This window comes from Bidens hawaiensis, unplaced genomic scaffold, assembly GCF_021521415.1.
Source record: "Bidens hawaiensis isolate Kalapana, Puna unplaced genomic scaffold, B.hawaiensis_p1.1 tig00007028_1, whole genome shotgun sequence".
Classification (NCBI taxonomy): domain Eukaryota; kingdom Viridiplantae; phylum Streptophyta; class Magnoliopsida; order Asterales; family Asteraceae; genus Bidens; species Bidens hawaiensis.
This window is the reverse complement of record NW_027491480.1, coordinates 1,286,533-1,358,621: the sequence shown is the minus strand read 5'-3', so window position 1 is coordinate 1,358,621 and position 72,089 is coordinate 1,286,533. Positions and strand designations below refer to the sequence as shown.

At 40.3% G+C, this 72,089-nt stretch overlaps 3 protein-coding genes and 1 pseudogene across 3 annotated transcripts; all 4 read right to left on the bottom strand.

Annotated features, from left to right (window-relative positions):
- Positions 1-28,640: 28,640 nt before the first annotated feature.
- Positions 28,641-30,001, bottom strand: LOC143634212 (UPF0481 protein At3g47200-like; annotated as a pseudogene).
- An 8,113-nt stretch (positions 30,002-38,114) lies between these two features.
- On the bottom strand, positions 38,115-39,536 carry LOC143634160 (UPF0481 protein At3g47200-like). Its single transcript, XM_077102317.1, has one exon. It carries the CDS (start codon positions 39,534-39,536, stop codon positions 38,115-38,117), a length of 1,422 nt encoding a protein of 473 aa, XP_076958432.1.
- Positions 39,537-43,480: 3,944 nt separating this feature from the next.
- On the bottom strand, positions 43,481-44,948 carry LOC143634159 (transcription factor ORG3-like). Its single transcript, XM_077102316.1, has 3 exons — positions 44,608-44,948; positions 43,706-44,113; positions 43,481-43,603 (listed from the first exon to the last, which is right to left on the bottom strand). The coding sequence occupies exons 1-3, from the start codon at positions 44,932-44,934 to the stop codon at positions 43,538-43,540; spliced, it is 801 nt and encodes a 266-aa protein (XP_076958431.1). The 5' UTR covers positions 44,935-44,948; the 3' UTR covers positions 43,481-43,537.
- Positions 44,949-64,680: 19,732 nt separating this feature from the next.
- LOC143634158 (transcription factor ORG3-like) lies at positions 64,681-66,161 on the bottom strand. The gene is made up of 3 exons (XM_077102315.1): positions 65,808-66,161; positions 64,906-65,313; positions 64,681-64,803 (listed from the first exon to the last, which is right to left on the bottom strand). Exons 1-3 carry the CDS (start codon positions 66,132-66,134, stop codon positions 64,738-64,740), a joined length of 801 nt encoding a protein of 266 aa, XP_076958430.1. The 5' UTR covers positions 66,135-66,161; the 3' UTR covers positions 64,681-64,737.
- Between the last annotated feature and the right edge of the window lie 5,928 nt (positions 66,162-72,089).

Genomic DNA, 72,089 nt, shown 5'->3' with positions numbered 1-72,089 from the left:
TAATCCGATTCAGTGGTTCGACCCATACTCAGTTTTTTCTCCGGATCAGTGAACATACCCCTTTGGCAATACGGGCAAAATTTCGAACGGCCCGCGGGGTTGCTATAGGACATAATTATGGATACGATTCTTTCGTAGGATCATAAAATATTGTATAGAGGTCACCAAGACCGAATTTCTGATCCAATTCAGTGGTTCGACCCATACTCAGGTTTTTCTCCGGATCAGTGAACATACCCCTTTGGCAATACGGGCAAAATTTCGAACGGTCCGCGGGGTTGCTATAGGGCATAATTATGGATACGATTCTTTCGTAGGATCATAAAATATTGTATGGAGGTCACCAAGACCGAATTTCTGATCCGATTCAGTGGTTCGACCCATACTCAGTTTTTTCTCCGGATCAGTGAACATACCCCTTTGGCAATACTGGCAAATTTCGAACGGCCCGCGGGGTGGCTATAGGGCTTAATTATGGATCCAATTCTTTCGTAGGATCATAAAATATTGTATGGAGGTCATCAAGATCGAAAATCTGATCCGATTCAGTGGTTCGACCCATACTCAGTTTTTCTCCGGATCAGTGAACATACCCCTTTGGCAATACGGGCAAAATTTCGAACGGCCCGCGGGGTTGCTATAGGGTATAATTATGGATACGATTCTTTCGTAGGATCATAAAATATAGTATGGAGGTCATCAAGATCGAAAATCTGTTCCGATTTAGTGGTTCGACCCATACTCAGTTTTTTCTCCGGATCAGTGAACATACCCCTTTGGCAATACTAGAAAATTTCGAACGGCCCGCGGGGTTGCTATAGGGCATAATTATGGATACGATTTCTTTCGTAGGATCATAAAATATTGTATAGAGGTCACCAAGACCGAATTTCTGATCCGATTCAGTGGTTCGACCCATACTCAGTTTTTTTTCCGGATCAGTGAACAAACCCCTTTGGCAATACTGGCAAATTTCGAACGGCCCGTGGGGTTGCTATAGGGCATAATTATGGATACGATTCTTTCGTCGGATCATAAAATATTGTATAGAGGTCACCAAGACCGAATATCTGATCCGTTTCAGTGGTTCGACCCATACGCAGATTTTTCACCGGATCAGTGAACATACCCCTTTGGCAATACTGGCAAAATTTTCAACGGCCCCCATGGTGGCTATTGGGCATAATTATAGATTCGATTCTTTTGTAGGATCATAAAATATTGTATGGAGGTCATCAAGATCGAAAATCTGTTCCGATTCAGTGGTTCGACCCATACTCAGTTTTTTCTCCGGATCAGTGAACATACCCCTTTAGCAATACTGGCAAATTTCGAACGGCCCGCGGGGTGGCTATAGGGCATAATTATGGATCCTATTCTTTCGTAGAATCATAAAATATTGTATGGAGGTCATCAAGATCGAAAATCTGATCCGATTCAGTGGTTCGACCCATACTCAGTTTTTTATCCGGATCAGTGAACATACCCCTTCGGCAATACTGGCAAAATTTCGAACGGCCCGCGGGGTTGCTAAAGGGCATAATTATGGTTACGATTCTTTCGTAGGATCATAAAATATTGTATGGAGATCATCAAGACCGAAAATCTGTTCTGACTCAGTGGTTCGACCCATACTCAGTTTTTTCTCCGGATAAGTGAACATACCCCTTTGGCAATACGGGCAAAATTTCGAACGGCCCGCAGGGTGGCTATAGGGCATAATTGTGGATCCGATTCTTTCGTAGGATCATAAAATATTGTATAGAGGTCACCAAGACCGAATATCTGATCCGATTCAGTGGTTCGACCCATACTCAGTTTTTTCACCGGATCAGTGAACATACCCCTTTGGCAATACTGGCAAAATTTCGAACGGCCCCTAGGGTGGCAATTGGGCATAATTATAGATACGATTCTTTCGTAGGATAAAAAAATATTGTATGGAGGTCATCAAGATCGAAAATCTGTTCCGATTCAGTGGTTCGACCCATACTCAGTTTTTTCTCCGGATCAGTGAACATACCCCTTTGGCAATACTGGCAAATTTCGAACGGCCCGCGTAGTGGCTATAGGGCATAATTATGGATCCAATTATTTCGTAGGATCATAAAATATTGTATGGAGGTCATCAAGATCGAAAATCTGGTCCGATTCAGTGGTTCGACCCATACTCAGTTTTTTCTCCGGATCAGTGAACATACCCCTTTGGCAATACGGCCAAAATTTCGAACGGCCCGCGGGGTTGCTATAGGGCATAATTATGGATACGATTCTTTCGTAGGATCATAAAATATTGTATAGAGGTCATCAAGATCGAAAATCTGTTCCGATTCAGTTGTTCGACCCATACTCAGTTTTTTCTTAGGATCAGTGAACATACCACTTTGGAAATACTGGCAAAATTTCGACCGGGCCGCGGGGTGGCTATAGGGCATAATTGTGGATCCGACTCTTTCGTAGGATCATAAAATATTGTATAGAGGTCACCAAGACCGAATTTCTGATCCGATTCAGTGGTTCGACCCATACTCAGTTTTTTCTCCGGATCAGTGAACATACCCCTTTGGCAATACGGGCAAAATTTCGAACGGTCCGCGGGGTTGCTATAGGGCATAATTATGGATACGATTCTTTCGTAGGATCATAAAATATTGTATGGAGGTCACCAAGACCGAATTTCTGATCCGATTCAGTGGTTCGACCCATACTCAGTTTTTTCTCCGGATCAGTGAACATACCCCTTTGGCAATACTGGCAAATTTCGAACGGCCCGCGGGGTGGCTATAGGGCATAATTATGGATCCAATTCTTCCGTAGGATCATAAAATATTGTATGGAGGTCATCAAGATCGAAAATCTAATCCGATTCGGTGGTTCGACCCATACTCAGTTTTTTCTCCGGATCAGTGAACATACCCCTTTGGCAATACTGGAAAATTTCGAACGGCCCGCGGGGTTGCTATAGGGCATAATTATGGATACGATTCTTTCGTATGATCATAAAATATTGTATAGAGGTCACCAAGACCGAATTTCTGATCCGATTCAGTGGTTCGACCCATACTCAGTTTTTTTTCCGGATCAGTGAACATACCCCTTTGGCAAAACTGGCAAATTTCGAACGGCCCGCGGGGTTGCTATAGGGCATAATTTTGGATACGATTCTTTCGTCGGATCATAAAATATTGTATAGAGGTCACCAAGACCGAATATCTGATCCGATTCAGTGGTTCGACCCATACGCAGTTTTTTCACCGGATCAGTGAACATACCCCTTTGGCAATACTGGCAAAATTTCGAACGGCCCCCATGGTGGCTATAGGGCATAATTATAGATACGATTCTTTCGTAGGATCATAAAATATTGTATGGAGGTCCTCAAGATCAAAAATCTGATCCGATTCAGTGGTTCGACCCATACTCAGTTTTTTCTCCGGATCAGTGAACATACCCCTTCGGCAATACTGGCAAAATTTCGAACGGCACGCGGGGTTGCTAAAGGGCATAATTATGGTTACGATTCTTTCGTAGGATCATAAAATATTGTATGGAGGTCATCAAGATCGAAAATCTGTTCCGATTCAGTGGTTCGACCCATACTCAGTTTTTTCTCTGGATCAGTGAACATACCCCTTTGGCAATACGGGTAAAATTTCGAACGGCCCGCGGGGTTTTTATAGGGCATAATTATGGATACGATTCTTTCGTAGGATCATAAAATATTGTATGGAGGTCATCAAGATCGAAAATCTGTTCCGATTCAGTGGTTCGACCCATTTGGCAATACTAGCAAAATGTCGAACGGGCCGCGGGGTGGCTATAGGGCATAATTGTGGATCCGATTCTTTCGTAGGAACATAAAATATTGTATAGAGGTCACCAAGACCGAAATTCTGATCCGATTCAGTGGTTCGACCCATACTCTGTTTTTTCTCCGGATCAGTGAACATACCCCTTTGGCAATACGGGCAAAATTTCGAACAGCTCGCAGGGTGGCTATAGGGCATAATTGTGGATCCGATTCTTTCGTAGGATCATAAAATATTGAATAGAGGTCACCAAGACCGAATATCTGATCCGATTCAGTGGTTCGACCCATACTCAGTTTTTTCACCGGATCAGTGAACATACCCCTTTGGCAATACAGGCAAAATTTCGAACGGCCCGCGGGGTTGCTATAGGGCATAATTATGGATACGATTCTTTCGTAGGATCTTAAAATATTGTATAGAGGTCACCAAGACCGAGTTTCTGATCCGATTCAGTGGTTCGACCCATACTCAGTTTTTTCTCCGGATCAGTGAGCATACCCCTTTGGCAATACGGGCAAAATTTCGAACGGTCCGCGGGGTTGCTATAGGGCATAATTATGGATACGATTCTTTCGTAGGATCATAAAATATTGTATGGGGGTCACCAAGACCGAATTTCTGATCCGATTCAGTGGTTCGACCCATACTCAGTTTTTTCTCCGGATCAGTGAACATACCCCTTTGGCAATACTGGCAAATTTCGAACGGCCCGCGGGGTGGCTATAGGGCATAATTATGGATCCAATTCTTTCGTAGATTCATAAAATATTGTATGGAGGTCATCAAGATCGAAAATCTAATCCGATTCAGTGGTTCGACCCATACTCAGTTTTTTCTCCGGATCAGTGAACATACCCCTTTGGCAATACTGGAAAATTTCGAACGGCCCGCGGGGTTGCTATAGGGCATAATTATGGATACGATTCTTTCGTATGATCATAAAATATTGTATAGAGGTCACCAAGACCGAATTTCTGATCCGATTCAGTGGTTCGACCCATACTCAGTTTTTTTTCCGGATCAGTGAACATACCCTTTTGGCAATACTGGCAAATTTCGAACGGCCCGCGGGGTTGCTATAGGGCATAATTATGGATACGATTCTTTCGTCGGATCATAAAATATTGTATAGAGGTCACCAAGACCGAATATCTGATCCGATTCAGTGATTCGACCCATACGCAGTTTTTTCACCGGATCAGTGAACATACCCCTTTGGCAATACTGGCAAAATTTCGAACGGCCCCCATGGTGGCTATAGGGCATAATTATAGATACGATTCTTTCGTAGGATCATAAAATATTGTATGGAGGTCCTCAAGATCAAAAATCTGATCCGATTCAGTGGTTCGACCCATACTCAGTTTTATCTCCGGATCAGTGAACATACCCCTTCGGCAATACTGGAAAAATTTCGAACGGCCCGCGGGGTTGCTAAAGGACATAATTATGGATACGATTGTTTCGTAGGATCATAAAATATTGTATGGAGGTCATCAAGATCGAAAATCTGTTCCGATTCAGTGGTTCGACCCATACTCAGTTTTTTCTCTGGATCAGTGAACATACCCCTTTGGCAATACGGGTAAAATTTCGAACGGCCCGCGGGGTTTTTATAGGGCATAATTATGGATACGATTCTTTCGTAGGATCATAAAATATTGTATGGAGGTCATCAAGATCGAAAATCTGTTCCGATTCAGTGGTTCGACCCATTTGGCAATACTAGCAAAATGTCGAACGGGCCGCGGGGTGGCTGTAGGGCATAATTGTGGATCCGATTCTTTCGTAGGAACATAAAATATTGTATAGAGGTCACCAAGACCGAATTTCTGATCCGATTCAGTGGTTCGACACATACTCAGTTTTTTCTCCGGATCAGTGAACATACCCCTTTGGCAATACGGGCAAAATTTCGAACGGCTCGCAGGGTGGCTATTGGGCATAATTGTGGATCCGATTCTTTCGTAGGATCTTAAAATATTGAATAGAGGTCACCAAGACCGAATATCTGATCCGATTCAGTGGTTCGACCCATACTCAGTTTTTTCACCGGATCAGTGAACATACCCCTTTGGCAATACTGGCAAAATTTCGAACGGCCCGCGGGGTTGCTATAGGGCATAATTATGGATACGATTCTTTCGTAGGATCATAAAATATTGTATAGAGGTCACCAAGACCGAATATCTGATCCGATTCAGTGGTTCGACCCATACTCAGTTTTTCCGCCGGATCAGTGAACATACCCTTTGGCAATACTGGCAAAATTTCGAACGGCCCGATGGGGTTGCTATAAGGCATAATTATGGATACGATTCTTTCGTAGGATCATAAAATATTGTATGGAGGTCATCAAGATCGAAAATCTGATCCGATTCAGTGGTTCGACCCATACTCAGTTTTTTACCGGATCAGTGAACATACCCCTTTGGCAATACGCGCAAAATTTCGAACGGCCCGCGGGGTTGCTATAGGGCATAATTATGGATACGATTCTTTCGTAGGATCATAAAATATTGTGTGGAGGTCATCAAGATCGAAAATCTGTTCCGATTCAGTGGTTCGACCCATACTCAGTTTTTTCACCGGATCAGTGAACATACCACTTTGGCAATACTGGAAAAATTTCGAACGGCCCCCAGGGTGGCTATAGGGCATAATTATAGATACGATTCTTTCGTAGGATCATAAAATATTGTATGGAGGTCATCAAGATCGAAAATCTGTTCCGATTCAGTGGTTCGACCCATACTCAGTTTTTTCTCCGGATCAGTGAACATACCCCTTTGGCAATACTGGCAAATTTCGAACGGCCCGCGGGGTGGCTATTGGGCATAATTATGGATCCAATACTTTCGTAGGATCATAAAATATTGTATGGAGGTCATCAAGATCGAAAATCTGATCCGATTCAGTGGTTCGACCCATACTCAGTTTTTTCTCCGGATTAGTGAACATACCCCTTTGGCAATACGGGCAAAATTTCGAACGGCCCGCGGGGTTGCTATAAGGCGTAATTATGGATCCGATTCTTTCGTAGGATCATAAAATATTGTATGGAGATCATCAAGACCGAAAATCTGTTCCGATTCTGTGGTTCGACCCATACTCAGTTTTTTCTTCGGATCAGTGAACATACCCCTTTGGCAATACTGGCAAAATGTCGAACGGGCCGCGGAGTGGCTATAAGGAATAATTGTGGATCCGATTCTTTCGTAGGATCATAAAATATTGTATAGAGGTCACCAAGACCGAATTTCTGATCCGATTCAGTGGTTCGACCCATACTCAGTTTTTTCTCCGGATCAGTGAACATACCACTTTGGGAATACTGGAAAAATTTCGAACGGCCCCCAGGGTGGCTATAGGGAATAATTGTGGATCCGATTCTTTCGTAGGATCATAAAATATTGTATAGAGGTCACCAAGACCGAATTTTTGATCCGATTCAGTGGTTCGACCCATACTCAGTTTTTTCTCCGGATCAGTGAACATACCCCTTTGGCAATACTGGCAAATTTCGAACGGCCCGCGGGGTGGCTATAGGGCATAATTATGGATCCAATTATTTCTTAGGATCATAAAATATTGTATGGAGGTCATCAAGATCGAAAATCTGTTCCGATTCAGTGGTTCGACCCATACTCAGTTTTTTCACCGGATCAGTGAACTTACCACTTTGGCAATACTGGAAAAATTTCGAACGGCCCCCAGGGTGGCTATAGGGCATAATTATAGATACGATTCTTTCGTAGGATCATAAAATATTGTATGGAGGTCATCAAGATCGAAAATCTGTTCCGGTTCAGTGGTTCGACCCATACTCAGTTTTTTCTCCGGATCAGTGAACATACCCCTTTGGCAATACTGGCAAATTTCGAACGGCCCGCGGGGTGGCTATAGAGCATAATTATGGATCCAATTATTTCTTAGGATCATAAAATATTGTATGGAGGTCATTAAGATCGAAAATCTGTTCCGATTCAGTGGTTCGACCCATACTCAGTTTTTTCTCCGGATCAGTGAACTTACCCCTTTGGCAATACTGGCAAAATTTCGAACAGCCGCGGGATGGCTATAGGGCATAATTGTGGATCCGATTCTTTCGTAGGATCATAAAATATTGTATAGAGGTCACCAAGACCGAATTTCTGATCCGATTCAGTGGTTCGACCCATTCTCAGTTGTTTCTCCGGATCAGTGAACATACCCCTTTGGCAATACGGGCAAAATTTCGAACGGCCCGCGGGGTTGCCATAGGGCATAAATATGGATATGATTCTTTCGTAGGAACATAAAATATTGTATAGAGGTCACCAAGACCGAATTTCTGATCCGATTCAGTGGTTCGACCCATACTCAGTTTTTTCACCGGATCAGGGAACATACCCCTTTGGCAATACTGGCAAAATTTCGAACGACCCCCAGGGTGGCTATAGGGCATAAATATGGATATGATTCTTTCGTAGGATCATAAAATATTGTATTGGAGGTCCTCAAGATCGAAAATCTGATCCGATTCAGTGGTTCGACACATACTCAGTTTTTTCTCCGGATCAGTGAACATACCCCTTTGGCAATACTGGCAAAATGTCGAACGGGCCGCGAGGTGGCTATAGGGAATAATTGTGGATCCGATTATTTCGTAGGATCATAAAATATTGTATAGAGGTCACCAAGACCGAATTTCTGATCCGATTCAGTGTTTCGACCCATACTCAATTTTTTCTCCGGATCAGTGAACTTACCCCTTTGGAAATAACGGCAAAATTTCGAACGGCCGCGGGATGGCTATAGGGCATAATTGTGGATCCGATTATTTCGTAGGATCATAAAATATTGTATGGAGGTCATCAAGATCGAAAATCTGTTCCGATTTAGTGGTTCGACCCATACTCAGTTTTTTTCTCCGGATCAGTGAACATACCCCTTTGGCAATACTGGCAAATTTCGAACGGCCCGCGGGGTGGCTATAGGGCATAATTATGGATCCAATTATTTCTTAGGATCATAAAATATTGTATGGAGGTCATTAAGATCGAAAATCTGTTCCGATTCAGTGGTTCGACCCATACTCAGTTTTTTCTCCGGATCAGTGAACTTACCCCTTTGGCAATACTGGCAAAATTTCGAACAGCCGCGGGATAGCTATAGGGCATAATTGTGGATCCGATTCTTTCGTAGGATCATAAAATATTGTATAGAGGTCACCAAGACCGAATTTCTAATCCGATTCAGTGGTTCGACCCATACTCAGTTTTTTCTCCGGATCAATGAACATACCCCTTTGGCAATACGGGCAAAATTTCGAACGGCCCGCGGGGTTGCTATAGGGCATAATTATGGATACGATTCTTTCGTAGGATCATAAAATATTGTATGGAGGTTATCAAGATCGAAAATCTGATCCGATTCAGTGGTTCGACCCATTCTCAGTTGTTTCTCCGGATCAGTGAACATACCCCTTTGGCAATACGGGCAAAATTTCGAACGGCCCGCGGGGTTGCCATTGGGCATAAATATGGATATGATTCTTTCGTAGGAACATAAAATATTGTGTAGAGGTCACCAAGACCGAATTTCTGATCCGATTCAGTGGTTCGACCCATACTCAGTTTTTTCACCGAATCAGGGAACATACCCCTTTGGCAATACTGGCAAAATTTCGAACGGCCCCCAGGGTGGCTATAGGGCATAAATATGGATATGATTCTTTCGTAGGATCATAAAATATTGTATGGAGGTCCTCAAGATCGAAAATCTGATCCGATTCAGTGGTTCGACACATACTCAGTTTTTTCTCCGGATCAGTGAACATACCCCTTTGGCAATACGGGCAAAATTTCGAACGGCCCGCGTGGTTGCTATAGGGCATAATTATGGATATGATTCTTTCGTAGGATCATAAAATATTGTATGGAGGTCATCAAGATCGAAAATCTGTTCCGATTCAGTGTTTCGACCCATACTCAGTTTTTTCTCCGGATCAATGAACTTACCCCTTTGGGAATAATGGCAAAATTTCGAACGGCCGCGGGATGGCTATAGGGCATAATTGTGGATCCGATTCTTTCGTAGGATCATAAAATATTGTATAGATGTCACCAAGACCGAATTTCTGATCCGATTCAGTGGTTCGACCCATACTCAGTTTTTTCACCGGATCAGTGAACATACCCCTTTGGCAATACTGGCAAAATTTCGAACGGCCCGCGGGGTTGTTATAGGGCATAATTATGGATACGATTCTTTCGTAGGATCATAAATATTGTATAGAGGTCACCAAGACCGAATATCTGATCCGATTCAGTGGTTCGACCCATACTCAGTTTTTTCGCCGGATCAGTGAACATACCCTTTGGCAATACTGGCAAAATTTCGAACGGCCCGCTGGGTTGCTATAAGGCATAATTATGGATACGATTCTTTCGTAGGATCATAAAATATTGTATGGAGGTCATCAAGTTCGAAAATCTGATCCGATTCAGTGGTTCGACCCATACTCAGTTTTTTACCGGATCAGTGAACATACCCCTTTGGCAATACTGGCAAAATGTCGAACGGGCCGCGGGGTTGCTATAGGGCATAATTATGGATATGATTCTTTCGTAGGATCATAAAATATTGTATGGAGGTCATCAAGATCGAAAATCTATTCCGATTCAGTGGTTCGACCCATACTCAGTTTTATTTCCGGATCAGTGAACATACCCCTTTAGCAATATTGGCAAAATGTCAAACGGGCCGCGGGGTGGCTTTAGGGCATAATTGTGGATCCGATTCTTTCGTAGGATCATAAAATATTGTATTGAGGTCACCAAGACCGAATTTCTGATCCGATTCAGTGGTTCGACCCATACTCAGTTTTTTCTCCTTGGATCAGTGAACATACCCCTTTGGCAATACTGGCAAATTTCGAACGGTCCGCGGGGTGGCTATAGGGCATAATTATGGATCCAATTATTTCGTAGGATCATAAAATATTGTATGGAGGTCATCAAGATCGAAAATCTGTTCCGATTCAGTGGTTCGACCCATACTCAGTTTTTTCTCCGGATCAGTGAACATACCCCTTTGGCAATACGGGCAAAATTTCGAACGGCCCGCGGGGTTGCTATAGGGCATAATTATGGATATGATTCTTTCGTAGGAACATAAAATATTGTATAGAGGTCACCAAGACCGAATATCTGATCCGATTCAGTGGTTCGACCCATACTCAGTTTTTTCACCGGATCCGTGAACATACCCCTTTGGCAATACTGGCAAAATTTCGAACGGCCCCCAGGGTGGCTATAGGGCATAATTATAGATACGATTCTTTCGTAGGATCATAAAATATTGTATGGAGGTCATCAAGATCGAAAATCTGATCCGATTCAGTGGTTCGACCCATACTCAGTTTTTTCTCCGGATCAGTGAACAAACCCTTTGGCAATACTGGCAAATTTCGAACGGCCCGCGGGGTGGCTATTGGGCATAATTATGGATCCAATTATTTAGTAGGATCATAAAATATTGTATGGAGGTTATCAAGATCGAAAATCTGTTCCGATTCAGTGGTTCGACCCGTACTCAGTTTTTTCTCCGGATCAGTGAACATACCCCTTTAGCAATACTGGCAAAATATCGAACGGGCCGCGGGGTGGCTTTAGGGCATAATTGTGGATCCGATTCTTTCGAAGGATCATAAAATATTGTATGGAGGTCCTCAAGACCGAATTTCTGATCCGATTCAGTGGTTCGACCCATACTCAGTTTTTTCTCCGGATCAGTGAACATACCCCTTTGGCAATACGGGCAAAATTTCGAACGGCCCGCGGGGTTGCTATAGGGCATAATTATGGATATGATTCTTTCGTAGGAACATAAAATATTGTATAGAGGTCACCAAGACCGAATATCTGATCCGATTCAGTGGTTCGACCCATACTCAGTTTTTTCACCGGATCAGTGAACATACCCCTTTGGCAGTACTGGCAAAATTTCGAACGGCCCCCAGGGTGGCTATAGGGCATAATTATAGATACGATTCTTTCGTAGGATCATAAAATATTGTATGGAGGTCATCAAGATCGAAAATCTGATCCGATTCAGTGGTTCGACCCATACTCAGTTTTTTCTCCGGATCAGTGAACAAACCCTTTGGCAATACTGGCAAATTTCGAACGGCCCGCGGGGTGGCTATTGGGCATAATTATGGATCCAATTATTTCGTAGGATCATAAAATATTGTATGGAGGTTATCAAGATCGAAAATCTGTTCCGATTCAGTGGTTCGACCCGTACTCAGTTTTTTCTCCGGATCAGTGAACATACCCCTTTAGCAATACTGGCAAAATATCGAACGGGCCGCGGGGTGGCTTTAGGGCATAATTGTGGATCCGATTCTTTCGTAGGATCATAAAATATTGTATTGAGGTCACCAAGACCGAATTTCTGATCCGATTCAGTGGTTCGACCCATACTCGGTTTTTTCTCCGGATCAGTGAACTTACCCCTTTGGCAATACTGGCAAAATTTCGAACGGCCGCGGGATGGCTATAGGGCATAATTGTGGATCCGATTCTTTCGTAGGGTCATAAAATATTGTATAGAGGTCACCAAGACCGAATTTCTGATCCGATTCAGTGGTTCGACCCATACTCAGTTTTTTCTCCGTATCAGTGAACATACCCTTTGGCAATACTGGCAAAATTTCGAACGGCCCGCGTGGTTGCTATAAGGCATAATTATGGATACGATTCTTTCGTAGGATCATAAAATATTGTATGGAGGTCATCAAGATCGAAAATCTGATCCGATTCAGTGGTTCGACCCATACTCAGTTTTTTACCGGATCAGTGAACATACCCCTTTGGCAATACTGGAAAAATGTCGAACGGGCCGCGGGGTTGCTATAGGGCATAATTATGGATATGATTCTTTCGTAGGATCATAAAATATTGTATGGAGGTCATCAAGATCGAAAATCTGTTCCGATTCAGTGGTTCGACCCATATTCAGTTTTATTTCCGGATCAGTGAACATACCCCTTTAGCAATACTGGCAAAATGTCAAACGGGCCGCGGGGTGGCTTTAGGGCATAATTGTGGAACCGATTCTTTCGTAGGATCATAAAATATTGTATTGAGGTCACCAAGACCGAATTTCTGATCCGATTCAGTGGTTCGACCAATACTCAGTTTTTTCTCCGGATCAGTGAACATACCCCTTTGGCAATACTGGCAAATTTCGAACGGTCCGCGGGGTGGCTATAGGGCATAATTATGGATCCAATTATTTCGTAGGATCATAAAATATTGTATGGAGGTTATCAAGATCGAAAATCTATTCCGATTCAGTGGTTCGACCCATACTCAGTTTTTTCTCCGGATCAGTGAACATACCCCTTTGGCAATACGGGCAAAATTTCGAACAGCCCGCGGGGTTGCTATAGGGCATAATTATGGATATGATTCTTTCGTAGGAACATAAAATATTGTATAGAGGTCATCAAGATCGAAAATCTGTTCCGATTCAGTAGTTCGACCCATACTCAGTTTTTTCTCCGGATCAGTGAACATTACCCTTTGGCAATACTGGCAAAATGTCGAACGGGCCGCGGGGTGGCTATAAGGCATAATTGTGGATCCGATTCTTTCGTAGGATCATAAAATATTGTATTGAGGTCACCAAGACCGAATTTCTGATCCGATTCAGTGGTTCGACCTATACTCAGTTTTTTCTCCGGATCAGTGAACATACCCCTTTGGCAATACTGGCAAATTTCGAAAGGCCCGCGGGGTGGCTATTGGGCATAATTATGGATCCAATTATTTCGTAGGATCATAAAATATTGTATGGAGGTTATCAAGATCGAAAATCTGTTCCGATTCAGTGGTTCGACCCGTACTCAGTTTTTTCTCCGGATCAGTGAACATACCCCTTTAGCAATACTGGCAAAATGTCGAACGGGCCGCGGGGTGGCTTTAGGGCATAATTGTGGATCCGATTCTTTCGTAGGATCATAAAATATTGTATTGAGGTCACCAAGACCGAATTTCTAATCCGATTCAGTGGTTCGACCCATACTCGGTTTTTTCTCCGGATTAGTGAACTTACCCCTTTGGCAATACGGGCAAAATTTCGAACGGCCCGCGGGGTTGCTATAGGGCATAATTATGGATATGATTCTTTCGTAGGAACATAAAATATTGTATAGAGGTCACCAAGACCGAATATCTGATCCGATTCAGTGGTTCGACCCATACTCAGTTTTTTCACCGGATCAGTGAACATACCCCTTTGGCAATACTGGCAAAATTTCGAACGGCCCCCAGGGTGGCTATAGGGCATAATTATAGATACGATTCTTTCGTAGGATCATAAAATATTGTATGGAGGTCCTCAAGACCGAATTTCTGATCCGATTCAGTGGTTCGACCCATACTCAGTTTTTTCTCCGGATCAGTGAACATACCCCTTTGGCAATACGGGCAAAATTTCGAACGGCCCGCGGGGTTGCTATAGGGCATAATTATGGATATGATTCTTTCGTAGGAACATAAAATATTGTATAGAGGTCGCCAAGACCGAATATCTGATCCGATTCAGTGGTTCGACCCATACTCAGTTTTTTCACCGGATCAGTGAACATACCCCTTTGGCAGTACTGGCAAAATTTCGAACGGCCCCCAGGGTGGCTATAGGGCATAATTATAGATACGATTCTTTCGTAGGATCATAAAATATTGTATGGAGGTCATCAAGATCGAAAATCTGATCCGATTCAGTGGTTCGACCCATACTCAGTTTTTTCTCCGGATCAGTGAACAAACCCTTTGGCAATACTGGCAAATTTCGAACGGCCCGCGGGGTGGCTATTGGGCATAATTATGGATCCAAATATTTCGTAGGATCATAAAATATTGTATGGAGGTTATCAAGATAGAAAATCTGTTCCGATTCAGTGGTTCGACCCGTACTCAGTTTTTTCTCCGGATCAGTGAACATACCCCTTTAGCAATACTGGCAAAATATCGAACGGGCCGCGGGGTGGCTTTAGGGCATAATTGTGGATCCGATTCTTTCGTAGGATCATAAAATATTGTATTGAGGTCACCAAGACCGAATTTCTGATCCGATTCAGTGGTTCGACCCATACTCGGTTTTTTCTCCGGATCAGTGAACTTACCCCTTTGGCAATACTGGCAAAATTTCGAACGGCCGCGGGATGGCTATAGGGCATAATTGTGGATCCGATTCTTTCGTAGGGTCATAAAATATTGTATAGAGGTCACCAAGACCGAATTTCTGATCCGATTCAGTGGTTCGACCCATACTCAGTTTTTTCTCCGTATCAGTGAACATACCCTTTGGCAATACTGGCAAAATTTCGAACGGCCCGCGTGGTTGCTATAAGGCATAATTATGGATACGATTCTTTCGTAGGATCATAAAATATTGTATGGAGGTCATCAAGATCGAAAATCTGATCCGATTCAGTGGTTCGACCCATACTCAGTTTTTTACCGGATCAGTGAACATACCCCTTTGGCAATACTGGCAAAATGTCGAACGGGCCGCGGGGTTGCTATAGGGCATAATTATGGATATGATTCTTTCGTAGGATCATAAAATATTGTATGGAGGTCATCAAGATCGAAAATCTGTTCCGATTCAGTGGTTCGACCCATATTCAGTTTTATTTCCGGATCAGTGAACATACCCCTTTAGCAATACTGGCAAAATGTCAAACGGGCCGCGGGGTGGCTTTAGGGCATAATTGTGGAACCGATTCTTTCGTAGGATCATAAAATATTGTATTGAGGTCACCAAGACCGAATTTCTGATCCGATTCAGTGGTTCGACCCATACTCAGTTTTTTCTCCGGATCAGTGAACATACCCCTTTGGCAATACGGGCAAAATTTCGAACGGCCCGCGGGGTTGCTATAGGGCATAATTATGGATATGATTCTTTCGTAGGAACATAAAATATTGTACAGAGGTCATCAAGATCGAAAATCTGTTCCGATTCAGTGGTTCGACCCATACTCAGTTTTTTCTCCGGATCAGTGAACATTACCCTTTGGCAATACCGGCAAAATGTCGAACGGGCCGCGGGGTGGCTATAAGGCATAATTGTGGATCCGATTCTTTCGTAGGATCATAAAATATTGTATTGAGGTCACCAAGACCGAATTTCTGATCCGATTCAGTGGTTCGACCCATACTCAGTTTTTTCTCCGGATCAGTGAACATACCCCTTTGGCAATACAGGCAAATTTCGAAAGGCCCGCGGGGTGGCTATTGGGCATAATTATGGATCCAATTATTTCGTAGGATCATAAAATATTGTATGGAGGTTATCAAGATCGAAAATCTGTTCCGATTCAGTGGTTCGACCCGTACTCAGTTTTTTCTCCGGATCAGTGAACATACCCCTTTAGCAATACTGGCAAAATGTCGAACGGGCCGCGGGGTGGCTTTAGGGCATAATTGTGGATCCGATTCTTTCGTAGGATCATAAAATATTGTATTGAGGTCACCAAGACCGAATTTCTAATCCGATTCAGTGGTTCGACCCATACTCGGTTTTTTCTCCGGATTAGTGAACTTACCCCTTTGGCAATACGGGCAAAATTTCGAACGGCCCGCGGGGTTGCTATAGGGCATAATTATGGATATGATTCTTTCGTAGGAACATAAAATATTGTATAGAGGTCACCAAGACCGAATATCTGATCCGATTCAGTGGTTCGACCCATACTCAGTTTTTTCACCGGATCAGTGAACATACCCCTTTGGCAATACTGGCAAAATTTCGAACGGCCCCCAGGGTGGCTATAGGGCATAATTATAGATACGATTCTTTCGTAGGATCATAAAATATTGTATGGAGGTCCTCAAGACCGAATTTCTGATCCGATTCAGTGGTTCGACCCATACTCAGTTTTTTCTCCGGATCAGTGAACATACCCCTTTGGCAATACGGGCAAAATTTCGAACGGCCCGCGGGGTTGCTATAGGGCATAATTATGGATATGATTCTTTCGTAGGAACATAAAATATTGTATAGAGGTCACCAAGACCGAATATCTGATCCGATTCAGTGGTTCGACCCATACTCAGTTTTTTCACCGGATCAGTGAACATACCCCTTTGGCAATACTGGCAAAATTTCGAACGGCCCCCAGGGTGGCTATAGGGCATAATTATAGATACGATTCTTTCGTAGGATCATAAAATATTGTATGGAGGTCATCAAGATCGAAAATCTGATCCGATTCAGTGGTTCGACCCATACTCAGTTTTTTCTCCGGATCAGTGAACATACCCCTTTGGCAATACTGGCAAATTTCGAACGGCCCGCGGGGTGGCTATTGGGCATAATTATGGATCCAATTATTTCGTAGGAACATAAAATATTGTATGGAGGTTATCAAGATCGAAAATCTATTCCGATTCAGTGGTTCGACCCGTACTCAGTTTTTTCTCCGGATCAGTGAACATACCCCTTTAGCAATACTGGCAAAATATCGAACGGGCCGCGGGGTGGCTTTAGGGCATAATTGTGGATCCGATTCTTTCGTAGGATCATAAAATATTGTATTGAGGTCACCAAGACCGAATTTCTGATCCGATTCAGTGGTTCGACCCATACTCGGTTTTTTCTCCGGATCAGTGAACTTACCCCTTTGGCAATACTGGCAAAATTTCGAACGGCCGCGGGATGGCTATAGGGCATAATTGTGGATCCGATTCTTTCGTAGGATCATAAAATATTGTATAGAGGTCACCAAGACCGAATTTCTGATCCGATTCAGTGGTTCGACCCATACTCAGTTTTTTCTCCGTATCAGTGAACATACCCTTTGGCAATACTGGCAAAATTTCGAACGACCCGCGGGGTTGCTATAAGGCATAATTATGGATACGATTCTTTCGTAGGATCATAAAATATTGTATAGAGGTCATCAAGATCGAAAATCTGATCCGATTCAGTGGTTCGACCCATACTCAGTTTTTTACCGGATCAGTGAACATACCCCTTTGGCAATACTGGCAAAATGTCGAACGGGCCGCGGGGTTGCTATAGGGCATAATTATGGATATGATTCTTTCGTAGGATCATAAAATATTGTATGGAGGTCATCAAGATCGAAAATCTGTTCCGATTCAGTGGTTCGACCCATACTCAGTTTTATTTCCGGATCAGTGAACACACCCCTTTAGCAATATTGGCAAAATGTCAAACGGGCCGCGGGGTGGCTTTAGGGCATAATTGTGGAACCGATTCTTTCGTAGGATCATAAAATATTGTATTGAGGTCACCAAGACCGAATTTCTGATCCGATTCAGTGGTTCGACCCATAATCAGTTTTTTCTCCGGATCAGTGAACATACCCCTTTGGCAATACTGGCAAATTTCGAACGGTCCGCGGGGTGGCTATAGGGCATAATTATGGATCCAATTATTTCGTAGGATCATAAAATATTGTATGGAGGTCATCAAGATCGAAAATCTGATCCGATTCAGTGGTTCGACCCATACTCAGTTTTTTCTCCGGATCAGTGAACATACCCCTTTAGCAATACGGGCAAAATTTCGAACGTCCCGCGGGGTTGCTATAAGGCATAATTATGGATCCGATTCTTTCGTAGGATCATAAAATATTGTATGGAGATCATCAAGACCGAAAATCTGTTCTGATTTAGTGGTTCGACCCATACTCAGTTTTTTCTCCAGATCAGTGAACATACCCCTTTGGCAATACGGGCAAAATTTCGAACGGCCCGCAGGGTGGCTATAGGGCATAATTGTGGATCCGTTTCTTTCGTAGGATCATAAAATACTGTATAGAGGTCACCAAGACCGAATATCTGATCCGATTCAGTGGTTCGACCCATGCTCAGTTTTTTCACCGGATCAGTGAACATACCCCTTTTGCAATACTGGCAAAATTTCGAACGGCCCCTAGGGTGGCAATTGGGCATAATTATAGATACGATTCTTTCGTAGGATCATAAAATATTGTATGGAGGTCATCAAGATCGAAAATCTGTTCCGATTCAGTGGTTCGACCCATACTCAGTTTTTTCTCCGGATCAGTGAACATACCCCTTTGGCAATACTGGCAAATTTCGAACGGCCCGCGTAGTGGCTATAGGGCATAATTATGGATCCAATTATTTCGTAGGATCATAAAATATTGTATGGAGGTCATCAAGATCGAAAATCTGATCCGATTCAGTGGTTCGACCCATACTCAGTTTTTTCTCCGGATCAGTGAACATACTCCTTTGGCAATACGGGCAAAATTTCGAACGGCCCGCGGGGTTGCTATAGGGCATAATTATGGATACGATTCTTTCGTAGGATCATAAAATATTGTATGGAGATCATCAAGATCGAAAATCTGTTCCGATTCAGTGGTTCGACCCATACTCAGTTTTTTCTCCAGATCAGTGAACATACCCATTTGGCAATACTGGCAAAATTTCGAACGGGCCGCGAGGTGGCTATAGGGCATAAAATATTGTATAGAGGTCACCAAGACCGAATTTCTGATCCGATTCAGTGGTTCGACCCATACTCAGTTTTTTCTCCGGATCAGTGAACATACCCCTTTGGCAATACGGGCAAAATTTCGAACGGCCCGCGGGGTTGCTATAGGGCATAATTATGGATACGATTCTTTCGTAGGATCATAAAATATTGTATGGAGGTCATCAAGATCGAAAATCTGTTCCGATTCAGTGGTTCGACCCATACTCAGTTTTTTCTCCGGATCAATGAACATACCCCTTTGGCAATACGGGCAAAATTTCGAACGGCCCGCGGGGTTGCTATTGGGCATAATTATGGATACGATTCTTTCGTAGGATCATAAAATATTGTATGGAGGTCATCAAGATCGAAAATCTGTTCCGATTCAGTGGTTCGACCCATACTCAGTTTTTTCTCCGGATCAGTGAACATACCCCTTTGGCAATACGGGCAAAATTTCGAACGGCCCGCGGGGTTGCTTTAGGGTATAATTATGGATACGATTCTTTCGTAGGATCATAAAATATTGTATGGAGGTCATCAAGATCGAAAATCTGTTCCGATTTAGTGGTTCGACCCATACTCAGTTTTTTCTCCGGATCAGTGAACATACCCCTTTGGCAATACGGGCAAAATTTCGAACGGCCCGCGGGGTTGCTATAGGGCATAATTATGGATACGATTCTTTCGTAGGATCATAAAATATTGTATGGATGTCATCAAGATCGAAAATCTGTTCCGATTCAGTGGTTCGACCCATACTCAGTTTTTTCTCCGGATTAGTGAACATACCCCTTTGGCAATACGGGCAAAATTTCGAACGGCCCGCGGGGTTGCTATAGGGCATAATTATGGATACGATTCTTTCGTAGGATCATAAAATATTGTATGGAGGTCATCAAGATCGAAAATCTGTTCCGATTCAGTGGTTCGAGCCATACTCAGTTTTTTCTCCGGATCAATGAACATACCCCTTTGGCAATACGGGCAAAATTTCGAACGGCCCGCGGGGTTGCTATTGGGCATAATTATGGATACGATTCTTTCGTAGGATCATAAAATATTGTATGGAGGTCATCAAGATCGAAAATCTGTTCCGATTCAGTGGTTCGACCCATACTCAGTTTTTTCTCCGGATTAGTGAACATACCCCGTTGGCAATACGGGCAAAATTTCGAACGGCCCGCGGGGTTGCTATAGGGCATAATTATGGATACGATTCTTTCGTAGGATCATAAAATATTGTATGGAGGTCATCAAGATCGAAAATCTGTTCCGATTCAGTGGTTCGACCCATACTCAGTTTTTTCTCCGGATCAATGAACATACCCCTTTGGCAATACGGGCAAAATTTCGAACGGCCCGCGGGGTTGCTATTGGGCATAATTATGGATACGATTCTTTCGTAGGATCATAAAATATTGTATGGAGGTCATCAAGATCGAAAATCTGTTCCGATTCAGTGGTTCGACCCATACTCAGTTTTTTCTCCGGATCAGTGAACATACCCCTTTGGCAATACGGGCAAAATTTCGAACGGCCCGCGGGGTTGCTATAGGGTATAATTATGGATACGATTCTTTCGTAGGATCATAAAATATTGTATGGAGGTCATCAAGATCGAAAATCTGTTCCGATTTAGTGGTTCGACCCATACTCAGTTTTTTCTCCGGATCAGTGAACATACCCCTTTGGCAATACTGGAAAATTTCGAACGGCCCGCGGGGTTGCTATAGGGCATAATTATGGATACGATTTCTTTCGTAGGATCATAAAATATTGTATAGAGGTCACCAAAACCGAATTTCTGATCCGATTCAGTGGTTCGACCCATTCTCAGTTTTTTTTCCGGATCAGTGAACCAACCCCTTTGGCAATACTGGCAAATTTCGAACGGCCCGCGGGGTTGCTATAGGGCATAATTATGGATACGATTCTTTCGTCGGATCATAAAATATTGTATAGAGGTCACCAAGACCGAATATCTGATCCGTTTCAGTGGTTCGACCCATACGCAGTTTTTTCACCAGATCAGTGAACATACCCCTTTGGCAATACTGGCAAAATTTCGAACGGCCCCCATGGTGGCTATAGGGCATAATTATAGATACGATTCTTTTGTAGGATCATAAAATATTGTATGGAGGTCATCAAGATCGAAAATCTGTTCCGATTCAGTGGTTCGACCCATACTCAGTTTTTTCTCCGGATCAGTGAACATACCCCTTTAGCAATACTGGCAAATTTCGAACGGCCCGCGGGGTGGCTATAGGGCATAATTATGGATCCAATTATTTCGTAGGATCATAAAATATTGTATGGAGGTCATCAAGATCGAAAATCTGATCCGATTCAGTGGTTCGACCCATACTCAGTTTTTTCTCCGGATTAGTGAACATACCCCTTTGGCAATACGGGCAAAATTTCGAACGGCCCGCGGGGTTGCTATAGGGCATAATTATGGATACGATTCTTTCGTAGGATCATAAAATATTGTATGGAGGTCATCAAGATCGAAAATCTGTTCCGATTCAGTGGTTCGACCCATACTCAGTTTTTTCTCCGGATCAGTGAACATACCCATTTGGCAATACAGGCAAAATTTCGAACGGGCCGCGAGGTGGCTATAGGGCATAATTATAGATACGATTCTTTCGTAGGATCATAAAATATTGTATGGAGGTCATCAAGATCAAAAAATCGAAAATCTGTTCCGATTCAGTGGCAAGATCGAAAATCTGTTCCGATTCAGTGGTTCGACCCATACTCAGTTTTTTCTCCAGATCAGTGAACATACCCATTTGGCAATACTGGCAACATTTCGAACGGGCCGCGAGGTGGCTATAGGGCATAATTGTGGATCCGACTCTTTCGTAGGATCATAAAATATTGTATAGAGGTCACCAAGACCGAATTTCTGATCCGATTCTTTCGTAGGATCATAAAATATTGTATGGGGGTCACCAAGACCAGTATTGCCAGAGGTCACCAAGACCAGTATTGCCAGAGGTCACCAAGACCCTCTGGCAATACTGGCAAAATTTCGAACGACCCGCGGGGTTGCTATAAGGCATAATTATGGATACGATTCTTTCGTTGGATCATAAAATATTGTATGGAGGTCATCAAGATCGAAAATCTGATCCGATTCAGTGGTTCGACCCATACTCAGTTTTTTACCGGATCAGTGAACATACCCCTTTGGCAATACTGGCAAATTTCGAACGGGCCGCGGGGTTGCTATAGGGCATAATTATGGATATGATTCTTTCGTAGGATCATAAAATATTGTATGGAGGTCATCAAGATCGAAAATCTGTTCCGATTCAGTGGTTCGACCCATACTCAGTTTTATTTCCGGATCAGTGAACATACCCCTTTAGCAATATTGGCAAAATGTCAAACGGGCCGCGGGGTGGCTTTAGGGCATAATTGTGGAACCGATTCTTTCGTAGGATCATAAAATATTTTATTGAGGTCACCAAGACCGAATTTCTGATCCGATTCAGTGGTTCGACCCATAATCAGTTTTTTCTCCGGATCAGTGAACATACCCCTTTGGCAATACTGGCAAAATGTCGAACGGGCTGCGGGGTGGCTATAAGGCATAATTGTGGATCCGATTCTTTCGTAGGATCATAAAATATTGTATTGAGGTCACCAAGACCGAATTTCTGATCCGATTCAGTGGTTCGACCCATACTCAGTTTTTTCTCCGGATCAGTGAACATACCCCTTTGGCAATACTGGCAAATTTCGAACGGCCCGCGGGGTGGCTATTGGGCATAATTATGGATCCAATTATTTCGTAGGATCATAAAATATTGTATGGAGGTTATCAAGATCGAAAATCTGTTCCGATTCAGTGGTTCGACCCGTACTCAGTTTTTTCTCCGGATCAGTGAACATACCCCTTTAGCAATACTGGCAAAATGTCGAACGGGCCGCGGGGTGGCTTTAGGGCATAATTGTGGATCCGATTCTTTCGTAGGATCATAAAATATTGTATTGAGGTCACCAAGACCGAATTTCTGATCCGATTCAGTGGTTCGACCCATACTCGGTTTTTTCTCCGGATTAGTGAACTTACCCCTTTGGCAATACTGGCAAAATTTCGAACGGCCGCGGGATGGCTATAATGCATAATTGTGGATCCGATTCTTTCGTAGAATCATAAAATATTGTATAGAGGTCACCAAGACCGAATTTCTGATCCGATTCAGTGGTTCGACCCATACTCAGTTTTTTCTCCGGATCAGTGAACATACCCCTTTGGCAATACGGGCAAAATTTCGAACGGCCCGCGGGGTTGCTATAGGGCATAATTATGGATATGATTCTTTCGTAGGAACATAAAATATTGTATAGAGGTCACCAAGACCGAATATCTGATCCGATTCAGTGGTTCGACCCATACTCAGTTTTTTCACCGGATCAGTGAACATACCCCTTTGGCAATACTGGCAAAATTTCGAACGGCCCCCAGGGTGGCTATAGGGCATAATTATAGATACGATTCTTTCGTAGGATCATAAAATATTGTATGGAGGTCCTCAAGACCGAATTTCTGATCCGATTCAGTGGTTCGACCCACACTCAGCTTTTTCTCCGGATCAGTGAACATACCCCTTTGGCAATACGGGCAAAATTTCGAACGGCCCGCGGGGTTGCTATAGGGCATAATTATGGATATGATTCTTTCGTAGGAACATAAAATATTGTATAGAGGTCACCAAGACCGAATATCTGATCCGATTCAGTGGTTCGACCCATACTCAGTTTTTTCACCGGATCAGTGAACATACCCCTTTGGCAATACAGGCAAAATTTCGAACGGCCCCCAGGGTGGCTATAGGGCATAATTATAGATACGATTCTTTCGTAGGATCAAAAAATATTGTATGGAGGTCCTCAAGATCGAAAATCTGATCCGATTCAGTGGTTCGACCCATACTCAGTTTTTTCTCCGGATCAGTGAACATACCCCTTTGGCAATACTGGCAAATTTCGAACGGCCCGCGGGGTGGCTATTGGGCATAATTATGGATCCAATTATTTCGTAGGATCATAAAATATTGTATGGAGGTTATCAAGATCGAAAATCTGTTCCGATTCAGTGGTTCGACCCGTACTCAGTTTTTTCTCCGGATCAGTGAACATACCCCTTTAGCAATACTGGCAAAATGTCGAACGGGCCGCGGGGTGGCTTTAGGGCATAATTGTGGATCCGATTCTTTCGTAGGATCATAAAATATTGTATTGAGGTCAGCAAGACCGAATTTCTGATCCGATTCAGTGTTTCGACCCATACTCAGTTTTTTCTCCGGATCAGTGAACTTACCCCTTTGGCAATACTGGCAAAATTTCGAACGGCCGCGGGATGGCTATAGGGCATAATTGTGGATCCGATTCTTTCGTAGGATCATAAAATATTGTATAGAGGTCACCAAGACCGAATTTCTGATCCGATTCAGTGGTTTGACCCATACTCAGTTTTTTCTCCGGATCAGTGAACATACCCCTTTGGCAATACGGGCAAAATTTCGAACGGCCCGCGAGGTTGCTATAGGGCATAATTATGGATATGATTCTTTCGTAGGAACATAAAATATTGTATAGAGGTCACCAAGACCGAATATCTGATCCGATTCAGTGGTTCGACCCATACTCAGTTTTTTCACCGGATCAGTGAACATACCCCTTTGGCAATACTGGCAAAATTTCGAACGGCCCCCAGGGTGGCTATAGGGCATAATTATAGATACGATTCTTTCGTAGGATCATAAAATATTGTATGGAGGTCCTCAAGATCGAAAATCTGATCCGATTCAGTGGTTCGACCCATACTCAGTTTTTTCTCCGGATCAGTGAACATACCCCTTAGGCAATACTGGCAAATTTCGAACGGCCCGCGGGGTGGCTATTGGGCATAATTATGGATCTAATTATTTCGTAGGATCATAAAATATTGTATGGAGGTTATCAAGATCGAAAATCTGTTCCGATTCAGTGGTTCGACCCATACTCAGTGTTTTCTCCGGATCAGTGAACATACCCCTTTGGCAATACTGGCAAATTTCGAACGGCCCGCGGGGTGGCTATTGGGCATAATTATGGATCCAATTATTTCGTAGGATCATAAAATATTGTATGGAGGTTATCAAGATCGAAAATCTGTTCCGATTCAGTGGTTCGACCCATACTCAGTTTTTTCTCCGGATCAGTGAACATACCCCTTTGGCAATACGGGCAAAATTTCGAACGGCCCGCAGGGTGGCTATAGGGCATAATTGTAGATCCGATTCTTTCGTAGGATCATAAAATATTGTATAGAGGTCACCAAGACCGAATATCTGATCCGATTCAGTGTTTCGACCCATACTCAGTTTTTTCACCGGGTCAGTGAACATACCCCTTTGGCAATACTGGCAAAATTTCGAACAGCCCCCAGGGTGGCTATAGGGCATAATTATAGATACGATTCTTTCGTAGGATCATAAAATATTGTATGGAGGTCCTTAAGATCGAAAATCTGATCCGATTCAGTGGTTCAACCCATACTCAGTTTTTTCTCCGGATCAGTGAACATACCCCTTTGGTAATACGGGCAAAATTTCGAACGTCCCGCGGGGTTGCTATAGGGCATAATTATGGATATGATTCTTTCGTAGGATCATAAAATATTGTATAGAGGTCACCAAGACCGAATTTCTGATCCGATTCAGTGGTTCGACCCATACTCAGTTTTTTCTCCGGATCAGTGAACATTACCCTTTAGCAATACTGGCAAAATGTCGAACGGGCCGCGGGGTGGCTATTAGGCATAATTGTGGATCCGATTCTTTCGTAGGATCATAAAATATTGTATTGAGGTCACCAAGACCGAATTTCTGATTCGATTCAGTGGTTCGACCCATACTCAGTTTTTTCTCCGGATCAGTGAACATACCCCTTTGGCAATACTGGAAAATTTCGAACGGCCCGCGGGGTGGCTATAGGGCATAATTATAGATACGATTCTTTCGTAGGATCATAAAATATTGTATGGAGGTCCTCAAGATCGAAAATCTGATCCGATTCAGTGGTTCGACCCATACTCAGTTTTTTCTCCGGATCAGTGAACATACCCCTTTGGCAATACTGGCAAATTTCGAACGGCCCGCGGGGTGGCTATTGGGCATAATTATGGATCCAATTATTTCGTAGGATCATAAAATATTGTATGGAGGTTATCAAGATCGAAAATCTGATCCGATTCAGTGGTTCGACCCATACTCGGTTTTTTCTCCGGATCAGTGAACATACCCCTTTGGCAATACGGGCAAAATTTCGAACGGCCCGCGGGGTTGCTATTGGGCATAAATATGGATATGATTCTTTCGTAGGAACATAAAATATTGTATAGAGGTCACCAAGACCGAATTTCTGATCCGATTCAGTGGTTCGACCCATACTAAGTTTTTTCACACACACATAAATAAAAGTTTTTGGCTTTATTGCCGCTAAGTTTATGAATAAATTATATGTCTATTCATATTTTTATTACATTCAGAAATTGGTGCGCTTTTGCGCATAGCACACCGGTTCCAGGCCTTATTGCCTCATTGCGTCTCTTGCGGTGACACAATTTTGTTTATTATTTATAATTTAATTTTGTATTATATTTTTTTATGTGACCCGCCTTGCCCCGACCGGACCTAAAGGTGTCGAAAAAAATTAGCATTTAACAATAGACAACCGACCCTTGAATTTCCGACCCCTGTGAGAAAATTTTCTGGATCCGCCACTGCATACGAGCATACAACCTCAACACGCTAAAGAGAAAAGGGGGCTTAAACTCACTTGGATTGTTTTTTACTTTACGAACTAGTCTTGACAATTCTGATCTTGTATCTGAGCTGTGAACAACCATTAACTATTTAAGTTAATTGAACCAACGGCGTCAACTAACTAAGCTATCAACTAACCAGGTTAATTTAATTAACTAAGTTAACTAACTTATTTAGTTGACTCCTAACATAACCAAGTTCACTTGAATTCAACCCGAACCATGAAAGATATACATAACTCTAAACGTATAATGAACCATAACTGCTAGAATTGGCCATTCTCAAGTGACCCTTTTATATTCGCATAAACTGGCTCGCATACGCAAGACCCGACTTACTTGAAAAAGGCCTACTCGCAACCGCATGGGCCATGGCCTGGTCCTATATATTTGGCTACTGCGCAAGGAGTACTCGCAACCGCATGGGCCATGGCCTGGTTCTATTTATTTGGCTTCTGCGCAAGGAGTACTCACAACCCCATGGGCTTCTTTCTTTTACACGTTGATTTATGTAACCATTTGCTGGGCCCCTTTTTGGCTTTTTGCCTTCCAACAATTTAACTAGTGCATTACATTGGTCATGTATTATTCCATCACGATCATTAATAAACTTGTACACCAACCTTTTAATGAACATCATTCTTGTGTGTCCAAGGAAATAAATCTAGTGCTCTCAGATAAATCAAGGATCTAGGTTTTCACATGCCCGTTTGAGGTAACGTTTAAGACTTTATTAATCTAATAGACCCGATAAAACACCCTATAAATTTTCAAGGCAAACTATTTACAAACAAACCACCTTTTATTACAACATACCGTGCAGGAAATCGGTTTGAGCTTATATCTTCAAACGAGCAAGTTCTTTGATGATTACTTGATGTGTTGTAGTGAACGCAACTCCAAACCATACTTGAAATCCGAATATGGAAGGATAGGTGGAGAGGTCATGTGTGTGTAGGTGAAAAATGGAAATTAGAGTTTTAACGTGTATAGGGGCTTTAGGGGTTTAAATAGTCCAAACCTATGTTTCACTAGTTAAAATTCATGTCCTTTAAGCCCATATTAGTTGTCATGAGTCCATAACTTAATGATCATGCCCAGTACTTTATAAATAATAATTCCTTTATTATTTATTTTATAAACGGAAATATCTAATGTTACAATTACTGGCTGGGACGCCACGTGTCGTAAAACACCTAAGAGTGGGGGCTTTACCACTACACCTGGTCTATTAATGTTATATATATTAGGCCACGTGTAATAGTCTGTGCCATCGGTGACAGGAGAAGCTAAAATGCGTTGGATTTCCCGTATAAATCCAACATAAATCACCACATAAGAAGAACCCAATATTTGAGTGGTTATGTGTTTGTTTAAGCCATTTACGTATAACTTCCATTTGTATAATTTTTTTACTTTAAACAGGATAGAAGAACAAACATGAAAACTACATAAGAATACACTCATGGCTTATGATGCTTTTTCAAATACAAACAAAAGCTGTCACAATGGCTTTGAATACCCCAAACACTAAAGTAAGTTTGAACACTACTAAGAAACAAGCCCACAAGTCCAACTAAAAGTGCAACAAAGGCCCAAGGACTCTTGATATACTCATGCTTGAGTTGGGTCATCCATGTATTCCTCCTACTATCATAATGCCTTTGAATACCAGACCTTTCAACTGAATATGCAAAATTATTTGGCACAAGATCTGTCCCTATTTCATTAAATAGTTGTGCAACTTCTTTGTCGCTCCCGAGTCGGTTATCAAGAATCCCAGCTTTTCGAAGAACCTTAACGTCTTCAGAGTGATCGATCAACGAATCTAGAAGACATATATATGAGGTGACCCATGCAGCATTTGTATCATTAGAGCACATTTCATATGCTACTAAGTTTAACAATAAGGTTTTGTGGAGTCATCCACAGTGATGGGAGGAAGCTCTAGGCTTGCACAAAATCCTTGCTTAGAAAACTTAATATGCGCCAAAGACCTAGTTCGACCTGGCTTGAAACTAATGCCTACTTCTATAAGCTCGTTAACGTTACGAAAAGTGTACCTGTCGTTCGGGCATAGACCAAAAGATTTCTCTTTTGTAAGCCTAGTTTGCAAAAGTTCAAGAAGATGATTTTTCGTTGGTGATATTCTTTCGGTGTTACTTTTTTGTTCAGAAACAGGAGCATTGGCCTTAAATCTTTTTCTGCGTCTTTCTGTTGCTAAAATGTTGTCATCCACAAATCTTTTGATCTTCAAATCCCACATTTCATCGGGTACAAATTTCATCACCTCGGTTAGGACTCGATAGGGGATTTGATTTTCTAGCAAAAACATGTCTTGTTGAACAAACATGACTTGGTGGCTTTTTAAGCCTAGAGTATCAATTTCATTATTCAAGAATATATGTTGTATAACATACATAATGAAACAACCATCTAGCAGCATCATCCTTGTGAACTCATCGTCTGAGAGATGATCAATATCATCTTCATAATACCCTCTCAATGTCTGAACCATTTCCGCAAGATTATGATACAGACCACGAATCAAATCTTGGTTACATTTTAGTAGTTTGTTTGTAAAGAGAGATTTAAAACCCTCCACCGACTCGAGGTTTGGTTTCCCATGATGGTATGGACCAAGAGAGACAACTTTTGGGACATAATATTTCTCATGATCCGTGCGCTCCTTCAGGATCATAGGAACCCTGTGGATTCGGGTTGTACTAGAAGGCGGTGACTTGGCTTTCAATATCGAATGAAACCAGTCTTCATTACCATCTTCGATTGTTGGTGTAGGTATAGTATCGATGGCATCCAACATTGGTTAGATATGTAGTTGGGTATGTATGTTAGTAACACTTATGATTAGCACCTAGTTTTTATAGTGATGTAATTAAGAATCATGCAAAGTAAAAGAACTTAGATTTGTGTTAATTAATGATTAAAGATGTATCCTTAACTTGACCCATGACTTAAGTATGGAATAATTACTTACAAAGTGATTGCTTCATGTGGAGGCTACGTATGGGACTTCACATGTATTGTCAATTTATTAATCCTTACAATTGTTTATTTGGTTTCTTTTGAGATAAAATCATCAAATAATAATTTGATATTGTTTCATTAAATTGAGAATATTTTCCTAACGATAAAAATCAATCAATCAATATTATTTCATTTTTGTGAAACTTTTACAAATTAGTTCAACTATATATGACAAAATGTAGTATTTATAAAACGTGGCTAGTATTTGGTGACTTCATTTTTCACGGCGGTCAAATTTTATATAACAAAGAAGAAACACCCTTATCTTCTATCAAAAAAATTCCAAGTTCTCCCCTTTGATGTTTCGACTCTCGCATAAAGTTCTTGCTTCGACAATTCAAAAGTGGGAGAAGGTTTTTTACTAATAAATCGATAGTCAAGCTCATTCCGTGCAGTATCTTTTACTCTATCAAAACGGTGGATTTCTAAATTTTCATAGGGCTCTCTCGGAATTTCTTCTGGTGCCTTGGAATAGTTTTGATGGTTTCTGCCATACTAAAGTGTTACTTTAGGTAAAGTCAAAGTTCAACACCAAGTTAAAGTGTCAAACCTAGAGATGATATTGTCTTACATTAACTAATAAAATGATGTATTGAAGGTTATTGGATCGATTTAGTGTAGGTCCTCTAAATGGATCTCAAGACTTGACTTGGATCAATTCGTGTTATTGGTTAGCGGAAATCACCAACGACACTCGGATCTTGGATCTTAGTTTGTTTGGTTTATTTGCTTGAAAGAGAGAAAAGGAGAGAAGTGGATGAGAGAAAGAAACTTCTTTATTTCCAAGAGTTGTGAAAAGGGGATGGAGTTCGTTGGATAAATGGGTTAAGTGGCCCTTTTATAGGGTCCCCATTTATCCAAAACTTACAAAATAAACGTACAAACTAAACGTACCGAGTACGTACTACACCGACTAAAAGCAAACTAAAACGACATATACAATCCTAAAAACAATATAGAATATTGGCTCTACAATCTCCCTTTAGGATTGAGTATGTCGAGGAACCTTCGTCAAGTTCTTTGCTTCGTCTTTATTTCTTGAAACTTAGTACTTGTCTTGATCCAGGATCTTGAACCAGATTGGATCTTGAACAGTTCTTTATTTTCCAGTCTTACAGACTTGAACTTCAATCTTATTTTCTGAGAATGATCGGCAACAGCAAATTTTAGAAACATCAGATGCGGGAGGCTCGACATCTAATTTTCTCTTGTTGACTTTCTTGAGCCAACTGGTTTCTTTCCTTGTCTTCAGATACAATCAGTTCTTTTTGTAGGTTCAACCACCAACTTTCACGTTCTCGTTTTCTTTTTAAGTGCTTCAACATCTGCAACTCCAAGCAGACTTGATCTTGATCTACCTGTCCATGTATAGCTGCACAAACCTTAGAACGATAAGATTCGCTACAGACCCTCTCAAGGGTCAAGAAGAAATCGTTCATAGGCCCTCCCAATTTCAATTCATCAACTTGTAAATGATTTGTTTAAGTCCCAGATTTCTAACGAACTTTGCATGAACAAAATTGACAACAAAACACATGATTTTGAATGAAACAAAGTTTAACAAAATATGTACGAACATAATAAAAACTTAAAATCTTTTTGGCATTTTCATATATTTTAAATATAACGAAAATATATACATAACATTTTGAAGTTAAAACTAAAATAAAACAAAATCCAAATAAACAATAAAAGATAGGAGTAAATATGAAATTAATATTATATATCAATAAAATTTACAGAAAACGTTTACTAAATTATTTTTCTGAGAAAGATCACAACATGGAATCACATTATCTGTTAACATTCTAGATCACACTTCTATTTGGACATTATTATGCCAAGAACCCAAAGTCGATTGTAGATATAATTTGTCCACTTTAAACTTAACAAGTATTTTGATGTCAACATGATACGTTAAGGTACAATTAGGCACAATACTTGTGTGGTCCCCATTTAATCCGACAAATTACATACTCCATCATACCTCGGGCTTAATTTGCTTTCACATGTCACCTCAACTTGACTTAAACCTTTCTTAGTTGATCACAGTAATCTTATTAACACACTTGACACTTTGACTTTGTGCACTTGAAACTTTGTACACTTAACTCGATCTAGAAAGATTAAAATAAAGCAGAAGTTCAGGCCATAACAATCAGGTCGGATAATACTATATTATCGCGCAGAGAAAGTCCAAGGCTTGAACAAAAGAAAGAAAATAAAACAAAGCAGAAGATTTAGGGCCTTAACAATCAGGTCGGATAATACTATATTATCGGGCAGAAGAAAGTCCAAGGCTTGAATCAAAATAAATGAAGAAATAAAGCAGAAGTTAAAATTCCTAGAACTGTCTCTTTTTCTGACTCTTTTTCTTGATTTTTCTTTTCTGACTCTTTTGTTTTTCTTTTTCTTGCTTTTCTTGACGCTTTACTTGACTCTTTTCTTGACTCAATAAAAATTAGACTCAATAAAAATTAAAAATGACACTGATTTTTCATAAGACAACTGTGATAAGGTAAAGAGAGGCTTAGGTATGACATGTTTAATTGCATTTCAGCCTTCATTAATATGACTTTAGTTGGAGTCGGCAACCGCTTCATAACGTGTAACCACTAGCATAGGCAGATATTTAAGTTTATATCAATATGACACTTACTCATTTGTCAAGCCTATCTACCCATCACGCAATGATCTTGTTGGCTTTTTTATCTACTCTTTTCATGTGCTAGAATCGTTAGAGATAATTTCTTATCATATTCCAATGGTCAGATCAATTTCTCAAAATTTTAAAAATTTTAACTATCCGACTCCCTCTAAGCAGGAGCTCCCTCTAAACGGGACAATCCCTTTTAGATTTTCTTAAAAGTAAGATAAAATCTTTTTGGTAAATATCCGACTCCCTCTAAGCAGGAGCTCCCTCTAAACGGGACAATTCCTTTTAGATTTTCTTAAAAGTAAGATAAAATCTTTTTGGTAAATCGAATGATTTGTTTTTGCTTTTCTTAAGATGAATTGAAAATCTTTTTGGTGAGTTAAACTTAACTCATTTTCTCCCTCTAAAATTGTGACATATTTGAAAAATATTTACAATTTTATATACAAAAAGATAGATAGTTTGTTTTAATCAAAATTGATCATGCCGATCTATTCGACCCGAAATTCAAATCGAGCATGATCGATGGTTTTAGTGAAAAGGTCAGCAAAGTTGTTGTCAGATGGACTATCTTAAGCATGCATTATCACATTGTATGACAAAGTTGAAGAGATTCAAACCGAGATCCAACAGCTGATGTTGGATCCATCACTTGAGAGAAGAGTTGGACGAGGTTGGTTTGAGAAACGCTCGAAAAGTTGTTGTTGAACCATTTAAACAAGGCTTCCCTTCCATGAAGTTTTTCCTCCCATGTCGCTTATGAAAGACTCGAATCCGCCATCAAATGGTTTAACATCAAATAGCAAGAGTTCGTCTCCCATCATATGCCGGGTGCAATCACTATTTAAGTACCTAATACTATTGATAGTCCTCCTTGATTGACCCTGCATGCACTAAGCTTTCAAATAGACATGGGTTCCCGGGATACTTTTGTCCCGGGAAGGTCAACCGTAAATCGACCAAACTTGATTTTATTTCCTGAAAACCATTTATTTCTTGTTGGAGCCTCACTTGATGAAGAGCGGTCCTTAGGAATCCAAGCAAAAACTTGTTCCTTGGTTTTGGCAATTTTGGACTTCTCTTTTCTTGCTTTTGAAACTGTTTTTGGTAAATCCTCAGACTTTACAGTCTTTGGATCCTTTTTGATTTTATCCTTCTTGGTTTTCCAAAAAGGTTTCTTTTTGTGTTTTAATTTATTTACTTTGGATCTCACATCCATTTCACTAGGTTCACTATCAGCTTCATCAGTCCTTGAATCAGGGCTACTAAAAGCTCTTTTTGGGGACTGACTAAGCCGCCTTTGAATATCAAGCTGTTGCTTGAACCAGTGCTTGCAATGTCTTGCAAGGTGAGAAGAGTGACCACACACAAAACAACACTTTCTCCTAGGAGTGCCATAGAACTCATCTGAACTATAATGTGGTTGGTGCGGTGGGAAAGGTGATCCTTGGAAAGGAACATGATTATAAAACACATTTGTGTAATATGGATCAACAAAATTTTGTTGATAATGACCATAGTAGTTGTTGTCACAGAAGTTGTATGGCTGAGGATTTCTAAATTGATTGGTTGTTTGAGAAAATGATCGTTTATTTGGTGGAACATATTTACACGAAGTACTTGTCTTTTCATTTTCAAAAACTTTGCTTTTACTTGAATTATCCTCAGTCTCACAACTTGATGATGAACAACTTGATACGTTCACCTCAACAGGCCTACTTTTGTTGACACATTTTTCAACAAACGTTTCATCACAAACGGTTTCATAATCTGAGTCAGAAAAAGAACATTCACTTTCATTACGTACATCATTACAACTGTCTTCACTAGTGGTTTCGCAAAATACAGTTTTTGATTCCGACATCAAACATTCTAACATGGATTCACAAACTTTATTACAAACTGGATTGTTAATAGTTTTTGTTAGATCCACACATGATTCAAAATGTGGTTCTAACTTTCTTTTTAGCTTACAACCCAGGTTAACCGTCCCACATTCACCACCATTTACATCACCAGCTGCTACACAAGACACATTGATGTCAGATTTATCAGATGATGGGACTGGAGCAGCAGTTTGAGAGGCAACAGGACCAAATTTCACAGGCTTTGGTATTCTACCAACCCCGTATTCCATTTCTTCATCTGGAAAAGTATTATAGCTAAAGTGGGGCAAACTGGTGTAGTTATCATTGAATGGTGGTGGTACGGCAGTGTAATCGTACCCCAACCCCGCTTTAACTTTAGTACTTCTCTGGGTTCCAATAAGATCATCTAACTTCTCAGATGATGCCTCAAATCTTTCGACTTGTTTTTCCTTTTCTTTCTTATCAGAAACTTCGAGTTTTAATTTCTTAATTTCTTCTTTTAAATAATTAATTATGTCTTTATAATAAATGACATTATGCTTTTCTCGAAGAATTTCAAGTCTAAGATTTGCTACATCATCGTGATGAGTTTTAATCTTTTCAACGTAGATCTTGTCTGCTTTTACATATTCAGCATTTAACTGACGAAGTTTTGCATTTTCTTTCAAAACTTCGTCTTGATGATATCTATAGTATGTGACTTTGTTGATGCATGCTTGAGAACAAAGATTGTGATTTACCTCATCAGCTTGTGATGTGTCGGGAATGATAGGACATGCATGACTACTTTTACCGGCAGCACTTGTCCTAACTTTATTACTTGTCCCAACTTTATTTTCTTTGAACTGATTGTTCATTTGGAGCTTATCTTCCATTATTTCAAAAGACTTGATGGTAGAAGCCAACTCTGAGAGTGTCATGGTATACAGATTTGTGGTTCTTTTAATGGTAACCACATTGATGCTCCATGTATAAGGCAGTGAACTCAACAGCTTCATATTGATCTGAAACAAACCATTGATGATACCAACACATCTCATTTTGGTGACGAGTGACTCAAATCTGTTGATGAGAGAGGAAATCGATTCTCCTTTAATATGTGTAAACATGTCGAATTCTCTTTTCAATATTTCCTTTGGGCTTTCTCCCATATCCAGATTTCCTCCAAGCTTAGGTCCGTAAGACATTTTTTTTTTATTTTTTGGAAAGAGAAAAAAATTTTAAGTTCTTTTTTTTTTTTGCTACAGTACCGAGTTGCTACAGTGCGAGTCGCTACAGTGTTTCGCATGAGTTGCTACAGTGTTTCGCATGAGTGCCGAGTCGCTACAGTGTTTCGCATGAGTTGCTACAGTGTTTCGCATGAGTTGCTACAGTACCCGATGCGAAGCGGTTGCTACAGTACTCGTGCGAAGCGAAACGATTTGCTACAGTCCCCCCCCCCCCCCCCCCCCCGCGCGATTGCTACAGTACCTCGGAAGCGACTGCTACAGTACCCGATGCGAATTTTTTTTTTTTTAAGAATATAGCACCCAAACTTCCAAAAAGTCAAAAAGACTTTAGTATAAAAATCAATAAATCGGCCTAGATCTGAGTTTTAAGCCGAATCTGAGCTCAGACACAAAAACTTAAAATACTAAAAACTTTGATTTAGTGATTCTCGTGTATCTCCAAGGTGTAAGGGACTCCAAAAGAGATGAGTAACACGAAATCAACCTCAAATCCAACAAAAACTAAGATCAAAACCCGAAAACCACAAAAAGTCGAGCCGAAAGCTCTGATACCACTTGTAGGTCCTCTAAATGGATCTCAAGACTTGACTCGGATCAATCCGTGTTGTTGGTTAGCGGAAATCACCAACGACACTCGGATCTCGGATCTTAGTTTGTTTGGTTTATTTGCTTGAAAGAGAGAAAAGGAGAGAAGTGGATGAGAGAAAGAAACTTCTTTATTTCCAAGAGTTGTGAAAAGGGGTTGGAGTTAGTTGGATAAATGGGTTAAGTGGCCCTTTTATAGGGTCCCCATTTATCCAAAACTTAAAAATAAACGTACAAACTAAACGTACCGAGTACGTACTACACCGACTAAAAGCAAATTAAAACGACATATACAATCCTAAAAACAATATAGAATATTGGCCCTACATTTAGTTATTCCTAATCTCTTATAGCTGGTACATATCAAACAAGTTAAAAATCCTTACAAACGCAAATTTAACGATTAAAACATCTTTAATCATTTTAATGTACACTTGCTTTAACATGTTCGAGTCAACCAATTCCTATGTGCAAAAACTTACCGGTTTACTTTTATGCTGAATCATCATTTTGGTACCTCTTATCGAAGAGTACCGTATAAATTTGCACGAACAATGAAAATCCACATGCTCGATCAATGACTTATAATTAAGTGCGCGCTTTAAGCTCATGCATACACAGACTATTCCCTAGAAAGCATTGACAAATAGAAAATATCTGATGATAATTAGCATACAAACACACCAAGGCCTAGTTTAATTAATACTAAATTAATTCACCAAACGCTATGGTAAGTAACATGTAATCTAGTGATTTCGCCATTGTAAATTGTAAGTGACGTTAATCGATTGTATTTTTTTCCCGGCCCGTAAGACTAGCCATAATGCTAGCTATATTGATCATGTGGTCACGTTGAATGGTAGACCCACAAATTCTAATCGCTATGTATTAAATTCGTTTCATCAATTCAGGTGGGTCATAAAATAAAAAGATAAAACCAAAGTAAGTTATAAATACAAAATTGAATTACGTCAATTGCGAGACGCACTGAACTACTGAGGCGACTGGGCCTGAGCCAAGGCGAAAAAGTGCATCGATTTACGTATCCGATAAAATATAAGCAGTGTTGGAACCAGAAATTTTCAAGTGGATTGTCCTAGTCGCGCCATAACACCAATATGTTGGGTATCACAGATAAAGCATATGCCACATACATTGAACGCAATCAAAGGTTATTCGATTCTTGTGTTTATCGCATAACTCGGTATATAATAATACACATACTACCGTAAAAATACAGTTTGTTAACTATTAACAACCGTTATGCGATTGTTAATCTAACCGTCAAAACTAATCCTAATATGGTACGACAACAAATGTAAAATACTAATTGATAAAGTTTAGTTTATAACTTTATATATTAATGAATCAACTCAAACAGTAGTTTGACTTTACTATCTTGCCATTTGATTACGACATAAAAGAAAACTCAAAAAAAATATGATCTTATTTAAGGAAAATATAATTAAGCATAGGACTTGCAACACTCAAATATATAACAAAATGCACAACAAAAATTTCAATAAGCTAGAACCGTTAATTCATTCACTCTTATAAGTGATGGTTCTTCTTCAAAAGCATGCAAAGATCATCACATTCGCCTTTGGGACTCCAAACAGTGAAGTAAGCTTGAACACTACTGAGGGAAAGAGCTATCAAAGCTCCAAGAAGTGCGAAAAATGCCCATGGGCTCTTCACATATTCATGCTTGAGTTGGGAAATAAGTGTGTTACTCCAACTTTCATAATGCCTTTGTATCATGTTCTTAGCTTCCAAATATGCTAAGTTATTTGGTACTAAATCCGTACCTATTTCATTGAACAATTTTGCAACTTCTTTATCGCTCCCTAGCGAATTTTCAAGCACCCCAACTTTTCTAAGAGCCTTAACATCCTCAGGCTGATCAATCAGAGAATCAAGAAGACATACATATGATGTAACCCATGCTTCATCATTTGAGCACATTTCATAGGCTATCAAGTTTAACAACATAGGCTTGGTGGAATCATCCACGGTTATTGGAGGGAGTTCAACAGCTGTTGAAAACCACCACCTGCCATTAGTGAATTTCATATGAGACAAAGACATAGTGTCACTTGGCTTGAAATGAATCCCTACATCCATCAACTCGTTAACATTGCGAAAAGTGCACTTGTAATTGTTTCTTGGTTTCAAATTATTATTCTTGGAAACGTTAACCTTTTTAGTAAGAGTACGATGAAGAAGATGCAGAATATGGTCAGGCTCTTTGTCGAATAACTCCATTTTCTGTTCTTCTCGACAACTTTGATCATTTAGGATACAAAGTATTGATTCTAACCACTTTCTTTTCGATTTCCCAGATGCTAAAATATTGCCTTTGATGAACGGTTTAATCTTGCTTAAACAATCGATCTTCAACAACTTCACCGCCTCGTTTAGAATTTTGAAAGGAATCTGGTTCTCCAACAAGAACAAATCTTGACGAACAAAGACAATCTCGTGTATTTTTAACTCTGGACAACTTTCAGGTTTCTCACCAAAAATGTATTGAATGTAATACAAGATAAAACAACAATCCAACAACATCATCTTAGTGAAGACCTTATTAGAAAACACGGATGTCGTGTTTTCTTCATAAAAGTTTCTTAATTCTTGCACCATTTGCGGTTCACCGAGCTTTTTATACAAACTTCTTAGAGTTTCCTCGTTAGAAAGGAGCCTCTTTGTGAAAACAGGCTTGAGTTTCTCAACCGACTCAAGTTTTGAATTCCCAAAATGGTATGGACCAATGGAAACAACCTTTGGAACATAGTGTTTCTGGTAGTCATTGGTCTCTCTTACCATTTCAGGAACTCTATAGATTCTTGCGGTTGATGACGATGGTGAAGCGGACACGTTGGCATTGATAATCGAGTCGATAACCCATTGTTCGTCTTCGAGTTCTCCATTAGTGAGCTCGATGTCGCGTGTGGTTATGTTTGGCACCGACATTTTTGGATTTATTGATTTAGTGTTGGTGAATATGAAATTATAAGCAAGTGTTATTTTGTGGTATGGGTGCAAGGATGTTATACATAGATGTGTTCTAGGTACTTAAAGTCTGAACTAGAGAATCTTGAAACTTTAGCTTTATCTACTAATGAAGTTTGGTATATTATAATAGATAGTATTCCTAGCTTAATTTACATATAAAGTAATTATCCCCGTGACTTTTCACATGAGCTAAAAAGATAGATTAGTTTATGAATTAAAGGTTTATGACATACTCATATATTTGTCACAAAAGGTGTTATATATATATTTATAATGTTTTAAATAACCATTTAGATATTTAATATAATTCGATCCTCTCCCATCACATTACAATGTAAGAAATAATTTGATTGTGCAACTATAGGTCCCGAAACCAGATCCAACAACGAAAGGCTTTGTTTTTGATAAACGCTCGAGACGGGTGCGGTGAAATCAAACGATCGAACATAATATAAAGATAATATAAAGTATAGGAACGATCTCGTTATCGGTTGAAAGATTAATAATATGATAAATGAACCGACCCCACCCAAGGTGAGCTCCCCTTAGGTGGATGAAAACACCATCAAAACACACACATACATATGACAACATGTAACACATATATAGCAAAATAAAAATATAATCTAGAAACTTTCTTCCCGTTGAAGCTAAACGCGCGTCCGAAGATCTCGTCTCTTGTCCATATTTCTCGCCGACATTAATTATTATCTTGATCGTGAATAAATAATGGGTTTCGTAATTTGATATCACAAGTCACAAATATTGGCCTTACAATCACCCCCTTGACTTGTGATATCAAAACTTTGTCTCACCGTGTCTCGCATCTTCACAAGTCACCCGATAAATCGAAACCTCTTCGTTTCAATTCAATCCCTCAAGGTATGACCCACCTATATTTAATGTTGAAGTAGTTCTCGCTTGTATATAGGCATGAGATGAGCTCGAATTTCCACAAATCAATCTCGAATTACCGGCTTCATCGATCAAATGAACAAAACTTATTATTTCGTTCGAAGTTCACCTTTCGGATCCAACTTCTCGAACGCCTTAGAAATAACAAGCTTTGAACATGGTTAAACAAGACAAAAACCCGATCGCATTTGACTTTCTTCAGTTGATCAACCCGTCACCAATCTCCCTTTCAAAAACACCCCTTAAAATCTGCCAAAAACCAGCAACTAAAGTGTAACAAAAAAATACATGGACCATCAAATTATATGAGGCCCAAACTGCAAAGCCCGCCTCAAATATTTAGAGCCCAAGCATATTTGAATAGGCCCAGCCCAATTACTCATATTAGGTCACGTTGAAAGGAAAATTTTGATGACAACAATGATAGCAACCATCAACAAACATCCACAGGTGACTTCCGCCGGATCTCCGACACCCATTCCTGCCACCCAACTCCAAGTCCACATAGCCAACAATCCCAGCCGCCATCCTCACCAACCGGCGTTGGAAAACCACGCACCACAGTTGCTGCCTCCGCCGCCGTAATCCACTTTCTGGCCACCAAACCACAGCCACCGGTCACCCCTGCCGCCTTTTTCTTCTGTTCTTCTACATGTCAGCCGGAAAAACGCAGCCACCACCACAACCGCCAGCAGTTACCGGCAAACCCTTCGGTTACATCTTTATCCAACAGTTGCCACGATCAGAAATAACCGACGCTCACGCACATCAGAGTTTGATTTTAACATCTTCAACCTCTGAAATCGTCGTTGGGAAAGACTCTATGGTCGCCGGATTTTCGACGTATAGCGGAACGGTTCCCGAGACGCCTGGATCTGGCACTTGTAGATCCTGAACATCCGGATCTACAAGGAGAAGCTTCAAACACGCTTATTTCTCACTTTATTTCCAGCTTTATTTCCAAACTTTAACGGGTCTTTAACGTCTCGGTTCGGGTAATTGCGGAAATAGAACCCGAATATCAAGAACAAAGTTGAATCATAAGATTCGACCCGCTCTGATACCAATTGTAGGTCCCGAAACCGGATCCGGCAACGAACGGTTTTGTTCTTGATAAACGCTCGAGACGGATGCAATGAAATCAAACGACTGTACATAATATAAAGATAATATAAAGTATAGGAACAATCTCATTATTGGTTGAAACTTGAAAGATTAATAATATGATAAATGAACCGACCCCACCCAAGGTGAGCTCCCCTTGGGTGGGTGAAAACACCATCAAAACACACACATACATATGACAACATGTAACATATATATAGCAAAATAAAAACATAATCTAGAAGCTTTCTTCCAGTTGAAGCTAAACGCGCGTCCGAAGATCTCGTCTCGTTTCCGTATTTCTCGCCGACATTAATTATTATCTTGACCGTGAATAAATAATGAGTTTCGTAATTTAATATCGCAAGTCACAAATATTGGCCTTACAGCAACACTTTTTAACGAGTCACTAACCCACTCGATCATCTCCATTCTTCGAGTATGGAACCCTTGGATGCTAGGCCGGCACATCCCCGAAGAAAAGCTTGAACATGATCAGTCCGCCCCCACCATCATCTCTCGTCCTCAGTAACACCATTTTGGGGTTTCCCATAAGAAAATGAATGTTCCAGTGCTAAATTGTGGTTGAGTTCATGATCATATTAAACTAAGTTTATAGGTTTTTCAAATAGTTTAGAACTAAAACACACTAATTATCAGTTTAAGACGTACGTAAATATAATCAATCATTAGCAGCCGTTGGTTTGACAGTCTCTTAACAGCTTATAACAACCGATTAGAGGTTGCTAATCGTAACTGTCAAAAATAATAGAGATATCGTACGATAAATAATATGTCCGACCACTACAAATACATAATGTATAATACAGGAAATACTATAATTAATTACGTTTAGTTTATGTTAACAAATTGTATCAACATTTGGATTAGTTGAAACAAATATGCCTTTTAATTAATCTGTTGTCACTAACTTCTGGGTTTTTAAAATAACAAATAACTAACATATATTTTTTAATTATATGTTTGGAATTTTGGTGGAAGAATCTATACTCATGTCTTTTTCATGTTTTCGTGTTTACATTAGGTTGGAAGAAAAGTTTTAGATATATTAGAAATTTAGAATCCATGTTCTTTATTGATATTATTTTTATAATATTTTTAAAAATTAATTATACTATATATTAATTGAAAATCTAAAGCTTTAAGAAGGTCACATTTTTTAGCATTTCGAAATTACTTTATGTATTTAATTATTTGAAACTAACAATAGTAACAAATGGAAGCCACTCTAGTAGTATTGTTGTGTTGTTCCAAGTAGAAGGACCTGAGTTTGAACCTCCATTGAGCTTGTATTTGATGTTTTTTTATATTGTTGTGTTGTCGTAAGCGTAGCCGGTTTTTAGTGTTTTTTAAATTAAATAGAAATAGTTTTTTGTATTTATAGATTTCATACTAAATCAATCAAGCAATAAAAAAGTAAGATGGTGTTGCGGTAAACTTATTGTAATGTATTGTGTTTAATGTGTGTTTGAATCTTTCGATCACCGCAACGCGCCAATGACGGCTTTTAGTTTAAATGAAAGAAAATCAATAGTCTTTTTAGAAGTATTTGGGAGGAGAGATCATTATTTTTTTTATCTTTTATTTTATTATTATTATTTTTTTTTATTTTACATAAATAGTGAGTAGGAGAAGTATTGAGCACCAAATGGTCTTCTTTAATATTTCATTGACAACCTTATAAGTGTACGTTTTAAGTATACAAAAACCCTAGAAATCAAGGTGTGCGACAAATTGAGATGAAACTAACACGTAATTAAGGACGGTCAGTGACACATCCAGGATTCTTCGTCAATGGGGGCAAAAGGCGACAAATAAATAGACCATCGTAAATGTAAAGTATATCCATCGGTTACATGCTAAAGCTATATATCTAATCATTGTTACATGCCAATGACAGTTAGTATAAGTTCGTCTAATCATTGGTGGAAAGTGCTGAGCTTCTCCTTCAACGTTTCGGCCTCTATTTTATGATCCCCATGCGTCTGTTAAACACGAAAAAGAATTTTTATAATCAACATAAAAATATATGCTAATTTAACTATATAACATTACTGAAATAGTTTTTGACAAAACAAAATATGTACCTCAAGATGCAAAGTAATTAATAACATCCCTTCACCGGAAGATTTGAAGGTCGTTGCGTTTATCAAAACAAGTTCGTTTTCTTCCTGCTCTAAGTATTCCAAAACCTTAGATAATAAGTTGTTAATCTTCTTATTATTGGTCATATGATCTTCTGAGGATATTAGCTGGATCACAACTTCTTTGTCACCTAATACGCTCACAGAAGAAACAACAAATGATTGTGTTTTGATTATTGTGTCTTCAGCACTTTGTTTCCTGGTGCTTGGATGCCCGTTCCTTGTATTAGCAGTTGATGATGAATATGACAATAGTTTTTCCTTTTTACTTCTTAATGTCTCCACTTCCTTTTGCAATTCGGGTATGTATTTTAGCACACGCGATACCGTTCTAGGAATACTTAGCCTTTTCTGTTACAAAAAGAAATTCAGTTTAAAACTCATACAACTTATGAGGGTTATCAATTATTACGTCCGGTTCAACCTTTTGGAGGCTCTAAATCGAATTCTAAGATTGGACCCATTTCATGAGTGAAATGTTTTTTTTATAAAGATCCTAAAACATTGGAGAAAAATGACACTGACATATATCTTTTTATATCAGTTTTTAAAAGGCACATAGTCACACATCTTCAAATTGGACTGAGTTTTAATATCATCCAAGTCTATTAAACAAAGTTAAAACATAAATCACATATTCATTTCCAATTTGTGAAAACAAAATAATTGTAACCGCATAGTAGATTCAGATGTGAATCGAACATAGTCAAACCCTAAAGAAATTGTGGGTCCCTTAAAAGTGTACCCTAAGCTTCAGCTAATACTTTTTTAGATCTGAGTTTCTCCTCGGTCTTAAAGTAAAGATTTGAATGCTTTATAATACAATATAAATAAGATAAAAGTACCTTTTGATCACTTGAAACTGGTAACAATGACCGAAGAAACGCATACAACTCATTAACCCTCTTACGACGATCTCTTTCACTTGCGTTATGATTAAGCTTCTTAACCACCATCATCTCGTCGTCTCCAGTACCACCATTGGCGGTTTCGCCAGAAGAAAATGAATGTTCTGGTGCTAAATTATACTTAAATTGATCATATGTTTGAAAATCAAGAACATGATTATATGAGTTTGCTTCATGACAATCCTGTGGAAGATTTTGTGTGATAAGATCCTCCAAAGCCCATCCATGGGTTGTTGAAAACAATGGAGGGGATATTGCTAGCATCTTATCTATATTTCTTTCTACTATATTTGAGGTTCTTGATTTTATAGCCCATGTCACACACGAGATAATTTAAATTATAAAATCATTTTTTGTCATCATTTATTAAAAAAATCATTTTATGATATAAATAAAATCAATTTATGTACACATTGTATAAATACAAGCATAGATGTAATACATTTTTTTTTTCATACACGCTATATAATTATTTGTTTTACTTATAATTTTATAATTTGAATTATCTCGTGTGTGACATGGGCTATAAAACTAGTTAGTTTTATAATACAAGTGGTTATGTAATTAATTAACTAATTATGCTAGGTTGTACCATTTATAAATACACCACCTTATCCTCACTTTCTTATCAAACCACCCGCAATAAGAATCATTAATTCCTCAAATATAGTAGAAAGAAATATAGATAAGATGCTAGCAATATCCCCTCCATTGTTTTCAACAACCCATGGATGGGCTTTGGAGGATCTTATCACACAAAATCTTCCACAGGATTGTCATGAAGCAAACTCATATAATCATGTTCTTGATTTTCAAACATATGATCAATTTAAGTATAATTTAGCACCAGAAAGAAATATAGATAAGATGCTAGCAATATCCCCTCCATTGAGTTTGCTTCATGACAATCCTGTGGAAGATTTTGTGTGATAAGATCCTCCAAAGCCCATCCATGGGTTGTTGAAAACAATGGAGGGGATATTGCTAGCATCTTATCTATATTTCTTTCTACTATATTTGAGGAATTAATGATTCTTATTGCGGGTGGTTTGATAAGAAAGTGAGGATAAGGTGGTGTATTTATAAATGGTACAACCTAGCATAATTAGTTAATTAATTACATAACCACTTGTATTATAAAACTAACTAGTTTTATAGCCCATGTCACACACGAGATAATTCAAATTATAAAATTATAAGTAAAACAAATAATTATATAGCGTGTATGAAAAAAAAATGTATTACATCTATGCTTGTATCTATAAAATGTGTACATAAATTGATTTTATTTATATCATAAAATGATTTTTTTAATAAATGATGACAAAAAATGATTTAATTTTCAGTTTAATTAAGACATAATAACTATAATCAACTATTAAGATCCATGAATCTTTGCGCATATTTTCGTCAAAGTGCCAGCTATAGAAACACGCGACAGTTTGGACGTCGGGCGACCATTTTGATCAAGCTTTTTCAAAGTTTCATTGTCTATGGTTGGAACTGTCATCCAGATAGAGGTAAGACAGTTGTTTTGACAAAAAATTTTCAAAAGTTTGACTTTTTTTTTTATCAAAATGGTCGTCTGTGTGTTTTGTGAACGGCCATTTAATTGTTTGAAATCAGATTGGGGTGTAGCTATAGCATGACCCTTTCATCAATTGGGAAGGAGTATATCTGGGTCTAAACAATTATATTAATAATTTAATACCATCAAAGTTAAATTTTTTAGGGGAGTCAAAATAGAACAATTTATGCTAACAAACAACAATTGATGCATTGTGGATTAGTTAAAACAAAGATGCTTCTTAATTAACCTGTAGTCACTTAACTTTATTTTGGTTTCTAAAAAAATAAAATAACTAGCAAATTTTTTATTTATATTTTTGGAATTTGGATGGCCGAATCTATGTAAACGTCCTTTTCTTGTTTTCGTGTTTACACTAGGTGGAAAGGAAAGACATTTTAGATATATCATGATCTATGTTGTTTAATACTATTATATTTTTTATAAATATTATTATATCTTTTAGGTGTGCAAATATTTGTAGCACTAATATTATACTAGGACAATTACCCAACATTTAGTTATTTTCATGATTCTAAATTTATATATATATATATATATATATATATATATATATATATAGACACACACACATACACCATAATGGGGTTTAACGTGTTGTTTCCCGTTGCATCGTTCATGCCACTTAGGACCACGCGAGGCATGCCACATGTATAACACATGGTCTAGCTATGCGCGCTGTTATAAGCCAGTTTATGTGTTTCTTAATAAAAACATAAATTTTTTTCGCTAAATCGAAGTTTTATATAATTTACTATAAAACGATTACAATAAAGTGGCAGGCAAACGGGCAACAAGCTGCGCCGCAACCCCCTTTTGAACAGCAAAGCCAATCCTGCTAAAAACGAAGCTTTGGGACCTAGAAGCTGAAGAGGTTCCGTGTACGACGCGTTGAACCCTACTCAAAAATTTCACAGCCTCTGGAGCCAGAAAACCAAATGTATCAAAGGCAAATGGTAGAAAGACATGTTGATTATCTAAACAAGCTTTCTCGTGTTTAACAACTTTGCCCGATTCAGCCTTCAATTAAGAAAAGACAAACATAAATTGCTTACCTGTAATTAAGAAAAGACAAATCACATCGCAGACCTTGTAAGTTTATATTTAATAGGTTAGTACGTTTAATCCATTATTAGAAAAATTGGCAAACACCTGGGAGGATGTATTCGTGTGGAGCTCGTGCCAAACACAAGCTTTTGCTTCATGTCTACATTGCAAGCGTAAATTTGCATGTGGTGTCCATACTTTATTTATTAATATTTTACTTAATTGTAAAATAAGATTATATTTAAGAATTGAAGTATGAAGAAACGTGGATCTACTCACTGGTAGCAGATCTACTTTCCTCGGGTGTGATTATACTACTTCACCGATGGTTCGTCTGGATCAATGTTCTTCCACCTACAAAACGAACAACGCCGTTACTTACCCCTCAGAAAGGGACAGAGGGGTCCTCTTTGGGGTAACCCTCCGGCGTGAGAATAAGTATGTGTAGGAGAAGATAATAATGTGAGAGTAAGGGAATTGGGAGTATTGCTTAATAGCTGAATACTGTGTGTTACTCTGTATCTGTGATTGTCTCTCTGTGTATCAGAAAGTAACTGACTAGGGCTGCCTGTCAGTGAATGTAATTGAATATGCTTCAATGTGGAAATGAATAATCTCTGTAACTGTGTACGTTATGATGTATTTATAGTGCTAGGGTTTCCACTGATTGTGCTGAGACCAAATTAGGGTTTTGTTGGCCTCCTCCAATCGATTTGCGCCACGTGTCCTTGGAGACACCTGGTGCTTTCATTGGTTATGATCACGTGGTAACCCATGAGTCATGCTGAGCTGTCCACCTTTCATTTAGCAGCTGTCAACATCAGCATATCCTTATTCCTTAAAAAGATGCCTTCTGGAAGGTTGACACGTGCATGATCAAGGTTGCCCTAATCCTGATTTAGATAAGGACGAGGTTGACTATGTGCATGTGTGATATGCGCTCATCCTGAGGATGCGCGAGGTCTTCTCTTTATTCTCACGCGCAGATGTGATACGCACAAGCATGTAATACGCGTCACGCGCGGATGCCCCAAATGCAGCTGCGCCATGCGCAACTTCGCATTGGGTGGGCATGTATGATGCGCGAGCATGTGATATGCGCCGCGCGCGGGTGCGCCACGCATGATGCGATATGCATAAGCATATATGATGCGTGAGCATGTGATACGCGCGAGCATATGTGATGCATGAGCATATGTGATGCTTGAGCATATGTGATATGTGCTGTGCTCATAAGTTTTGGCTTTGTGCCTTGACAATTATCTTTGATCTCTAATGTCTTGTATATATCTTGTGGGTTGACCCGCCCTGTTCGATGTTGAGGCGGGTACATACCTCTTCAAGCCCCCCCAGTCTAATGTGTGTCTTATTTCGCGCTAGCGCGTTAAGATAGATATTAGACTTACTGCTTTGTCTTTTAACGGGGTTTTGTCGTTTTCTTGATTGTTTCCATTAGTTGCGCGAAGTTCTATCCATTTGGTTGAAAACGAATCGTCCATGTACGTGACGGTTGCTGACGTGGGTCAGTGATGGAGACGTGTCAGACATTTCGTGTGCTCGAGGTGCTACAGTTGCCTTTCGTGTCCCCTCACAGGCTGTCAGCGACATGTGTCGCGCTCGTGTTGGCCAAGACCTGCGAGTGGGGGCGCGTGAACTCTGGCACCCGCCGTATTTTTCCTTTCGTGTCCCCTCACACAGTTGTCAGGGACACGTGTCGCGGTCGCGTTGGCTTATACCTGCGAGTGGGGGCGCGTGAAGTCCGTTCAGCACCCAATTTTCTCTCTCCTCGGCCTATAAAAGCCAGCCCTTGGAGTTTTTTATTCTTCATCTTCTTGCTTTTTCTTCTAAGTTTTTCTTTGTTTGTCTTTTGAAATATCTGCTTTTCAGAAGTTCCCGTTGTTAGATTTGTCAGTTGTATGTCTGATAGCTCGGACTCGTCGAACCTGTCGATAACCTCAATCGTCTCCCGTAAACGCCGTGTTAAATCCGTAGTGATGTCGACGTTGAAGAAGAAAGGGAAGGGGAAGAAGGTTGCTGAGGGCTCATCGGAGGAGGTAAGGAGGACCAAGGTGGTGAGGAGGTGGAATGAAATCCCCTGCAAATTGAGGCAGGCTGATCTTGACAGCCTTATCGCCTCCCAGGGCTTTCCCACCCTGTTTGGCTGCATGTTGCCTGAGGCCGGGCAATCGGCGGCGGACCCGCCTGCCGGTTATATATCCTTATATAACCATTTTTTCACCCACTGCAACCTTCGTCTCCCGATTACAAGGTTTGTGGGTGCACTGCTGCAGTTCTATGGGATTCATATATCCCAAGTCCATCCTTTTGGACTCGTGCGCATGACTCACTTTGAGTTCATGTGCAAATCCCAGCGCGAGGAGCCTACTCCTCGGCGCTTTCAGTATTTTTATAAGGCCAAGATCCAAGACAATTGGTTCTCCTTTATTCCTCGCAGTCAGAAGGTGAAGTGCTCCACTGTTTCATTCAAGAGCCTTCATGACTGGTCTGAGAGGTTCTTCTATATTAAGGCCGGTGTAATCCCCATCCGCATGACGATGCGCGCAATCGATTCTGCGCCCGCGGATGCGGATGTTATTAAGAAACCAACCGGCGCCTGGGTTAAGAAACTGACCGATGAACCATCCCCCGCGAAGAAAATTTGCGAGGAGGCGCTGGTTGGGGTCGGCATGAGTAAGCTATGGGCCGACAGCGCGCTTGAGCCCGTTATCCAAGTCGACGGGTTGTGTAAGTTTATTTCTTTGCTTTATTTCTTTTTCTGCGCGAACATAGTTCTTTTGCTGATATTACTTGACTCGTTTTTTGCGCAGTCACCAAGGATTATATCCACGCCGCTTATGATGATCAAGTGGAGGGTGGCTCCGTCGCGCTTGGCGTTGGGGAGGTTGGTTTCCCAGATCGCTTCGATGACATGTTCATCCCAGTGGATCTGGAATTTGACTTTGATGGCGACGCGCCTAGTAAGCCTTCGCACTTATGCTTATTCCTTTAGAATACCAAATTTTGCTAACACTTGTATTGCATGTATTGCAGATGCGCTCGAAAACTACGAGCTGGAGCTCGCGGAAGAGGAGGAGGAGGAAGAGGAGGCGCCCCTACTAAAACGCAAAGCTAAGGGGAAATCCGGCGCAGGGGGCAGTAAGAGACAGAAGAAAGATGACATCCCTGTCGCTCATCCCCATGCTCAAACGAAGGGACCTAAGGAAACCCAGGTGTTTACCACCAAGGTTTCTTTTGCTTCCCTGCCTGTGAAAGTGGGCAGACCTCCTGTCCACTTGAGGTATGGTGCCGTCACCTCCTCCGTTCGCGCGGCTGAAGAGAGAAGCAGTGGCGCACATGCGACAGGTATACTTTGCTTATCTTCATCTGATTGAATTATTATTAAACCTTTGCTCCTTTTAATGTTTGCAGGACCGGCGACGGTCGCAGATCAGCCGCAGGCGCCAGAAGGTGCTGAGGCTGCGGCGGGGGCTGCTTCGAAGTCCCCTGTTCTACCCTCTGAAAAGGGTAGAATGAATTTTATGGCGATGTTCGATGCGCGAACAGAATTGCGCCAAGGTATGTTTTGCACATTTGTCTTCTGTATATTTTCTTTTGGATTCCAGTCATAAACCAATTTTCCCTGTTGATTTGTTCATAGGAGTTGTAGCTGGCGTACAAGTTGCTGGCGACGCTCCTGGCGCCGTTTCCGGCGCCGCTGGTTCTGGTCCTGCTCCTGCTAGTGGTGAGTCTCCCCTTATTGGGATTACAAAGGAGCAGGAAACCGTATTGCGCGCCGAACTGGCGGCGTCGAGACCTCCCTCGCCTCCTCCTACGCGCAGCCCTGTCCGCGAGGCTGGTTTGGGGCCCTCCAGGTCGCAGGAGAAGAGGCCTATTGAAGAAGATGAGGAGGCTGAGGGGGCCCAAGCTGAGGACTCCTTGGGAGACCGCGCCAGCCCTGCGATGCCACAAGTCTTCGTAGCGCATACTTCTGGTGGGGCTGGCGGTGACTTTTCTGCTTCATCCCCGCAGGTATGTTTTAATTTGTTGCTCCTCTGCGCGTACCTCCATATAAGTATGTTTTATGACTTAGAACATTTCTTGTGCTTTGCAGGAAGGTGACCACGTTTACCGCCCGAGATGGAAAATTAATGAAGACAGTTCCTTCCAATCCATGGGCGTATGCGAGGACTTCTGGGCTCATGCCGTGCCTCCTACTGAAAGGAGGTATCAGGAGGAGCGTACCCGCGCGGACTTGCTGAATGACCACATTTTCGCTGGGTCGGCTTTCTTTGCTGCCTCCCAAGAGCTTCATCGCGATTATATTAAAGTACGCGATGCTCTTGTGGCAGCCCAGCAAGAGGCTAAGGTGGCCGCCTGGAACCTTTCTGATGCTCGCGCACGAGCTGAGAAACTCCAGGAGTCGCTCAGCGAAAACCGAGCAAGTGCCAACACCGCTTTTATTAAGCGCGGGCATGAGCTCCAAGCTGCGCGGGAGAAGCAGCAGGCGGCGGAGGCTGAAGTTGCCAAGTACGCGCGGAGAGTGCGTGTCTTGGAACAACAGGCTGAGGCGCGTGACCAAGCTATCGTCCAGAGTATCACTGAGAAATCATCACTGGAGAGCGAGGTTGCTCGCCTGAAGAAATATTTGGCGGCCGCGCAGGCCGATAGAGATGAGGCCCTGGCGACGGCAGCGTCTAGCCGAGAAGCACTTGATGCTGCGCAGGCGGAGAAAGAAGAAATTTTGGCGGCAGCAGCGTCTGATAGAGAGGAGCTTAAAAAGACCAAGGAAACTGTGGAGTTATTAAACTCCCAGGTTCCTGCCCTCGAGACGTCTGTTGCTGGCCTCGCGCAGGATCGACAATGGCTAGTGTCACAGGGCATGACTCGCTGCGCTTTGGCGATGAAATATTCTGGCGAGTTTCAGGCCCTTGTGATGGACTGCAATGCTGCCGCGCGCTTGGTGGGCCGAGCTGAAGGGTTTACGGATGGGTACGAATATGGTATGTTGAAGAAGAACCCATCCGAGTACCCTTACAAGAGCGACGCGGCCTGCGCGGACATGGCCGCGGTAGGGGAGAAGTATATGAGCACTCCCATCCCCATCCTTGTGCAGGTACGCTGACCTTAACGAGTTTTTGTTGATTAATTTTCTAAGTGTTTTGTACTCAATACTTTTCTATTGATTTGCAGATTGCTGCGCTTGCTGACCAGCCCGACCTTTGCGCGCTAAAGAAGTTGCTCGATGAATGCGAGGGGGCTGGTGGCGATGATGTTGGCGCGGGGGATGTTGCCCCTGCCAGCGGCTCTGGCGCGGCGATAGAATCTGCTCCTGAGACCGTCGTGATAGAAGACTCCAATGAGGAGGAAGAACTTGACTATGGTCAGTTGGGAGATGAAGAGGAGCAGGCTGCGCCAGATGTCGAGGGCGATGATGAGGATGATGAAGAGGCTAGTGTCGACGTGGAGACTTGAGAAGCCCTTCATGTTTTTATTTTTATTTGTAATTTGTAACTCATCATACTTGTAAATTTCAACGCTATGGAATGAAATTTGTTTTCCCTTTTTCACATCTTGCGCATTTCCATTCATCTCTTCCTGCTTGGTTGTATAGATATAAGATATGCTTGCACGTTGAAATAAGAACAAGGCTGTAAGGAAATTATTCACTTAACCATAGTCTTATTTTGTAAGTGTTTTCGCAGTATCTTGTTTATGCTGACACGCGCGATGACTTTTCATTATTCCTTTTTTGCGCCTTGTTGTCGCGCGTTTTTTTTATATGGAATTATGAGTTTTAGCCATTACATGTCAGCATGTGTTATTCAGATATCCACTATTATTCCGTGCGCGACCTCGACCTGAGACCTCAACAACTATGATTTGGCATGTATTCTGCCTTAGTTGTGTTTAGGGATTTTTATGATCAGGTTGCGCGGGATGTAAGATGGATGTTAGTGAGTTTTGAGCTAAGGCTCTTTGTTTTGGGCTAAGGCCCTGACGTTTTTAGAGTTAAGACTCGTTAACGTGTTTGAGCTAAGGCTCGCGCATGTATGTCTTACTTCGTTTTATTTTTGTTGAAGTCAATATAGTGTTGTCATATTGCTCCAAATTAATAAAGGAAGTGTGAAACATGTATGCAAAGGTAACAGAACAAATATTGAAAGATAGCGCGAATCATCATTCATGATGGCTTAAAAGCCTTGATTACATATTTGAATTTTTACATGAAGCATTTTCTAAGCTGTGCCGCATTCCATGCGCGCGGTATCTTTTTTCCATTCAAATGTTTTAAAGCATACGCGCATTTCCCCAATTCTTCTGAGATTTGATAAGGTCCCTCCCAATTGGGAGACATTTTTCCTGGGGGTATAGCTTTGCTAGCTTCATTGTTTCGAAGGACAAAATCATTTTTCTTGAAGTGGCATTCTTTAACGCGATGATTATAATATTTTTCCAGCTTTTTCTTGTATTTGGCTTCATTGATGATAGCCGCTTCTCTGCGTCCTTCAAGCAAGTTGAGGTCCAATCTTCTTTCTTGCTCGTTATCAGTCTTGCTGATCATGAGTACCCTATATGATGGGCATCCAATTTCTGCTGGGATCATAGCCTCTGTCCCATAGGTTTGGCTGAACGGGGATTCGCCATTGCTAGTTTTGCTTAATGTCCTGTGCGCCCACAGGACATTAGGTAACTCTTCGACCCAAGAATGGGATTCTCCTTCTAACCTTTTCTTCAGCCCATTTAACAAACTTTGATTTGCGCGTTCCACTTGTCCATTCCCCTGAGGGTGATAAACTGAAGTGAAAATTTGGTTAATGCGCAATTCTTTGAGCCAGCTGGAAATCTTCTTGTCAGTGAATTGCTTGCCATTATCGCTAACAATTTCCATGGGCAAGCCAAAACGGCATATGATGTGGCTCCAGATAAACTGCTTCATTGCTTCGGCCGTTATCTTTGCTAGTGGCTTGGCTTCAACCCATTTTGTAAAATAGTCTACTGCCACAACCAAAAATTTTACTCGCCCAGGCGCCTGCGGTAGGGGACCTACAATGTCAATTGCCCATTTGTGGAAAGGCCATGCTGAGGTTACCGGAATCAAGTTGTTCTTTGGCCGCATGGTGTTTGGCGCATAGCTTTGACATGCTTTGCACTTTTGGATCTCTTTTAAAGCGTCCAAGTACATGCCTGGCCAATAGTAGCCTGCGCTCATTGCCTTGGCAACCACCATGCGCGGGCCAGCATGAATCCCACAGATTCCCTCGTGTATCTCTCTGATCACATAGCTTGCTTCCTCAGCATCCAAGCATTTCATGAGTGGCCCAAGATAAGAGCGTCGATATAATGTATCGTCAAGCAGTTCATAGTTCTGCGCCTTGTGTCTTATCTTCCTCGCTTGTGCGCGATCATCTGGTACCTTTCCCTCCTTCAAGAATTCCATTATTGGGGTTATCCATGATGAAGGGGTTGTATGGGTTACCAAGACAGACTTCGCCGCCACCGACGGGTTGCTCATTACTTCTACCCTGACATCTTTGCCAAAGTGATCAAAACTGGTTGATGCCATCTTACTCAGCGCATCTGCAGATTTGTTTTCACTGCGCGGAATATGAATGATTCTGAAGCTGTCAAATTGCTCAGTGAGCTTTTTCGCCTGCTCTAGATATAGAGGCATGGTGTTCTCCTTGGCATCATAAAGGCCACTGACCTGTGCTGCTACCAAGTACGAATCAACATGGGCCTCTAGCTTCTTAACTCCAAACTTGCGCGCAATGCGCAGACCAGCCAGCAGGGCTTCATATTCAGCCTCATTGTTGGTACTCTTGAAGTCCAACCTAATGGCGTAAGTATATTCATGATTATCAGGGTCTACCAGTTTGAGGCCCGCGCCGGATCCTTCGCTGTTGGAGGCTCCATCAGTGAATAGCCTCCAAACATCTTCTTCATCATTTGCTCGCGGAGGATCTACCTCGCGCAGAGCTTCTTCAATCTTTCCCTCTGGGATTTCCGTGATGAAATCCGCCAGAACTTGACCCTTTATTGCTGGACGGGGCTTATAGGTGATCGTGTGTTCACCTAACTCCAGCGCCCACTTTGTCAGCCTTCCGGAGAGCGCGGGGCGTCGCAAGACTTGTTGGATGTTGTAACCAGTCAGAACTTCAATAGGATGACCATTGAAGTATCTATGAAGTTTGCGCGACGCGTGTGTTAGTGATAAAACCAACCTTTCCATGATGGAATAGCGCGTCTCAGGGTCTGTCAGCACCCGACTGACATAGTATATTGGCGTTTGGATCCCCTTGCGATCCACCAATAATACTGCGCCTATGGCGCGGTCTCCAGCTGACAAGTACAATGTAAGGGTTTCGCCAGGTAGTGGAGCTGTGAGCGCGGGCAGCTTTATGAGACATTCTTTTATCTCACTGAAAGCTTGCTCAGCCTCTGGCGTCCACTTGAATTGGCTCTTCTTCAAGCAGTTCCTCAAAGTGTTAACGAATGGAGTAGATTTGCTGGCGTGGTTCGCTAAGAACCTGTTGATTGACACCAATCTACCATTCAGCTTCTGAACCTCTTTCATGGTGGATGGTGAAGGCATGTCAAGGATGGCTTCCACCTTTTCAGGGTTCACCTCGAAACCATCCTTAGTGACCATTACACCAAGAAATTTCCCCTCTTCCACGCCGAAAGTACATTTGCTCGGGTTGAGCTTCATGTTAACTTCCGTTAGGCGCTGAAGAGTTTCCTCGATGTCTTTGAGCAGTTGTCTCTCCTCCCTGCTCTTGATCACCAAATCATCAACGTAGACTTCCAGATTTCTTCCAATTTGTTCATTGAAAACCGAATCCATAAGTCTCTGATAGGTGGCCCCTGCATTCTTTAAACCAAAGGGCATTTTTGTGTAACAGAAAACACCCTTGTCGGTTCTGAAGGCAGTCTTGTCTTCGTCTTGTGGTGCCATTTGAATCTGGTGATAGCCTTTGTAGGCATCCAGGAAACATTTGAGCTTAAATGGCGCCACGGAGTCCACCTTTGCGTCGATGTTTGGGAGGGGGTAACAGTCTTTCGGACATGCTTTGTTGAGGTCCTTGAAGTCAATACACATCCTCCATGACCCGTTACTTTTCTTTACCATCACAGGATTGGCTACCCACGTCTGGTATCGGATCGGGCGGATGATGTTTGCGCGCAACAGGTCCTCAACTTGGTCATTCATGGCCCTCGCCTTTTCATCCCCCATGATTCTCTTTTTCTGAGCAATTGGCTCCACCGACTTGAACGTGTTAAGAGAATGTTGCGCCAAGTCGCGCGGGACCCCAGTCATATCGGAGTGTTGCCACGCGAAGACTGTCGTGTATTTTGTGAGCAACTTTTTCATTCTCAATCTCGTTTCGTCTGAAATGGTAGCGCCAATTGTGACCGTTTGCTCTGGGAATTTTGGGTTTAAAATCCACTTCTCTGGCGCATTGTCCGCCATTGGAAGTTTCATTCTCCCTTCCCGCGGCGTACTTGTCACTGCGCACAAGTGATCGCGATAAACAAATGTTACGCCTGTTGGTGTCGGGAACCCCAATGCGCCGTGCGCTGGCGACGGTACAGCATTAAATTGGGCAATGGTTCCCCTACCCAGGATCATATTGTGGCATGACGTGGTGGGCAAGACCAAGAAGTTGACAACTTCGGCTCGCTTGTGCTCATCATCCCCCATAGTTAGCTCAAACTGAATCTGACCAAGGGGATGGATGATTTCATTTGAAACACCACAGATTGGTGCGTTCACAATTTCGAGCCGCGCTTGGTCTGCCGGGTCTAACTTTCTGAAACACTGCTCATACATAATGTCAGATTCACTTCCAGTGTCCACCAGGACTTTTGACACTTCGTAATGAGCAATGTGTGTGGTGATGACGAGAGGACTGCTTATTGAAGGGCCTCCCCTGATTCTTGGGAAGATAACTTGCTGCTCGCGCCAATCTCCGTTGATTTGCGCGCTTCTCTTTTTTGACGTCTGCCCTTGTCGTCCCCCCTCAGCCACACAGATTCTTTTGTATTTCTTGCTGGCAGAGGCTCCTTCCGGTTGATCATCTTCTATTCTTGGGTTTTTCACCAAGTGAGCCAGCCTGCCTGACTTTACATCCTTCTCGATCGCATCCTTTAAATGATGGCATGCGTCGGTGTTGTGGCCCGGGGACTTGTGAAATTCACAATATTTGCCACTGTTTTGCGGTCCCTTGTAGTGTAGTTGCTTGGGGGGCTTGAATTGGACATTCTCAGTACTTAACACCTGTGAAGGTGTTTTAGTAAGGGAAGTCCATATTCTTGGCAGAGGTCTGCTAGGATCTCTGCCGGCCTCCCTCTTGTCACCCTCCCCGCGACTACGAACATCTTTTTGGGGCTGGGGTGAGCTTGGTTGCGCTTGCTTTTCTGCGGAAGAAAAACTTGTTGGCTGCAACCTGGACCATACAGAGTTCTGTTTGGCCCTCTTCTCTTTGCTGCGCGGTGATTCAGCCTGATGCGCTCTTTCTCTTGCCCTATCTTGGGCAATCTGTTTTTCATTTCTCGCGAATACTCGCGATGCTTCCATTAATTTTGCCCAAGTGGTGGGCATACCATCTTTGCTTACGAGAGCTCGACGGAGTTGATCACTGCGCGCGCCTTGTATAAAGGCCACGCGCAGGAGCTGCTCAGTTATACCCCCGATTGCCAGGGACTCCTGATTGAAACGAGTGATGTAATCTTCAATCGTTTCATCATTCCTGCGTACGCAGTGCATGATGTCATCAGGATCGCGCGTGTGCCTGCGCTGCTGTACGAAGTGGGCTTGGAACTTTTCTAATAGTTCCTCGAACCCATCAATTTGCCCCGTCGGCAAGCTCTCGAACCATACCCTCGCTGCGCCCGTGAGGCAGCGAGCAAACATATGACACCACGTTGGCATCGTCCAGCTCTCTAGGTTTCCCGTGTTATAGAAACCTTGCAAAAAGTCATCTGGATCTGTTGTGCCATCATATTTCCCCAGACCACTTGGCATCTTGGTCTTGTGCTGGATGGGAGCCTGCGCGATGCGCGCAGTAAACTTTGAGTGCTTTACTAAGATGGCCGGCCTGTACGGCGTGGTTACGTCCACTTGCCCCCTTACTGGGGGGCTGTACGGCATGTGCAGATCCAGATCTGCTCTTGGTCCGGGCGCCACGTTCACAGGCGCGCGGAGCTGTGAGCCTCCTGCATGAGTGTCCCGTGTCTTCCTCATGCTATGCACTTCTTCATCACTGAACTCAGTCTGTGCAGTGTGAACAGAATGTCCTTCTTCCGGCGCGCGCGGCCTTTTTGTAGTCTGCTTATCAAACGTTTGCCTTTGTGTTTGGTCGGCATGCTTCTTCTGTTTGACCATTTCATTGTACTTTTCCATCAGACGCCGCTGCTCGTTTATGAGCCATTCATTCGGATCATTTGCTTCCTCTTCTGGACCCATTGGTCCTTTCTGTTTCGCGCCGGCAGGATTTTGTAACGTGAGATCGTCTGGAGGAGTTTCAGTCTGCCCGTGAGGAGTTGTGATGAAGGGACGGCTACTGGTGGGGCGCGTAGAATTACGCTGCCCCCTCAGGAACTGCTGCCCGTCATTAACATCCCCACGTTCAATATCCTCCAGAACTTGATCAACGTTATGAACGCCAGAAACCATGGTGATTGAATTTTTTGTTTTTTGTAGATCTGATTAGATCTGATTGCCGTTTGTAACAGTGGATGGCGCCAATGAAGAAACGTGGATCTACTCACTGGTAGCAGATCTACTTTCCTCGGGTGTGATTATACTACTTCACCGATGGTTCGTCTGGATCAATGTTCTTCCACCTACAAAACGAACAACGCCGTTACTTACCCCTCAGAAAGGGACAGAGGGGTCCTCTTTGGGGTAACCCTCCGGCGTGAGAATAAGTATGTGTAGGAGAAGATAATAATGTGAGAGTAAGGGAATTGGGAGTATTGCTTAATAGCTGAATACTGTGTGTTACTCTGTATCTGTGATTGTCTCTCTGTGTATCAGAAAGTAACTGACTAGGGCTGCCTGTCAGTGAATGTAATTGAATATGCTTCAATGTGGAAATGAATAATCTCTGTAACTGTGTACGTTATGATGTATTTATAGTGCTAGGGTTTCCACTGATTGTGCTGAGACCAAATTAGGGTTTTGTTGGCCTCCTCCAATCGATTTGCGCCACGTGTCCTTGGAGACACCTGGTGCTTTTTCATTGGTTATGATCACGTGGTAACCCATGAGTCATGCTGAGCTGTCCACCTTTCATTTAGCAGCTGTCAACATCAGCATATCCTTATTCCTTAAAAAGATGCCTTCTGGAAGGTTGACACGTGCACGATCAAGGTTGCCCTAATCCTGATTTGGATAAGGACGAGGTTGACTATGTGCATGTGTGATATGCGCCCATCCTGAGGATGCGCGAGGTCTTCTCTTTATTCTCACGCGCAGATGTGATACGCACAAGCATGTAATACGCGTCACGCGCGGATGCCCCAAATGCAGCTGCGCCATGCGCAACTTCGCATTGGGTGGGCATGTATGATGCGCGAGCATGTGATATGCGCCGCGCGCGGGTGCGCCACGCATGATGCGATATGCATAAGCATATATGATGCGTGAGCATGTGATACGCGCGAGCATATGTGATGCATGAGCATATGTGATGCTTGAGCATATGTGATATGTGCTGTGCTCATAAGTTTTGGCTTTATGCCTTGACAATTATCTTTGATCTCTAATGTCTTGTATATATCTTGTGGGTTGACCCGCCCTGTTCGATGTTGAGGCGGGTACATACCTCTTCAAAGTATAAGCCCATGTTCATGTCATGTATGACAACTAGGAAGAATCCCGGCATCTGGTTGGTGGTGTTAACAGTTGTTAATGGAAAAATATAACGGATTAACATAAAAAAACAAAAAAGCGCATTGCGATTACGAATCAATGACAGTTCGGTTGGTATCTGGTTATGACGTCGAAAATAAAGCAAAACATAAATTCGTCCACACCTAAATACAAAAATTTAACATGTTTAAAATATAAAAAAATGTGGCGATAAAAAAAACACGTGGCATTGCATCGCGAACTAATACGAATTCGTTGATTCTAGAATCAAGGGACAAAAAAAAGGTGATCGAAAAAGTCGCGTGTTGTGGTTGTGAACTAACGCGAATTCGCTCGGAATTGACATTGTCGGCACTAAATCGTACACAGAAACCCATGTATTGTGGTGGTTAACCAAGATGAATTCAGTTGGTATCCGGGTACGACGCCTAAATTATAGCAATAAGTTATTCGTCCACACGTTGGCATTGATAATCGAGTCGATAACCCATTGTTCATCTTCGAGTTCTCCATTAGTGAGCTCGATGTCGCGTGTGGTTATGTTTGGCACCGACATTTTTGGATTTATTGATTTAGTGTTGGTGAATATGAAATTATAAGCAAGTGTTATCTTGTGGTATGGGTGCAAGGATGTTATACATAGATGTGTTCTAGGTACTTAAAGTCTGAACTAGAGAATCTTGAAACTTTAGCTTTATCTACTAATGAAGTTTGGTATATTATAATAGATAGTATTCCTAGCTTAATTTACATATAAAGTAATTATCCCCGTGACTTTTCACATGAGCTAAAAAGATAGATTAGTTTATGAATTAAAGGTTTATGACATACTCATATATTTGTCACAAAAGGTGTTATATATATATTTATAATGTTTTAAATAACCATTTAGATATTTAATATAATTCGATCCTCTCCCATCACATTACAATGTAAGAAATAATTTGATTGTGCAACTATAGGTCCCGAAACCAGATCCAACAACGAAAGGCTTTGTTTTTTATAAACGCTCGAGACGGGTGCGGTGAAATCAAACGACCGAACATAATATAAAGATAATATAAAGTATAGGAACGATCTCGTTATCGGTTGAAAGATTAATAATATGATAAATGAACCGACCCCACCCAAGGTGAGCTCCCCTTGGGTGGATGAAAACACCATCAAAACACACACATACATATGACAACATGTAACACATATATAGCAAAATAAAAACATAATCTAGAAACTTTCTTCCCGTTGAAGCTAAACGCGCGTCCGAAGATCTCGTCTCGTGTCCGTATTTCTCGCCGACATTAATTATTATCTTGATCGTGAATAAATAATGGGTTTCGTAATTTGATATCACAAGTCACAAATATTGGCCTTACAATCACCCCCTTGACTCGTGATATCAAAACTTTGTCTCACCGTGTCTCGCATCTTCACAAGTCACCCGATAAATCGAAACCTCTTCGTTTCAATTCAATCCCTCAAGGTATGACCCACCTATATTTAATGTTGAAGTAGTTCTCGCTTGTATATAGGCATGAGATGAGCTCGAATTTCCACAAATCAATCTCTAATTACCGGCTTCATCGATCAAATAAACAAAACTTATTATTTCGTTCGAAGTTCACCTTTCGGATCCAACTTCTCGAACGCCTTAGAAATAACAAGCTTTGAACATGGTTAAACAAGACGAAAACCCGATCGCATTTGACTTTCTTCAGTTGATCAACCCGTCACCAATCTCCCTTTCAAAAACACCCCTTAAAATCTGCCAAAAACCAGCAACTAAAGTGTAACAAAAAAATACATGGACCATCAAATTATATGAGGCCCAAACTGCAAAGCCCGCCTCAAATATTTAGAGCCCAAGCATATTTGAATAGGCCCAGCCCAATTACTCATATTAGGTCACGTTGAAAGGAAAATTTTGATGACAACAATGATAGCAACCATCAACAAACATCCACAGGTGACTTCCGCCGGATCTCCGACACCTATTCCTGCCACCCAACTCCAAGTCCACATAGCCAACAATCCCAGCCGCCATCCTCACCAACCGGCGTTGGAAAACCACGCACCACAGCTGCTGCCTCCGCCGCCGTAATCCACTTTCTGGCCACCAAACCACAGCCACCGGTCACCCCTGCCGCCTTTTTCTTCTTTTCTTCTACATGTCAGCCGGAAAAACGCAGCCACCACCACAACCGCCAGCAGTTACCGGCAAACCCTTCGGTTACATCTTTATCCAACAGTTGCCACGATCAGAAATAACCGACGCTCACGCACATCAGAGTTTGATTTTAACATCTTCAACCTCTGAAATCGTCGTTGGGAAAGACTCTATGGTCGCCGGATTTTCGACGTATAGCGGAACGGTTCCCGAGACGCCTGGATCTGGCACTTGTAGATCCTGGACATCCGGATCTACAAGGAGAAGCTTCAAACACGCTTATTTCTCACTTTATTTCCAGCTTTATTTCCAAACTTTAACGGGTCTTTAACGTCTCGGTTCGGATAATTGCGGAAATAGAACCCGAATATCAAGAACAAAGTTGAATCATAAGATTCGACCCGCTCTGATACCAATTGTAGGTCCCGAAACCGGATCCGGCAACGAACGGTTTTGTTCTTGATAAACGCTCGAGACGGATGCAATGAAATCAAACGACTGTACATAATATAAAGATAATATAAAGTATAGGAACAATCTCATTATTGGTTGAAACTTGAAAGATTAATAATATGATAAATGAACCGACCCCACCCAATGTAAGCTCCCCTTGGGTGGGTGAAACACCATCAAAACACACACATACATATGACAACATGTAACATATATATAGCAAAATAAAAACATAATCTAGAAGCTTTCTTCCCGTTGAAGCTAAACGCGCGTCCGAAGATCTCGTCTCGTTTCCGTATTTCTCGCCGACATTAATTATTATCTTGACCGTGAATAAATAATGAGTTTCGTAATTTAATATCGCAAGTCACAAATATTGGCCTTACAGCAACACTTTTTAACGAGTCACTAACCCACTCGATCATCTCCATTCTTCGAGTATGGAACCCTTGGATGCTAGGCCGGCACATCCCCGAAGAAAAGCTTGAACATGATCAGTCCGCCCCCACCATCATCTCTCGTCCTCAGTAACACCATTTTGGGGTTTCCCATAAGAAAATGAATGTTCCAGTTCTAAATTGTGGTTGAGTTCATGATCATATTAAACTAAGTTTATAGGTTTTTCAAATAGTTTAGAACTAAAACACACTAATTATCAGTTTAAGACGTACGTAAATATAATCAATCATTAGCAGCCGTTGGTTTGACAGTCTCTTAACAGCTTGTAACAACCGATTAGAGGTTGCTAATCGTAACTGTCAAAAATAATAGAGATATCGTACGATAAATAATATGTCCGACCACTACAAATACATAATGAATAATACAGGAAATACTATAATTAATTACGTTTAGTTTATGTTAACAAATTGTATCAACATTTGGATTAGTTGAAACAAATATGCCTTTTAATTAATCTGTTGTCACTAACTTCTGGGTTTTTAAAATAACAAATAACTAACATATATTTTTTAATTATATGTTTGGAATTTTGGTGGAAGAATCTATACTCATGTCTTTTTCATGTTTTCGTGTTTACATTAGGTTGGAAGAAAAGTTTTAGATATATTAGAAATTTAGAATCCATGTTCTTTATTGATATTATTTTTATAATATTTTTAAAAATTAATTATACTATATATTAATTGAAAATCTAAAGCTTTAAGAAGGTCACATTTTTTAGCATTTCGAAATTACTTTATGTATTTAATTATTTGAAACTAACAATAGTAACAAATGGAAGCCACTCTAGTAGTATTGTTGTGTTGTTCCAAGTAGAAGGACCTGAGTTTGAACCTCCATTGAGCTTGTATTTGATGTTTTTTTATATTGTTGTGTTGTCGTAAGCGTAGCCGGTTTTTAGTGTTTTTTAAATTAAATAGAAATAGTTTTTTGTATTTATAGATTTCATACTAAATCAATCAAGCAATAAAAAAGTAAGATGGTGTTGCGGTAAACTTATTGTAATGTATTGTGTTTAATGTGTGTTTGAATCTTTCGATCACCGCAACGCGCCAATGCGGCCTTTAGTTTAAATGAAAGAAAATCAATAGTCTTTTTAGAAGTATTTGGGAGGAGAGATCATTATTTTTTTTCTCTTTTATTTTATTATTATTATTTTTTTTTATTTTACATAAATAGTGAGTAGGAGAAGTATTGAGCACCAAATGGTCTTCTTTAATATGTCATTGTCAACCTTATAAGTGTACGTTTTAAGTATACAAAAACCCTAGAAATCAAGGTGTGCGACAAATTGAGATGAAACTAACACGTAATTAAGGACGGTCAGTGACACATCCAGGATTCTTCGTCAATGGGGGCAAAAGGCGACAAATAAATAGACCATCGTAAATGTAAAGTATATCCATCGGTTACATGCTAAAGCTATATATCTAATCATTGTTACATGCCAATGACAGTTAGTATAAGTTCGTCTAATCATTGGTGGAAAGTGCTGAGCTTCTCCTTCAACGTTTCGGCCTCTATTTTATGATCCCCATGCGTCTGTTAAACACGAAAAAGAATTTTTATAATCAACAAAAAAATATATGCTAATTTAACTATATAACATTACTGAAATAGTTTTTGACAAAACAAAATATGTACCTCAAGATGCAAAGTAATTAATAACATCCCTTCACCGGAAGATTTGAAGGTCGTTGCGTTTATCAAAACAAGTTCGTTTTCTTCCTGCTCTAAGTATTCCAAAACCTTAGATAATAAGTTGTTAATCTTCTTATTATTGGTCATATGATCTTCTGAGGATATTAGCTGGATCACAACTTCTTTGTCACCTAATACGCTCACAGAAGAAACAACAAATGATTGTGTTTTGATTATTGTGTCATCAGCACTTTGTTTCCTGGTGCTTGGATGCCCGTTCCTTGTATTAGCAGTTGATGATGAATATGACAATAGTTTTTCCTTTTTACTTCTTAATGTCTCCACTTCCTTTTGCAATTCGGGTATGTATTTTAGCACACGCGATACCGTTCTAGGAATACTTAGCCTTTTCTGTTACAAAAAGAAATTCAGTTTAAAACTCATAGAACTTATGAGGGTTATCAATTATTACGTCCGGTTCAACCTTTTGGAGGCTCTAAAGCGAATTCTAAGATTGGACCCATTTCATGAGTGAAATGTTTTTTTTATAAAGATCCTAAAACATTGGAGAAAAATGACACTGACATATATCTTTTTATATCAGTTTTTAAAAGGCACATAGTCACACATCTTCAAATTGGACTGAGTTTTAATATCATCCAAGTCTATTAAACAAAGTTAAAACATAAATCACATATTCATATCCAATTTATGAAAACAAAATAATTGTAACCGCATAGTAGAATCAGATGTGAATCGAACATAGTCAAACCCTAAAGAAATTGTGGGTCCCTTAAAAGTGTACCCTAAGCTTCAGCTAATACTTTTTTAGATCTGAGTTTCTCCTCGGTCTTAAAGTAAAGATTTGAATGCTTTATAATACAATATAAATAAGATAAAAGTACCTTTTGATCACTTGAAACTGGTAACAATGACCGAAGAAACGCATACAACTCATTAACCCTCTTACGACGATCTCTTTCACTTGCGTTATGATTAAGCTTCTTAACCACCATCATCTCGTCGTCTCCAGTACCACCATTGGCGGTTTCGCCAGAAGAAAATGAATGTTCTGGTGCTAAATTATAATTAAATTGATCATATGTTTGAAAATCAAGAACATGATTATATGAGTTTGCTTCATGACAATCCTGTGGAAGATTTTGTGTGATAAGATCCTCCAAAGCCCATCCATGGGTTGTTGAAAACAATGGAGGGGATATTGCTAGCATCTTATCTATATTTCTTTCTACTATATTTGAGGAATTAATGATTCTTATTGCGGGTGGTTTGATAAGAAAGTGAGGATAAGGTGGTGTATTTATAAATGGTACAACCTAGCATAATTAGTTAATTAATTACATAACCACTTGTATTATAAAACTAACTAGTTTTATAGCCCATGTCACACACGAGATAATTCAAATTATAAAATTATAAGTAAAACAAATAATTATATAGCGTGTATGAAAAAAAAATGTATTACATCTATGCTTGTATCTATACAATGTGTACATAAATTGATTTTATTTATATCATAAAATGATTTTTTTAATAAATGATGACAAAAAATGATTTAATTTTCAGTTTAATTAAGACATAATAACTATAATCAACTATTAAGATCCATGAATCTTTGCGCATATTTTCGTCAAAGTGCCAGCTATATAAACACGCGACAGTTTGGACGTCGGGCGACCATTTTGATCAAGCTTTTTCAAAGTTTCATTGTCTATGGTTGGAACTGTCATCCAGATAGAGGCAAGACAGTTGTTTTGACAAAAAATTTTCAAAAGTTTGACTTTTTTTTTATCAAAATGGTCGTCTGAGTGTTTTGTGAACGGCCATTTAATTGTTTGAAATCAGATTGGGGTGTAGCTATAGCATGACCCTTTCATCAATTGGGAAGGAGTATATCTGGGTCTAAACAATTATATTAATAATTTAATACCATCAAAGTTAAATTTTTTAGGGGAGTCAAAATAGAACAATTTATGCTAACAAACAACAATTGATGCATTGTGGATTAGTTAAAACAAAGATGCTTCTTAATTAACCTGTAGTCACTTAACTTTATTTTGGTTTCTAAAAAAATAAAATAACTAGCAAATTTTTTATTTATATTTTTGGAATTTGGATGGCAGAATCTATGTAAACGTCCTTTTCTTGTTTTCGTGTTTACACTAGGTGGAAAGGAAAGACATTTTAGATATATCATGATCTATGTTGTTTAATACTATTATATTTTTTATAAATATTATTATATCTTTTAGGTGTGCAAATATTTGTAGCACTAATATTATACTAGGACAATTACCCAACATTTAGTTATTTTCATGATTCTAAATTTATATATATATATATATATATAGACACACACATACACCATAATGGGGTTTAACGTGTTGTTTCCCGTTGCATCGTTCATGCCACTTAGAACCACGCGAGGCATGCCACAGGTATAACACATGGTCTAGCTATGCGCGCTGTTATAAGCCAGTTTATGTGTTTCTTAATAAAAACATAAATTGCTTACCTGTAATTAAGAAAAGACAAATCACATCGCAGACCTTGTAAGTTTATATTTAATAGGTTAGTACGTTTAATCCATTATTAGAAAAATTGGCAAACACCTGGGAGGATGTATTCGTGTGGAGCTCGTGCCAAACACAAGCTTTTGCTTCATGTCTACATTGCAAGCGTAAATTTGCATGTGGTGTCCATACTTTATTTATTAATATTTTACTTAATTGTAAAATAAGATTATATTTAAGAATTGAAGTATAAGCCCATGTTCATGTCATGTATGACAACTAGGAAGAATCCCGGCATCTGGTTGGTGGTGTTAACAGTTGTTAATGGAAAAATATAACGGATTAACATAAAAAAACAAAAAAGCGCAATGCGATTACGAATCAATGACAGTTCGGTTGGTATCTGGTTATGACGTTGAAAATAAAGCAAAACATAAATTCGTCCACGCCTAAATACAAAAATTTAACATGTTTAAAATATAAAAAAATGTGGCGATAAAAAAAACACGTGGCATTGCATCGCGAACTAATACGAATTCGTTGATTCTAGAATCAAGGGACAAAAAAAAGGTGATCGAAAAAGTCGCGTGTTGTGGTTGTGAACTAACGCGAATTCGCTCGGAATTGACATTGTCGGCACTAAATCGTACACAGAAACCCATGTATTGTGGTGGTTAACCAAGATGAATTCAGTTGGTATCCGGGTACGACGCCTAAATTATAGGAATAAGTTATTCGTCCACACTCAAAATACAACAAATTATTAACATATTTAAATAAAAAGACCATGGCGAAAACCAAAAGTATACGCACGTTGTGGTCCCCACCTGACGTGAATTCGTCCATAATCGATGGACAAAAAAAAAGAACGCGCAGCGAAGAAAACCTCAGGTTGCGACCACGAGCTGACGCGAATTTGACCGGAATCATTTGATGGCTCAACGGTAGAAAAAACTCACGTTTTACAATGATGAACCGACGTGAATTTAAAAAAAAAATTTAAGCCGACCAACCACATGAGCCACGTGTACCAATTATGTTATTGTGTCGCCAAACCTCTTAATTATTATATATAATAATGTCTTGTAAGAATAAATATATGTTATGTATGTTTATCTGTAAGGCCGTCGTTATCATTTATATTATAATATATAAAAATAATTAATTATCTCTTATTATATATAACTTGGTTATTGTTGTTGGATCATATTACCCTTAGTAGCTAATAAAGGGTTCCCCTTGAGTGTATATAAGGGAGAGATTAAGCATAAGATCATAACCTGATCACACAAACATCAATTTCGTATACCTTCTCTCTTCCGAAATCGGTTCCTCTTAAGAGCCCTAATTCTCATCCTTGACTATACATCTTAAAGGGGAACTCTACCAAGCTGACAATCATGTCGTCTGGATCATACTCCTCTGTTGTGGCTACCCTATGTACTGTAACAAGTACGTATGTTATCATAGGTTTATCATACTATCATGTTTTTTCGTTACTAACATGAATAACTGATCAATATATTTATGGTTATCTTTTTTAATACGTTTGAAAGAAATATCGATTGGAACAATAATTGATTACAACATATGATGAACCGGAACCGTGGGCATGATACATATAAATCTAAATATCAGGTCGACGACCGATTCTAGTAAGGCCTCGATCGCCATCTAGGACACGATCTCAGTAACTAAGGTCGATTTTTTTAACCTTAATTGGTGAACTCGGCTTGAAATGACTGATAAAAAACCAATAATGGCCCAAATAAATCAAGTAAAATATTATTGGACTAGATTTAGAAATCAAGACATGAAGTGAATCATTAAAGGACTTGTAAATGACATAATAACATGATCAGTGTGTAACAATAATTTTGTTTTGTTTATTAGTATTATAAGTATTGCTGATTTTCAAGAATTTCTTTTGTATGTATAAGGTGTTGGAATTATGGACCGGTTCGGTTAAGTCAATACGGTCAACCGGGTTATGACCTGTAAGAGTTACACCGTGAGGTAACGAGCCATTGACCTGCTTAAGTTAGTTAACTGGGTTAGATACTTTAACGAGATGAAATTACATGGAGCGGGCTCTGGAGCAAGAAGTGGACTTGTTGGCCCATTAGGTTTATAACTAACTAAGTTAGTTAAACCTAATTATAGGTTATATAAACACATGATGTTATGGACATAACCTTAACTCTAACCCAATCAACAAGTCCATCTCCTTTCTTCCTCCACCCCATCGCCGACGCTGCCCGACCACTGCCACTCACCGCCACCGCTCGCCGCTGTCTGCAGGCTGCTGTCCGCACACCACCACCGCTGCTGGGGTTCCGTCGTGCACCACACCGTTGGTCGTTGGATCTCGTTGTGTTACCTAGCTCGGTTCGTTAGCCTTCGGTGTCTCAACCGGTTAATTATTAACCGATGTAAACTTAAATATATTGTTAGTATATATTTAATGTTTTGACTTGTACTCGTATTGTTTGTAACCGAATCCTGTCGGATTTTGTTTTCGGTGCTGATTAACATATATTTTCCGCTGCGTATATTAATTAATGTAATTAATTATTATTTGTCATGTTTATTGAACCGGATTTAATAAACGAAATTTTAACTGATCACCACTGAAACCCAACAGTGGTATCAGAGCCTTGGTTACAACATACGAGTCGAATCCGGTATTTTCACCAATTCTACATCATAAACTTCAAAGAAGTTGACGTTTATGATCTAGATAAAATATTAGGGCAATTTTAGTTTGGTCAAAATTTTATTTATTTTATTTGACCAAAATATTGCCCGACTTATTTTTCGTTGAATATGTAAATCTGGCCCGACCTTGTTTGTTTGGTTGAATGATTTTTTTATTTTGGCCATATGGATGGTTCAAAAGTTGTATTTAGTTTTCGGTTTTATTTTATGGTTTTTGGCCACCTTGATGGTTCAAAATTGTAATAGACAGGGTTTAGTTTTTCATTACTTGTATTAGTGTAATTTTGTAATGAAGAAGACCCGAAGGAAACCGAGGACGAGGACGAGCTCATGGAGTTCTTGAAGTCAGTGGGAGTTACCAAAGATGACGGGATGCACCAAGAGTCCATCCTTGTGGTTGTTTTGTGTTGTGACCCTTTGACCGGATTGATCTTGCTAATAGGTTCTAGCAAGATCAATCACTAATCATGGCCATTTAAGATTTACATATTCTGTTAGCTATTTTGGTTGCTTGCTTAATTATAATAGGATTATAATACCACCAACCTAATACCAAATATATTAAAATAAATTAACCAATCAAGTTTTGCAAAATTAAACTAAATTTAATTTTCCATAACTAATAACTTAATAGGTAAAACTATTAACTTAAAATTGGTTGGTATTATCGCGACAAACTTAGTTTTAATAGGTTATATAAAAATAAATGTCCTGAGAGATGAAAGGGTTCATCAAGTTGTCTCGATCAATAAAGTAAAACTGGACTTTTACTCTATTCGGTAATATTTAAAATTAATCCCAATTTAAATCAATAGTCTATGCCATCCTACTATAAGTCACACTTGAGGCATACTGTGAAACTTCAAGTGTTTGGAGCTACAGCACCGTACTTGATTTCTAGCCTATCCCTTCAAGGTGAAAGGGTTTCATTGACACATCCGGCTCTTTCACAAGTGACTATACTAGGGCGACTATTACTTTACTCTCTTGTTACGTGGTACAACTATCTGGAGACTAAGGTGGGCATAGATGAGGCTAAACGTATCTACTTAGGCAAATGTTGTCTTAATAGGCCTCATAAACGAGAGTTGTGCTCTATCCACAATTGGCAATCGTTGTCTGTCTGCTTAACCACTTACTAATGTTGTGTGCTACAGCTGCCATTAGTAACTGGAAGCCAGATTCTCAAGTTCCTATTTAATAATGTCATTGGGTCATTAATAATAGGATTAAAAACATCGAAAATACTAATAAAATTTATTTTTGCTTAATTGAACAGATGTCTACTTATAATAACTCATCGTTCATCGTTTCATTGAATTTGTGTTTAATGTTCATCGTTAATATAATATTCACCAGGATTTACGTTCATCGTTCATCTGTTTCTTTTTCATTGTGTTCAATTAACGAACCTCCGGGATTTAAATGTCCTAAATAAACAACTTTCAAACTATTTGGGTTAACGCAAATATTCAAGTAACATAATTTATAGCACAATCCAAAGTTAAGGGTTTAAATTGTAAATTATATTTAAACTCTGTTTTAATATGATTAGAAAGTTCAAGGTCCAAAAGGTAAATATATTATCAAAACCCCTAACTTAAAATGAACAAACATGGAACCGATGTAGGGAATTGAATCTAGGGTTTTGGGTGAGGAAGATGAAGAACACATAAAATTTATCTACTCTTGTTTCTGTGTTATAAACAAACTGATCTAGTCTAATGGTTGAGCATATGTAGTATTAACCTTCAGACCCGGGTTATGACTCTATTTTCTGAATTTCCTTTGGTAAACTCTTTTAGTATGATATTAAAGCAAATAAATAATTAAAAATCAAAATAAAATTAATTTTAAACCAAATAAATTTTTATAAATTAAATATAAAATATATTTTACCATTTTTTTTCCATCTAAAAACCAAACTTTCATAAC

Bases quoted from the DNA above. Each gene is read 5' to 3' on its own strand.
- LOC143634160 (XM_077102317.1), bottom strand. From the start codon at position 39,536: ATGTCGGTGCCAAACATAACCACACGCGACATCGAGCTCACTAATGGA.
- LOC143634159 (XM_077102316.1), bottom strand. From the start codon at position 44,934: ATGCTAGCAATATCCCCTCCATTGTTTTCAACAACCCATGGATGGGCT. The intron at 44,114-44,607 runs GTACTTTTATCT...TTTTTGTAACAG, and splicing joins CAGTTTCAAGTGATCAAAAG to AAAAGGCTAAGTATTCCTAG. The intron at 43,604-43,705 runs GTACATATTTTG...CGTGTTTAACAG, and splicing joins TAATTACTTTGCATCTTGAG to ACGCATGGGGATCATAAAAT.
- LOC143634158 (XM_077102315.1), bottom strand. From the start codon at position 66,134: ATGCTAGCAATATCCCCTCCATTGTTTTCAACAACCCATGGATGGGCT. The intron at 65,314-65,807 runs GTACTTTTATCT...TTTTTGTAACAG, and splicing joins CAGTTTCAAGTGATCAAAAG to AAAAGGCTAAGTATTCCTAG. The intron at 64,804-64,905 runs GTACATATTTTG...CGTGTTTAACAG, and splicing joins TAATTACTTTGCATCTTGAG to ACGCATGGGGATCATAAAAT.